Source organism: Microcebus murinus, chromosome 19 (assembly GCF_040939455.1).
Source record: "Microcebus murinus isolate Inina chromosome 19, M.murinus_Inina_mat1.0, whole genome shotgun sequence".
In the NCBI taxonomy this organism is placed as follows: Eukaryota; Metazoa; Chordata; class Mammalia; order Primates; family Cheirogaleidae; genus Microcebus; species Microcebus murinus.
In genome coordinates, this window is record NC_134122.1 from 40,710,724 (window position 1) to 40,782,812 (window position 72,089).

Below are 72,089 nucleotides of genomic sequence, written 5' to 3' on the forward strand. Positions count from 1 at the left end.
CTGTTTCTTGTAAGTCTTTGATGGTGGTACTGGTCTCAGATTTCTCTAGGAATGCAGTATTGCTTTGGCTTTGTCTTTTGGTAGGAAGAGCTTCAAAGACTTCCACTTGGCCCTTCCTACAATTATAGTATATATTCCACAGATCAGAAGGTCAATGTGAAAATTCTGCTAGTCGTTGAGTACTTGTATTTTAACTATACATTTATTTATTCAGGAAATGACTATGGGATGGGCTAATGGTCCCATCAAGTGCACCATGAGGCACACTCAGATAAAAAAACTCTGTCTCGATAAACCCCCATACATACCAGTTGATCATAGTAGCTTTCTGGATCCCAGCTACTCTTTGCCATAATTACTCTGGTATATGAACAACAAGTCCCTAAAGGGAAGCTTAGGAGGATAATTTAAAGAAAGTACTAGTCATGTTATTGCTGGTGTCCTCTTCAAGTCTATCTTACCTCCCCTTTTCTTCAAGGAGCTGCAAGTCCATAAATTTATCCAGGATGGGAATTAGGTTAGGGGAAGAGACATTCAACCATGGAGGGTTAAATGAAGCCTCTATTTGCTAGGAACTTAGTGCACAGTTTGGTCCTAGAGTCTATGTAATCTAGAACCATTCTGATTACTACTCTTATCCTGCTGTTTATTATAGTAACTATGTCCACCTTGTTTTTTAAGTGGTCATCCCATAAACCCCACCGAAATTAAGGAGCCCATTTTAATGGCAGAATCACCTACCTGCACCCTCAGGCTACTGAAAACAGTCACTATAGCACTTTACATACCCCTCATCCTTGTACTTCTTAATGTTGTAATGAAGGGAATATATTCAGAGTCCTCTTATTGAGCATAGTTAAAAGGATGACCGAGTAGATGGATTTGATAAATCCATTCTAACATTTCAATATTCCTTTCTGTATTTAATACAAAAAAATTTCTTGCAACTTCATTCCATTTAGTGTTGGCCACCATTGAGTCAAGTTTTCAGATAACTGAGTACACAAACTCATAGAATAACTCCCATCTATTTGAACATCTATCAGTAAGTTGGGATCCATTTTAAATTATTCCACTTTTCCTTGTCTAACACTCTCAGAATGCATTATCATTGATATTCTTCAGGTTCTTGCCATATAAATAAACGAAATTCTTTTGTTATATGAACTTTCTCCTTTAGAGCTTGACTTGGCAATTGACCTTCAGGCCCCTTCTGGGATTTGACCCTTATTGTAGACACGGAGGCAAGTGAGAGGTGATAGAAATGGGGCATGAGACAATCTGGCTACCTCCTACAAGGTTCACTGTCTAAGGCAAGGTGTTAAGATCTTTAAGCAAAGCAAGGACAGCCTTGTCAGATGTGTGGGTTGGCAGATTCTACTTTTGCTTGTAAGGAATGCTCCATGGAATCTGGAGTAGTCTAAGTCATGCAGATTTTTCTCTATTTCCCCACTTCAATTCTTGGGGTCTTCCTTTCCATTCCAATCAGTGTAGTAATTCTGCATGAGACCTGGTAACTTACTTTGCAATTTTATAATCCACAGGTTTAAAGTTTGAGATTGCTGTTATGCTACTTTAGTTCTGAGGCTAAAAACCTAAAAGTTCTCCTAGCACAGTAAAAGATACAGCTCTTAGTTTTTGACACTGAGCCAAGAATATCTTAAGCCTGTCATTATCTTTCTTTAAAGTTCTTTGGCACTTCAAAAAGGAACCATGCCACTTGTTCCCCAAAGCCTTGCTTCAACAGGTACTGCATTACAGTTGGCATAGGTAATAATTTAGGTAACTCTTTCACCACTGCAAGGTATAATTTACCCAAGAAACCCTCTCATTGAGTCCTCAGTGCTTTCAGATCCAACTAAGCCCAATAACCCCTTCTTTGAGGGTTTGTGGCCTGCAACTATTCTTCATCACAATTTCTGTATCAATTAGAGTTTTTCATTGCTACTATTCAATCCACTCTAACTAGTTGATCAGAATAGGAATTTATTAAGGGATTTTGGACTGATCTAAATCAAAAGAGGCTTTTTTGTTTGTTTTTAGAGAAAAGGTCTCCCTTTGTCACCCAGGCTGGAGTACAGTGGCACGGTCATAGCTCACTAAGCCTCAAACTTCTGGGCTCAAGTGATTCTCCTGCCTCAGCCTCCCAAGAAGCTGGGACTACAGGTATACGCCATCACACCCAGCTAATTTTTAAATTTTTTGTAGAGATGGGATCTTGCTATGTTGCCTAGGCTGGAACAAATAGTTTTGATAAGAGGAACATGCTGTTTACCCAAGCACAACTATTGAAATCTAATCATGTGATTTTATCCTTTGATATTATCTTGAAAATGCAGCTGTTAGCTCTCTGTCTCCCCCAAACACGACAAAACAAATTTATGAAGTAAAGTCTTTTCTTCATTGCTAATTTTTCCTTAAAGCCTAATATGCCTGACTCTGGTTTCATTAAAATTGAAAACAATTCTATGAAAGCTATCAGTGAGGTCCTTAATTCTCTGTGCCTATCAGTTATCTATATGCAGATTTTTTCCCCCTTTGTTCTATCCAAAGTTTATGATTTTCTATTCTTAGGCACCTAGAGATGTTCAATTTCTCAGAAAATTCCTCCTTTGAATTAAATTTTTGTGCCACTTTTGGGACCAGAAATTTAAAATATCCCATACGATATTGCAGGACACTGTTGAGGATTCCTTGAGTTCAGGTTCCTCTTAGTTCATTTCTACCCTAGTTCATGGTCAGTACCTTCTCCATAAATCTGGACAAACGACAGATGTAACAAATCACCATATATACCATAGATACAACCTGTATGGTAAAGAAAAGAAAAAAATGTTTATGTAAGATACAGCAAGCAAGGAAATACAGGTAGATCCTATAATTCTTGTTTCTGTAGCTAGTCTTGAGGCTATAACTGGTGTTTTCCTCCCCTACCACCTATTCTGTGTTTTGTCTGTCTTTGGCTAGTTGAAATTCTTTGCCTGATGGGGCAACCCACACCTTTATTTCTGTGGTGTTTAACTCCTTAGTGATCCTGTCTGTGACTGGGTTGTAATGGTCTGCTGATAATTTTGACAGGTGCACATGGCATACAACAATGGAACCCTTGGGGATGTCTTGTATTCCAGTTGTACTTCTCCCAGCATCTACTGTGAAATAGCAACCCTCTTTCCCTTTGATAGTTAAGGTCAGTTAGCAAGTGTCCCCACCCCCAAGGGTCCCCTACCTGCCTGTCTATTTAGTGCAGGATTTCTTGATTTCTCAACCACCACACTATTGACATTTTGGACTGGAAAATCCTTCAGGGTGTGTGTGGGGTGTTGCCCTGGGCCCTGTAAAATGTTTAGTAGTATCCTTGGCCTCTACTCACTAGATGTTAGTAAGCAACCCTACTCCTACCCCCTAATTATGACAACCAAAAAGGTCTCCAGACATTACCAAATGTCTCCTGAGAGGAAAACTCATTTTTTGTTGAGAACCATTGGTTTAGGGTTTGAAGAGCCCCAAAGGGACAAGTGAGTCTCAATCCAGTGTTTATTAGTGAATATTCTTCCCCTTGCTCTATCACTTTTTGACCATGTTGAAGAGCTTTCAAATTGCAGCCACACCAGAAGTGTTGAAGGGTAATTTACCACTAGGGTGCAAAGGTGAAGGGATAATTTATGCAAGGAAGGGATGCTGGACAGATATAAGAAGTCCTCTCCATCCATTGTACATAAAGCAATATACTTGTTATAGAAATTTTGAACCATACAGAGAGAAGGGGAAAAAAATCCTCATATCCCAACATTCAAAGACACTTATATTTTTCTAAATAATTTTCCTCCTTATTATAATATAGATTATATATAATAATATATAAATATATATTATATATTTATAATATATACTTATAAATAATTTGGAAAACAAAAATGAAAATAAAATTTCTCATAATCTCATCTTCATAAAAATACACACTTAACATTGAAATATATTTGCTTCAAGTCTTTATTTTTTTTATTTTTTATTTTTTATTTTTTTTTGCCAAACAAGTCAGTTGTCTGATGCTTCAAGTCTTTAAAACAAAAGTTAAAACCTGTATTTTCTCTTATATTATAAAACTAACACTTGGTTGTCACATCCAAGAATTATAGGAATATATATTTTAGAAAGTGAAAGTTCTCCCTATTTCTGATCCCCAGATATAACCACTGTTAATATTTTGGTGTATTTTTACCCATATTCTTTTCTATATACAGCCTAAATTACAAGATCTCACTCTGACTACTGTTTTGCAAATTTGCCCTTTTTTCTGATGATGTATCTTTGATCATACATATAAATAGCCAACAAACATATGAAAAAATGCTGAACATCACTAATCATCAGGGAAATGCCAATTAAAATCAAAATGAGATACTATCTTCCTCCAATTAGATTGGCCATCATTAAAAAGTAAAGAAACAATAGATGCTGGCAAGGATGTGGCTAAAAATGAAGACTTATAAACTGTTGGTAGGAATGTAAATTAGTAAATATACCTCATTCTTTTAAAAGTCAGTATAGTATTCCATTGCATGGGTGTATCTTAATTTATTTAACTAATGCATTGGTGGATATTTAAATGATTTAAAAATTTTGAATATTATTCAAAATTATTGAATATTATTAATAGTGATGTTAAGAGCATCTTATTATATGTTTGCAGCAAACAATCTTGAGAGCTGAGGCATATCTCTCTCCAGGAAAAAGAGCAGACTTGCTTACTGCTTATTATAAAAGTGGTGGATTTCCCAAGCTCAGTGTTCTCAGCAGTGATACAAAATCAATGTGTCCACAGAATTCATCTGAGCTCCTCTATATTGCTCTTGTGGGACTTGGAAAGTAAGGGAAATCAACATGACATGATACATTGCTTGTGGTATAGTGAGTAATAAAGTTCTTTGTCTTTGACTCAGTAGTCTCACATCTTCCGCCAGCATCCATGAAACAGTAATAGGCTAATTATCAGCTTGTAAGTAGGGTAAAATTTCAGACCCTGATAAGAATAACATATCATAACTATGTGAAATAAATATTAAATATAGTTTTGTAAAATGTGTTTATAATAGCTACACAGTTCTTCAGGTATATGTATCATAATTTGTGTAACTTGTCTTTTCCTATTCTTATACATTACATTGTTTCCAAATTTTGCTAGTCTCTGATACATTGAATTTGTACCTAAGGCTTTGTCTACATTTCTGGATAGCTGCCTAGGATACATTCTAAAATTAGAATTGGTAGGTCAATTGGTATAAATATTTTTAAAAGTCTTAGTACATTTCAAAAGAATATATACAAATGGCTAACAATCATGAAAAAAAATGCTAAACATCACTAATCATCAGGGAAATGCAAATTAAAACCACAATGAGATACAGTCTTCCTCCAATTAGAATAGCCATTATTAAAAAAAAAAAAAAAGCAATGATGTTGGTAAGGATGTGCTAAAAAGGGAAGACTTATAAACTGTTGGTGGGAATGTAAATTAGTACAACCTCTATGGAGATCAGTATAGAGATTTCTCAAAGAACTAAAAGTAGATCTACCATTTGATCCTGCAATCCCACTACTGGGTATTTACCCAGAGAAAAAGAAATCATTCTATCAAAATGTTTGTTATTATAAATATTGTATCATATGTTTATGGTGGAATAATTCACAATGGCAAAGATATGGAATCAACCTAGGTGCTCATCAATTGATTAGTGGATAAAAAAATGTGAAGTACTACTTAGCAATAAGAAAGAATGAAATAATGTCTTTTGCAGCAACTTGGATGAAGCTAGAAGCTTCCTACTCCTAAGTGAAGTAACTCAGGAACAGAAAAATAAATGCTACATGTTCTTACTTGCAAGTGGGAGCTAAACTATGGCTACAGAAAGGCACACAGAGTGATATAATGGACATTGGAGACTCACAAGGAAGGATGAAAAACTATCTATGGGGTACAATGTACACTACTCAGGTGATAGGTACACCAAAAGCCCAGACTCTGCAAATATACAATATATACACCAGGTGTGGTGGCTCACGCCTGCAATCCTAACACTTTGGGAGGCTGAGGTGGGTGGATTGTTTGAGCTCAGGAATTCAAGAACAGCCTTAGCAAGTGCGAGACCCCGTCTCTAACAAAAAATAGAAAGAAATTAGTAGGACATCTAAAAATATATAGAAAAAATTATCTGGGCATGGTGGCACATGCCTGTAGTCCCAGCTACTTGGGAGGCTGAGGCAGAAGGATTGCTTGAGCCCAGGAGTTTGAGGTTGCTGTGAGCTAGGCTGATGCCCGGGCAACAGAGGTAGACTCTGTCTCAAAAAAAAAAAAGAAAGAGGATTCAATGATGACTTTAGTTTTTTAGTCTGATCAACTGGACGAACAGAAATGAAGCGAAATAGAGAATACCGTTGAAGACGTAGGTTTTGGGGAACATTTATGTTCAGCTTTGGACATGTTAATTTTGAGATACATAATAAACACTTAAGAGAAAATACTGAATAGGTAATTTGACACAAGTTAAAGTACTTTACATATTTTTATTACAGATTAAAAATACATTTAGCCATATTGTCTAATGCTTTTCCCTTATAACATTGAAGTATCTCTATATATCTACATGTATACATTTACAAGACTTGAAAGAAATGTTTCCCATGACTCCTTAAAACATTTTTAGATAGTTTTATTGAGATAATTCACATATAATACAACTCATCGTTTAAAGTGACCAATAATTTCCAGTATATTCCGATATGTATAGCCATCACCACGGAACATTTTCATCACATCAAGGAGAACCCCATATCCTTTAGATATTATCCCTCTATCTCACTCTTCCATGCTCCCCAGCCCTAAGCAACCATGAATCTACTGCCTCTATAAATAATTTGACTATTCTAGACATTTCATATAAATGGAATCATATAATAAGTGATCTATTGTGACTAGCTTCTTTCACTTAGCACAATGTTTTTAAAGTTTATTCATGTTGCAGCATGGATAATACTTCATTCCTTTTTATTGCCAAATACTATTCCATTGTATGCATATACCATTTTGTTTATCCATTTACCTATTGTGGGATTTCCAGGTTGTTTCTACTTTTTGGTTATTGCAAATAGTGCTGCTATGAACATTTGTGTTCAGGGTATATAGCTAGGAGTGGAATTGCTGGGTCATATGGTAATTCTGTGTCTAACTTTTTGAGAAACTGCCAACTTGTCTTCTATAGTGGCTGTACCATTTTACATTCCTACCAGCAATCTCTAAGGGTCCCAATTTCTCCATATCCTTACCAACAATTGTTATTTTGGTTTTTTAAATTATTGTTATTATAGTCATCCTAGTGGATGTGAAATATTTCATTGTGCTTTTACCCATTTTTCTACTTCCTCAAATCCCAGCTTCCCTATCCTGTTTTGTAGAACTGAAACATCATTTTCTGCTACTACATCCTAGTACTGCCTAAAAATATAAGTCTGTGAATTGGTAATGTATATGCTTCATAATATAACTCTGGACCCCACAGGTATCTTTCAAATATTATGGTTATCTTTTTAAAAATGGCCACTCTAGGGCTGGGCACAGTGGCTAATGGCTATAATCCTAGCAGTTTGGGTGGCCAAAGTGGGAGTATTACTCGAGGCCAGGAGTTTGAGACCAGCCTAAACAAGAGCAAGACTCCATCTCTACACAAAATAGACAAAATTAGCCGGGCATGGTGGCGCAAGCCTGTAGTCCAAGCTACTCAGGAGGCTGAGGGAGGAGGGTCACTTGAGCCCAGGAGTTTGAGGTGGCTGTGACTAGGTCACTGGAGATTCTTGCAAATCCTCATGATCTCTCCTGTCCCAGGATGTATGAAATAACAAGGGAAATGCTGAAACAGATAACCTCTTGAGGGCTATATTTCTTCTCTTACTTGATTCTATAATTTTCTTTCAATATACAAAACCAATTTGATTGTGATTATTCTCCTATAATGGTGAGCAATGTGAAGATTAATGAACTGAATAACAACAGTGCAACTGAAAAGATCAGTGCTTTATTGAGTAAAACATGGGTGATCAGAATTCCACAGAAGTGGTTATGAACATCCAGAGGTTAGGTCTTACTGAAAATCTTTACCTTCCCTTCCCCGACTTGGCGTGGTAGTCTTCTTTTAAAAACAAACAAAAAAACTGTTTTGACAAGTACCAAAACTATGTGTTTGCATCTGAAGCAATAAAACAAAAAGACAGGGTAGGGATGCAGGTTGCCACAGAGGTTGAAAGCTATTTCCTGACAAAGGAGTAAATGCAAGTTGGGACACCTGGGGAAGCCTGGGGTAAATGTATATGCAAATAAGTGCTGGGAAAATGCTCCTGGGATTCACCTCCATTAAGTGCTTTGAGAATTCATTACAGGTTATGAAACTCAGTGTTCTAGTCATTACATTTACGGGAAGCAGTGAAAAGCAGTACAGGACACACAGCTGTAGTTGAACAGGCTAGGGGTGTGGTGGCTGGAGAAAGAAAAGACATTTAGGTTTTGGAAAGTTGGGATCTTGGGAGCTCCTATTCCAGGAGAGTTAGGAAAAAACCCTTTCCCGACACTGTGGTACAGTAAAATAAGTATTGACTCTAGAAATGCTCCTAAATACTGGCTTCCTTGGTTCTAGAGGGAGTCTTATTAAAACGACTAGATTTGAATCAAAATTACCTTTTTTTTTTTTTTTTTTTTAGCATTGTCAAGTCCTCTCTAATCAAAGAGTAGGGGCATCAGGGTCAGGCACCACACGAACTCAGGAGAATTATTTGCCAACATCCACGAAGCAATCAGCCCATCAAGCAAGGTCCCCAAGAGCCTACTTTATCCTCAAGGAATTTGGCTAATCAATTCATCTATTCACAGGCCTGCAAAGGGAGGATGGGTGGTACTTATTGTCTTACTTTAGAGTTGGAAGACACTTTAGAGATAGATCATCCAGAGCAGAAAACCTTTATGTCACTCATGTGCTTTGAAGTTACTACCATATTCTAGCCAAGTTATTTCATTCACTGTTCCTTTGATCCTAAATGAACGAGGAAAGACTGTGTGTAAAATACATGCCTACAACATGGAGATTATTTAGAGACAGCTTAATAAAGTGTACTTGTGTCTTCTCTGCTAGGCTTAGGGCACCTAACTTAGCAAGCCCTGGCCTGAGTTTATCTCTAAAGGGTGCTGAATTGCCACCTAGTTACCTACCTTGATGATACGAATGTCATTCTTCAAACATTGACAGAGGCTTACAAGGGGTAGAGGCTCAGCGCTAAGAAGGATTGCGGGGTACGATGGGCACAAAGTCTAATAAGATATGGCCTGCCCGTAATAAAAGGCTCACAACTTAGTGGTGCACACCTGTTACTAAAACTTTTCTCTCTCTCTTTTTGGAAAGCCATGGGGGGGGGAATCTAATATTTAATCAAGCATTTACTATGTGAAAGACAGACTTCATCAGTCTTAGTAGTAAATCCTTCAATACTCAAATAATCCCACGAGGTGGGTACTATTCTATTCCTATTTTACAGATAAAGAAACGGAGGCACGGAGGTTAAGTGCTTCCTCAAGGTCGCACAACCACTCCATGGGGGTGGCAAATTTGAACGCAGGCAGGCTGGCCCCCGAGAGCCAGGAAAAAAAGGAGTGAAGCAAGAGAGGGCAGTGGAGGAGGGACAAGGGGGGGACGCGGGCAGGGGGACAGGTGGGTGAGAACTGAAGGGCAGGCTTTACCTTCCTCAGAGAAAACAGTAGCAACACCATTCACACTGATTGACTCGCATATTTCCATCCCGTAAAGCTCCTGGCACCACTGCCAGTAATGGGGAGCTTAACAACGCCTATCTGTAAGGTTGCGCCTGGATCCCGAAAAGACTCTCCTACAAGCTCAAGAGAGCTCCGGGGCTCACTCACTCCCTACACGCTTGCGTCGGGCTCGCCGGGCCCGCTCCCAGGTGGACTACAGGCCCCAAGGTGCACCGCGCGCGACGCTGGGGCGGCCGGGCGGGGGTGTTCCAAAGGTGCCTTGAAAAAAAAGGTCACGTACAATTTTTTTTTTTTTTGTCGCTTTCCTTTCCTTTCACACAAATCTCAGATCCTGGAAGATGCATTTTCTTTTTATTAACAGAGCTTGCTGTGAGGCGTGTAGAGGTGTTTCTGTCTTCAGGCACAGCAGAGGGCAGGCGCAACGGCGGGCTGGCGCGAGGTCCCCGGACCACGCGGGGGCGGGTCCAACGGCGACGGGCCTGGGTCGCACGCCGGAAGTACGCGAGAGGGCTGGGAGCGACGACTGTGGGTGCCGGCGTGCGCTTCCGGCCAGTGCGTCGACGTCAGCCAGGCCGCGCAGACCTCCTCCGCAGTCGGCCCGCTCTCGGCGCGCTCCGCTCGGCACAGGGCCATCAGTCTCCGCTCCGCTTACCGCAGGCCTTGACGACATGAGCAGCAAAGAAGGTGGCGTCCTCAACTGCACCAGACGTTATTTATTCAGAGGGGGAGGTTCTCCTGCCTATTTACTCGATTTCCCACTTCTCATCCTTGAAGGATGCCGTCTTTCCTTGCAGGCTCGGCGGGGGGGCGGCGGCTCTGGTTCTTTCCCCGGCCAGGTTGGCCCTGTTTACGCGTCTCGTTTTCTGAAATCTTCGAGCTGTAATTTTATTCTAGCTCGGTAATTGATCTCCTTGTGCCAGATCAAGGAACCGGTTGGTGGAAGCCTGGGTGACTGGGGGAAAAGGCAGGGCTGCTTTTCTGTCAGTCTGCGGAGGAGGCCGCTAAGGCAAGGGCCCTTGTGGGTATTTAGTTTTGAAGGGAGGAAGGGAAGGGGTTTTTGCTTGTGTTCTGTTTGGGAAACTCTTGGTGATGGAAGGACCTTGTCCAACTTTTTTTCTTCTCTACATAAGGATCAGGAGGGTTCAGGAAAAGGAAGCATGACAATTTTCCACACAACCAAAGAAGAGAAGGGAAGGATGTTAATTCATCTTCACCTGTGATGCTGGCCTTCAAATGTAAGTTATCTGTAATGTAAGTTGGTGAAGGGGAGAGAATTAAAAGCTGTAACAAAAATTAATTAGCCGTGTTGTGCACAAGGAAACAGCCTCTAAGAATTTAGGATGTGCAGATGTAAAACTTAATTTTCCTGAAGGTTTTATGATGGTACTAGATCTGCCCTGAAAGTCTGTAATTCCAAAGGCCTTGACTTTTATGTCCCATTAAGGTAAATATTAAAGTTAGTAAACAAGTAAACAATTAACATTTTAACAAGTAACACTTAACAAGTAACATTTTAACATTAAACACAGGTAACATTAGTTCATTAAAATTAGTTAATATTGGACATGCCACATACTTAAACATTATTGTGTACCTGATAGTTTTTCATCTCTTGTATTCTCACATATATATATTTAGTGTGTATTAATTTTGTTTCCTCAACTAGACTTTTGAGGACAGGGACTGTTTCTTTTTGGCTGTAGCACTTTGCACAGAATGGAAACTCATATCTGTTAGTAAATCTTACACATGTATATACATATTCACAGTCCCCCTTTTCTCAGAACATAACTTGGTCAAGTTCTTCATTTCAAAACAAAACATCACACAAAATCCTTTTTCCACTGTCTCCCTCTGTCCGCTGTCCTGTACCTTGCGAATCTGAGGTTCAGGAATCTGGTTGGTTCTGACTTGGAATCATCTGGAGGCTTGGCTGGGGCCAGAGGTTCCACAGCTATTGACAATTTAGGCCTCTGCCTGCAATGAGCTCTCTGATCCTCTCCACATGGACCTCTCCATGTGCTGCTTGAGTGTCCTCCAGAAAAAGAGCAAGGAGGAAACCTCAGTTTCCTTCTGTCCCAATCTCAGACTTACAAACTGTCACTTTAGTCACATTGTATTTGTTAGAAGCCAGGCAGTTTAAAAACTCTGCCTCATATTTACAGGAAAGGAAATTAGGTTCTACCTTTGGAAGGGAGGAGTCTCAAGTAATTTGTGGACATATTTTGAAACCACTGTGGTACCTACAGTGATCTTCAGAGATGTAAGACAACTAGCTGTAGTTGAGTAGAAGGCTTATTGATCCGGAAGTTAGAAGTTTTCCTGACTTGGTGCCCCCATTACCTATGTGAACTATTGTTTTCTTTAATACTTAACTCAAGTAGCTTCCTCCCTGTGAGGCCTTTCTGATTTTTCTCTCTAGCAGACTGTGTCACACATTACATTCATTTATTATTCACCTATCCAGTTACTAAATCGTTACTGGGCATCTACTATGTTCTAGCATGTGTTAGTAGTGAACAAGAAAAATGTGGTTCTTTTCTAAACGTTTTACATATATATTTTTGCATAACCTCATGATTATGTTTTATTTGTTTATATCTCTGTCCTTCATATTGGACTGAACACCTTGAGGCTAGGAACTGTATTTTATCTACCTGTGTGTTCATAGTATCCTACTCATAGTGGTCATTAATGTATTCATAAAAATAATACATATTATCTTAAAATATTAGGCAAAATTTTAGCTAATTATTATCTCAGTGATAAAAGACCAGATATATTATGATCCTTGTCAGCTACTAATTTAGTAAATAGTTTATTTGAAGTTCGTGTTTTTTTAATTTATGCATAATACATCTATTCCGTGCTCCCTATGGGCCAGACAACTTGCTGGGCTTGTGGAGTGAAAGTTTTCTGAAATAAAGTAGTTATTTAGAGATTAAATGGTTTAAGGGTATTCCAATGGCTAGGGCTTGCAAAACTTGGAAAATGTGTACTTAAAATTTGTTGAGTACATAATTAAATGTTCTTACCACACACAAAAGATGGTAACTATGTGAGTTGATAGATATGTTAATTAGCTTGATTGTGGTATGCATTTCACAATTTATATGAGTATCAAAATGTCACTTTGGGCCGTGCGTGGTGGCTCATGCCTGTAATCCTAGCACTCTTGGAGGCCAAGGTGGGTGGATCGCTCAAGGTCAGGAGTTCGAAACCAGCCTGAGCAAGAGTGAGACCCCATCTCTACTAAAAATAGAAAGAAATTAATTGGCCAACTAAAAATACATAGAAAAAATTGGCCGGGCATGGTGGCACATGCTTGTAGTCCCAGCTACTCGGGAGGCTGAGGCAGGAGGATTGCTTGAGCCCAGGAGTTTGAGGTTGCTGTGAGCTAGGCTGACACCAAGGTACTCTAGCCCGGGCAAAGAGTGAGACTCTGTCTCAAAAACAAAACATTACTTTGTATATTTTTGTTTCTTTTTTTGAGACAGTCTGGCTTTGTCACCCCAGCTAGAGTGCAGTGGGGTCATCATAGCTCACTGCAGCCTCAAAATCCTGGGCTCAGGTGATCCTCCTGCCTGAGCCTCCTGCTCAGCTGGGACTATATGCACGTGCCACTATGCCTGCCTATTTTTTTAATTTTTTATAGCGACAGGGTCTCACTCTTCCTCAAGCTGGTCTTGAACTCTGATCTCAAGTGATCCTCCCATCTTGGCCTCCCAGAGTCTATCTTGTATCTGTAAAGCTGGGGGGGGAAAATGACAGTAATACAAACATGTAGGATAGGGGGAAAAAGTTATAAATTTAAAAATAAGTCCAAATGCCTTTTTTGGATCTATTTGTATTGTGTGTGGTATGTAATTTAGGAAGGTAATTAGAAGTAGTTTTTATAAGTAGTTATGTGTCATCATTTTGGTAATGTCCTGTTGACTAAGATGATTTTTTACAATATGTACAATATGCCCATTGTGAGGCTCTGAGTGGTAAAACCCAATTAAAACATACCTGTATGTAAAGAAGGAATATTTTGGTTATTAGCAGAGCCTTTGATTTCTAAATATTTTAGAAATAAGATGATTTTGTCCCCTTGATAGAGTAAATAATAGGTGCTTTATTGTACATAATGACAGTAGTTTTAGTTGCTGTTTTTGCCTTCTAGCCATTTGTAGTCTAAGAAAATTATTAATAAAATCATTTCTTCTCATTTTCCTCTTGTAAGATTTACCAAATGTCTTTGTAAAAGTTTAACATAAATAAAAGCTCACTGGTCTATCCAAGGATATTTTAGAAAGAAGAAAAGGACTAATGGGAGGTCTTTAATGAGAAATACTAACTTCTAGAGAAAATTTGATGACATGGTATATAGTTTGTTGAACGTAAACCCAGTATCTTTAATGTCCTAATAACTACTCTGTTATCAAAGGTATAGAGTTAATTTCATTAAAAAGAGTCAGCATATGAATATTATTGATTCACCTGAGTAAAGAAATACTTTATCTTTTTTAGTTTTATTTTGAAATAGTCTTAAACTTATTAAAATGATTGGAAGAATAGTACATTTGGAAAAATAGTACAAGAGAACTTCTGTATAGCCTTTATTTAGATTGACCAATTTTTTACATTCTGCCACTTTTGCTTTATAATTCTGTCTATAAATGTAAATTTATATATTATACATTTTTTCTGAACCATTTGAGAATTAAGTTGCATTCATCATGCCTCTTTACCCCTTAATACTTCAGAATATATTTCCTAGGGGTAAGAGTAATATATATATATATATGTATATGTGTGTGTGTGTGTGTGTGTGTGTGTGTATATATATATATATATATATTTTTTTTTTTTCCTGTTTCCCTGCTCAGAGTAAGAATTTAAAAACATTTTTGGTAGAAATGGGTCCAGGGTCTTGCTTTGTTGCTCAGGCTGGTCTCAAACTCCTGGCCTCAAGAGATCTTCTGGCTTGGCCTCCCAAAGTGCTGGGATTACAGTTGTGAGCCACCACACCCCACATGTTGTCTTGTATAACTATAGTACTGTTACTTACATTAGGAAATTTAACATTGATACAGTACTTTAATCTACAGTACATATTTCAAAAGTTGTCCCCAAAATGTCTTTCTAGCATTTTTTTCCTTTTTACCTCTTTAGTAATCTAGTACAGGATATATATCGTATTGAGTTGTCATGTCTCTTTAGTTTTTTGTAATCCAGAACAGTTTCTGAGCCTTTCTTTGTCCTTCATGACAATGATATTGTTGAAAAGTATAGGCCTTATTTTATAGAATATTCTTCAACTTGGATAGATTCAGGTTATGTATCCATGGTTGGATTACTAAGTGATGATGTGTTCTCCTTGGGAATATTTCAAGGGACGAAATTATGTAAGGTCTTATAAGGAGTTTGGAGTTTGTTAAATGTAATGCAGAGTCATTAGAGAGTCTTAAAAACTAAAATGTGTTTTTTTGAAATATCACTCTGCAGCTATAGAAAACCAAGAGGCTTTTCTGTACTACAGATACATTGAAGTATCTGTGAGGTAATTTAGAGGTAATAAAATAATAAGGTAACTTAGATTAGGATGACAATATGAAACTGTTAAGACAGATTCAACAGTGCTTTAAAATTAATTTATTATTATGAATAATTTATATTTTAATAATTCTAACTGCATTAGTATACATTTGAAAAATTAATAGCTGAGTTGCTAATTAGTAAGATGCATTGTTCATTCCATGTTAGAGGCAATGCTTATTGGGCACATTGATTTGTAGTTCCTTATCAAGAACTTCTTAGTTCCCAAGGAATTGCCCACTGCTGGTTGGAAGACAGGTTTATCTCAAACTACAGCAGATGCTCTCATCCAGTATGCTGTACTGCCTATGATTTCAGCAAGTAGTTCATTTAAGAAATGTTTTCTGAACATCTGCCAGGCATTGTTCTATGTGTGATACAGTGGTGAAGACAAAGCCCCTGCCTTCATGAAATCTACATTTTATTGGGGGATATGGTTAACAAACCAGTAAATTTACAAGTTAACAGTATAATTTTAGCTAGTGAGGGATAAATGTTGGGAAAGAATAAGTCAGTGACACATGGTAAAGTAATGCAAAGTAAGGGAAGAGGGAGACAGGTAATATTTATGCAGTCCTTGAGTAGAATGATACCTGAACCACGAGAGTGAAACAGGCGACTGTCAGAGAGAATAGTGTTCTATTAAAGAAAGATGCAATAGCAAAAATAGAGGCATCAAGAAATATGCAAGCTTAAAGAGATTTAGGGCCAGCAAGAAGACAGTGTGGCTGACTGAAGAGCTAGAATTAGGACATGAGGAGAAGTTAACATGTTAGAGACATGAATTTACAATTTAAACGTTTTGGATTCTGCAGATTATTTTTCCTGTAGGTAATCTGGTTACTCCCAGTGGTTATACTGTTTTATTAAATGTTAATTTATATATATGGATATATATAAAAAAACTTCTGTATGTAATATATGAGATATTTATAGCTGTGTGTAGCTTTGTATTCTAGAAAAGGTAAATAATTTTCCTTTAATTAAATTTATTTAATATATCCTTTTGCTTTGTTATGGGTGTACTCACAAAACCCCAGATGGAGTCTTTTAAACATTAAAAAGTAATTGTTAGGCCTGGCGCGGTGGCTCACGCCTGTAATCCTAGCTCTTGGGAGGCGGAGGCAGGCGGATTGCTCAAGGTCAGGAGTTCAAAACCAGCCTGAGCAAGAGCGAGACCCCGTCTCTACTATAAATAGAAAGAAATTAATTGGCCAACTGATATACATATAAAAAATTAGCCGGGCATGGTGGCTCATGCCTGTAGTCCCAACTACTCGGGAGGCTGAGGCAGAAGGATCGCTCGAGCCCAGGAGTTTGAGGTTGCTGTGAGCTAGGCTGACGCCACGGCACTCACTCTAGCCTGGGCAACAAAGCGAGACTCTGTCAAAAAAAAAAAAAAAAAAAGTAATTGTTATTTGTTAAAAGTTTTAGTAAGGAAAAAAATTTTGAGGCTGAAACATTTGATAGTGGTGTGGGGAAGATTTTTGACTGTTTTAAAAAACTTAAACACATCCTTTCTGTTGGGCAGTCTCAAGTTAGGCTTTCTGTAAATTAAGCTAGTTAGGGTAAAAATCCTTCAGTCCCAGTATTTTAGACTAAAACAAATTAAGCATCTATTTGATGAAAGTTAAGTTAGATAGCAGGTAAGCATATTGGCAATTATATCTCATAGATATAAATAGAAGTATTTTTTTTCAGTAGTTTCTTGAGCATTAAGTGCTATTACAGTATCAGGAGAAAACACTATTAGGAATCAAGGTGGTGACATTTAAGAAGAAAGTTTAAAAATTTTCCTGAAGGAAAGGCATGTTAGAATTGTGAAATGCCTTGTCCTGTAATCACAAAGGAAAAGTAGGAATGGTGGGGGGCAGCGGAGGGGACTTTCTTATCGCTATATGTTATATTATGGGGGGACTTGTGGTCACTGTAAGAATTCACAGGTTGAAGTTTAATTTCTTTGTGAAACTGCTGCATGCTCAAAGAAAAGATATAAGGTATGTGGATACCACAGCCTGCATTCAGCTTTTCTTTGTTCTCAGGAACTCTTCCTAGTTTTCTCCTTTTCAATTCTCTTCCTAGATTTCTAACAGACTAACTCAGTTATCAACTGACCTTTTCCTGGCCTAATCACTTAAGTTTTGATAGTTCCCTGATTATTTTCAGATGAACTCTGCCACAACTTGATTGCAAAACTACTTTATTATATAGTCCTCTAGTTATATCAAAGCTAACTCATATTGTGGTTGTGAATTTTCATTCTTTTTTCCCATTTTTCCTCTTTTATTATCTTTTTGAAAATAGTTTATTATTTTCAAGTATGTTATGGTTATGTGTGTAATATTACGATATGTTAAGATATAAATTAAATTTGAGGTTATAGGCAATCTAAAATAAATGGCTAATTAGCTTGTTATTTAATATCTATTTAAATGTGATAGTCATAATTTTGTATTTTTTAAAAATTGAGATGTAATTCACATACACTCATTTTAAGAAATCTGTTATGTATTCATTTTGATGCACTAATGATGCCCTTAATAGAGTTTATAGACTTTTTAAAAAAGTCTCCAAGGATTCAGGAATTTACGTGTTTTGGTGCATATTTGGCATTTACAGAAAATATTAATATACACTTAGCTTTAAAAATTTAGACATCTGAGCACATAAAAAAAATTTGAACAATATTGTTCAGTGTACCTCTCTAAGTACTTCAGACATTTTAGTGATGTAGACCCAGGGTGTTTGATAATTAAGAACACAGTAGACAGTAGGTGATAGAGATTGTTTATAGTGTTCAGCTTCTTGCTTTTTCAGAATTTGGATTATTACCACCATGTTCTACTGTGTTATTCCTTAAATGAATGCAAGTGACTATAGCCATTGTCTGCATTCATATTGTGACATGCATTCTTTGTATTGTTTGATAGGCTTTGATTGTCAAATAAATATGCTTATAGTAAAAAAAAATGTGTTCTTAGCATTTCAGCAGGAACTTGATGCAAGGCATGATAAATATGAGAGACTTGTGAAACTTAGTCGGGATATAACTGTTGAAAGTAAAAGGACAATTTTTCTACTCCATAGGATTACGAGGTAAGTAAACATCTTTCAAATTTGTTACTTTATATATTTTTTATGCTTTATACCTCTGTGGATAGTAACTAACTATTAGAATATTTTATGGCTTTGTGAAAATTAGAATTAGAGGACATTAGGAGATACAATTTAGGAATAAATATTTTAATAAAAATAGAAGGGGGAAATTCTAATTTCAGAGTAGCTAGGGCTTTTGTGTTCTATTCAGAGTGTTCATTAAAATATGAAAATATATTACATTTTTGATTATTAGAATCTGTTACAGTAAAGCTTTACTTGGATAAGTGTGAAAATTTTAATAATTAGATAAATGTTAAAATTTGCTTATTTTCTCATTCATTTTTCATTGCAATATGGCTTTCTGCCTCACAATTATTGAAGTTGCCCTTCTTACCTTCATACTGTTAAATCTAGTGCACACTCTCCTGTTTCTTATTTTACGTTTCTGCAGCATATGATACTCTTTTTTTTCTTTTTTCTTTTCTTTTTTTGAGACACAGTCTCACTTTGTTGCCCAGGCTAGAGTGAGTGCTGTGGCATCCTAGCTCACAGCAACCTCAATCTCCTGGGCTCAAGCGATCCTATTGCCTCAGCCTCTCAAGTAGCTGGGACTACAGGCATGTGCCACCATACCCGGCTAATTTTTAGTATATATATTTTTAGTTGGTCCATTAATTTCTTTCTATTTTAGTAGAGACAGGGTCTCGCTCTTGCTCAGGCTGGTTTCAGACCCCTGACCTTGAACGATCCACCCGCCTTGGCCTCCCAGAGTGCTAGGATACACTAGCCACCGCACCCGGCCTTGATACTCTTTTTTTTAAGACTAGTCAAGAGCAGAGCGTATGATACTCTTGACTGCTTAATTCTTCCTTGTTTCAGCTCTGTGACATTATTTGTTCAGTTCTTCTTCTTTCAACTTTGTGATATTATTTCTTTGAATTTTCTTTCTCTAGGACTTTACTATTTTATTCTTCTAGGCAGGTTGTGTATATTTGATAGATTTCTTGCTTGAAAGTAAAAGAAACTAAACTAGCCTAAGTAGAGCAAGGAAGTGAATTATAAAGATTATAGCTGGGTATCTCCATCTTTCGTCTTTGTTTGTTTCATATTTCATTTGCCCAGCTTCCTTTGCTTCTCTGTTGCATGTAAAGGTACAAAGTGTCTATCCTACAACTCCCTAGCTTATGTGCTTAAAGTGTAGGTCCTAAAGAGAGATTCTTATTGCAGATTGCAAATGCCTCTGGAAGGATAGTTATGATTGGCTTTATACTATGTAAGTTATAAAGTATTTTGGGGGGCGACAGGTAGGCCAGATGTGGTGGCTCATGCACAGTGCTAGGTCTGTAATCCTAGTACTTTGGGAGGCTAAGACGGGAAGATTGCTTGAGCCCAGGAGTTCGAGACCAGCCTGGGCACCACAGCAAGACCCCATCCCTAAAAAAAAAAAAAAAAAAGGTATTTAGGGAAGACCAAATATAATTTATCAGCTTTTTTATTACTAAAAATATTATTGAAGTATTCCATTCACTAACTTAAAACTTTTAAGATAATTCTCTAATGCTTTATATTTTTATTCCATTAAGTAGAAGCAAATTTGCCACACATAGATTTATTGAAATGTGGCACTGTTAACCTTTTTTTCCTTACCTGACTCTCTGATTAGCTTTTGCTTGTTTTCTTTACTTAGTTTATACACAGTCAAGCTTGCATTATGGAAATAAGCAGAACTGCTGTGATTACTTATGAACTTTTTTCCAGTACCAGTTGCAATTCTAAAACAATTGCCATCAATATTCAGCAGCTTAAATAAATAAAAATATAAAAGTTGACTATCCCTTATCTAAAATGCTTGCGACCAGAAGTGTTTTAGATTTCAGATTTTGGAATATTTGCAGATAACGTACTAGTTGAAGATCCCTAATCTGGAAATCGGAAATCTGAAATGTTTCAATGAGCATTTCCTTTCAGTGTCACCTTGGTGCTCAAAAAATTTGGATTTTCATATTAGGGATGCTTAACCTGTCATAGGAATGTGATGGCAGAAAATCTACATCATTGTGTAAAGTCATCTTGTAAGAATTCTCCACTAAAAAATAATAAATGCTCATTATAGGTATCTTTAGAAAAATAATAAATGACAGAAAAGTAGAGCTACTTAATGAGAGAAGTCAGTCATAATACCCAAATATAGCTACTATCAATAGCAGATGTCATATATTATGCACTAATTTTTCATCATAGTAGTGACCATATTGTACATATGGTTTTGATTAGTAAACTGAGACAATAGTAAATGTAAGAAAAATTATAATCTTGAGAAAAATTAAAAACTTCAGGAAATTAAAAGTACTTTATGAAAGAAATCAGCCAGCCACAGTACACAAAGATTACTGTGAATTAGAAAATTTTATATTTTAACTACAAATTAATTTTCTTTAGTAGACATAGACTTTCTTCTTCAATGAGCTTTGGTAGTTTGTATCTTTCAAGGAATTTATTCATTTTTTTCTAAGTTGTGAAATTGATTGGACTAAAATTTCATAAAAGTTCATAAAATTTATTATTCTTTTAATGCCTGTAGGATTTGTAGTGATGTTTCCTGTCTCATTCCTGATGTTGGTAATTTGTGTCTTCTCTTTGCCGATGTATCTGGTTAGAGGTTTCAGTTGTATTAATCTCAAAGAACCAACTTTTGGTTTTGTTGATGTTCTTTATTGTTTTTGGTTTTCTGTTGCATTTATCTATGTTCTTAATGTCATTTCATATTTTCTGTTTACTTTGAATTAATTTGCTCCTTTCTTTCTAGTTTTTTAAGGCAGAAGCTGGGATCAAAGAAGCAACTGAGTCATTTTTCTCATCTAATATAGGCATTAGTGCTATAAATTTCCCTTTGAATCTCTAAGTATTGCTTTAACTGCATTCCACAAGTTTTAATGTGTTGTTTTTTGCATTTTCATTCAGTTCAAAATGCTTTCTAATTTTCATTTTGATTTAATCTTTGACCCATGGGTTATTTAAAAGTATGTTGTCTTGTTTCCAAATATGTTAGAGGTTTTCCAGATATCTTTCTGATACTGATTTCTAATTTAATTTCATTGTGGTCAGAGAACATACTGAATATTATTTTTAAAATACAGTATTTAAAAGAGTTATATTGAAAAAATATTAGACAAATACTGGAAATAAATGAAACAGAAATAAATAAATAAATGGAACAGAATAAAAAGCCCAGATACCCATCCATATAATGTGGATACATGATTTATGGCAGAAGTGACATTGTAGTAGTGTGTATGAAAATCTCAGGAAAATGAATTTCAGATGAATTCCAACACTAAATGTAAGTGGAAAGGCAAGAAATCTCCTCAACAATAATATAAGAGAACATCATAATCCTGGGGAGGGCAATAGCCCTTAAAATATATGAAAAATACTATTTATGTCTATTTTTAAAGTGGATTTCTTGCTGTTTTTGTCCATTCTGAGAATCTTTGTTAGTAGGGAGATGCTTAGACCATTTACATTTATTAAATGGAAATGTTTAGGCCATTTACATTTAGTGTGATTATTGATATGGTTGTATTTGAATCTACCTTCCATTTTCTTCTTTTTTCTGCCTTATTTTCGATTGAGTATTTTTTTTTTTTTTTTTTGAGACAGAGTCTCACTTTATTGCCCAGGCTAGAGTGAGTGCCATGGCGTCAGCCTGGCTCACAGCAACCTCAGTCTCCTGGGCTCAGCGATCCTACTGCCTCAGCCTCCCGAGTAGCTGGGACTACAGGCACGAGCCACCATGCCCGGCTAATTTTTTGTATATATATTTTTAGTTGGTCAATTAATTTCTTTCTAGTTTTGGTAGAGACGGGGTCTCGCTCAGGCTGGTTTCGAACTCCTGACCTTGAGCGATCCGCCCGCCTCGGCCTCCCAAAGTGCTAGGATTACAGGCGTGAGCCACCGCGCCCGGCGATTGAGTATTTTTTGATCCTGTTTTATCTTCTTTGTTGGCTTATTAGCTATAACTTTTTTTTTGTTTTTGTAGTGATCGTTTTGTGATTTATAGTATATATCTTTACTTCTCACCCTTGATCATTCTTACTTTACACAATACTGTGTTAACTGAAACTTGTGCATGTAAGAACCATCTCTTTCCTTTGCATGGTTCTTTGTTAACAGTTACTTTGCAAGTTGAATGTTGATATTCATAAGTTTCATTTAACACAGTACCATGCATATCATTTCGCACATATTATGAGAACCTTGTGATAGTATACTTCCTTTTCCATTTCCCCTTTGCTGGCCTGGCTTTTTTTGCTACTGTTATAATTCATGTTTCTTCTGTATTTGTTATAATCCCCACAATGCATTATTATTTTTATTTTAAATAGTATGACAGAAATAAGAAAAAAATTGTCCACATTTACCATTTCTGATGTTCATTCTTTTATATAGAGAGATTCAGATTTCCATCTGATACTATTTTCCTTTTGCCTAAAGAACTTCCTTTAATACCTTTTGTAGTGTCAGTCTGCTGGCATTAAGTTTCTGTTTCTGTAAGCTAGGGGAATTGTCCTGCTTGCTCACTTTGGGTGTTTTTTTTCCAAGCCTTGGGTAGTTTCCTCACATGCCTGCACTGATAAGTACTCAGCTGGCTTAAAGGAGGTCCTTTCGAAAGATCTCTGAAGCTCTCTCTTTGTGTAGCTTTCTCCTCATTGTTACTCTGTCCTGCGAATTTTAATTGTCTTGACTCCCTTAAATTCCAAACTCCTTCTTTTCTATTCAGGCTGATTCCTGCACCCCACCCAGCTTTCTTATCCTTGCACGGTCACTTGGAAACTTTCCAAGGAATAAGATGGGACAGTCATAAGGTGTATGTACGGGGTAGGGAACCTTTTCATGTTGGAAGTCCAAATTAATTTAGCTGTAATCAAATAAGGCTGTATTCAAGGAATTTCAATTAGATATGTACATTATTTTGTAAAAATCTAACTACTGTGTACTTAATAATTTCAAAAACTGAAAACTGTTCATTTTAAAGTTAATGAATCTTTTAATGACTTTGTGTGTCTGCTTTTTGTTGGAAATGATTTGGGTATTTGGTTGCAGCATGGAGGTCTGCAGTTTCAGTAGATACTCTAGATGGGTATCGGTCATTTGTAACCTTAAGGGTGTCTTCAGAATGTAGGTTTACAGCAATAAGTGGTTGAAAGCAAGACAATATTCCTCGGACATGTCGCCGAAGGCATGAGGATTCGGTTGCATTTTTCCATATTTCAATTGGATCTTTCTTAGCATCAAACAATGACTTTAAAATGTCCTCTGTGGAGAGCCCAAGCAATTCCCTCTAGTTCTTTAGGTGCCTTGGTGATATCAACTAGGCAAGGCTGAAATGCTAATTCGAGTGTGATGTCATGATTCTCAAAGTTAGTGAACTTTTCATTGTATTCTCTAATTAATAGCTACATATTCTTCAAATGATCTGTATATATCACCCTGCTCATCAGTGACCATTGCTAACTGGGGAAAATACTCATCCAAAATTTCCTTCTGAAGAAGTGTTTTGAAAAAAAGATAGCTTTTTTCAAATGCTTGGTTTTTTTGTTTGTTTGTTTGTTTTTTACCACATACTATATCAACTTAGTTTTACCTTGCAAAGAAATATTCAAGTTGTCTTTATTTGACATATAACACAGAAATGCTACATTCCTATAGAAATCTTTGTTTAATTTTTTTATTCATTTTACTGTCATTGCCAAGAAATCTTTTAATAATTCACATTGCTGATTGTGTTCTTCATAAAATTTAACTATCTGTTCTTGCAGAGATAAAATTTTGACTAGCACCTGTCCATGTGATAGCCAATGCACTTTAGAATGATGCAGCAAATCCACACTAAATACCTCATCATTCAACTTCAGCATGTTATGAAACTGACAGTACTGTGGTTGCATTTGCACAACTATAGTTAATAATACTTATAGCTTGTTGCAAGTGTCACTTAAAATAGTAGCTTAGCACAGAGATTTTGCTGCTGCAAGATACAATTAAAAGAAATGAGAGCATCTGGATCTTTTAATACTTGTTTTTCTTTAACTGTGCAATAAAACCCTTCATGTTTTCCTGTCATGGAAGGTGCACCATCTGTACATATACACGCACTAAAGTTACCAATTCAGTCCAGCTTCATGACGTTTATCTTGAAAGTTGAAAGATATCTAGTCCCCCTGTTCTATTTGCAAGAGTGGCCAAAGTGAGTAGCTGTAGCAAAGGAAATCTTCTGTTATGACTGGAACGAAGTATAACACCTGTACCAAGTTAGTAGTATCAGTTGATTCATCCAAAGTGATTGAATAATGTATATTTTCCTTTTGAAGTATTGTATGAAGTTGTTCTGTTACATTGAAGGCTAATTCATGCTGCTGATCAGTTACTTGTCCTTGGAAGAGGCAGTTGTTTGTACTTTGAAACATTATTGGGATCTAAGCATCCTACAAATTCTACAGAGCAATCTTTCACAATTTCTACATCACTGAATGGCTTTTCTTTTTTCCGAGTATATAAACTACTTTGTAAGTTGCTTCAGTGGCATTATTTCTGGGTCTTATTGCTGCTTGAAAGAATTGACTTTGTTTTTGCTTGTCACCTTTTAATTTCTACAGTATAACATTTAGCACCTCTCCGTCTAATTTTAAATATGTGTGGTCCTTATGAGTGTTATAATGCTAATGAACATTGAATGTCTTTGATGTCCATATGGCAGTATCACAAAGCAAACAAATTATCTTATCTTTAGCAGAAATAAGATAATATTGTAGTTCCCAATCATTAAAAAATACTTTTTCTTCCTTCAGCATTCTCTTTGTCTTCTTTGACATGATGGGCTGTTAAGCAGACAATTAAAAAATACTGTCGAGCTCTGCAATTATTTACAAATTCTACTTCACATAGAAATACAGTGCACCATTGTCAAAAGCTGCTAACAGCTGGTGTACTCAACCATAAACTCTCACCAACCAGCCTCTTGTAGTAGTGGCACCAGTCAGGTGGGGGAAGCTAGAATTAAATCATGAGTGTAGCAGCCATCATTTTAGCCCTTATGGCTTACTAATGTTTTAATTGTGCCAGTCAATCCAGGAGGATTATTTCATTGAAACTTATTTTATTCTTCATTTTAAAAATAAAGATGTTCATTTTAAAAATAAAATAAAAATATAAAAGATGAACAAAAATGTATTAATAAAAGTAAAAATGTGTTCTGTAAAATTTGAATTCAATCTAAAGGCCACACTTAACCTAGAAGGCCACAGGTTCCCCACCCCTGGTGTATGTTGTTCCCCCTTTTCCCTGGGGATTACTCCTCCATGCTGCCTTTAGTTCATTGTCTGAAAATGTTTGTATATATATATCTTTTTAGTTGATTAAGGTGGGAGGATAAATTTAGTTCATGCAACTTCTTCCTGACTGAAAGCAGACAGATGTCACATTTTTAGGAACAAAATATTTCTTCTAATTATGATCATTTTATACATATAATTATATATTAATACTTTTTCACTTAATGTGTTTTTAGCATTTTCTGTGTTTTTAAGTACTATTAATAAAATATGATTCTAGTTTTCTAGAAGTATCCAAATATATACAGTATTTATTTTATCATATGTTGATATTTAGATTATTTCATTTTTCACCATCAAAGCATCTGGTTCATGTTCTAAAAGTTTCCAATGTCTTGATTATAGTGCTCCTGATATGGAAGAAATACTGAATGAATCAGAAATTAAATTGGATGGTGTCCGACAGAAGATATTACAGGTAGCACAGGAGGTATCCGGAGAAGACATGCACCAATTTCATCGAGCCATCACTACAGGTAAGTCTTGGTTTGCTTCCGTGGTAACATTTAAAAAAAAAATAGTGTGCTACATGGTTTATGTGTGAATTGTGTAAATTTTAATTGACACCTGGTGAAATAATATTACTGGCTTTAAAAAACTGAGACTTGTAAGGAGTAATGTAAAGGCAATCCAAAAACATACAATTGGCTTTATTTTTCTAATAGTGTACAGTAATAGTCATTGATTTATTTTTAGTAAAGTAATTGAGAACACAGACTTAATAGAATGAACTTTATTTTTGAGTGTGTAGGGTGTGTTCAGACAGGGCACTTCTCATTTCCAACTACAGGTAAATCTCACTGGTAGCTCTAAGTTTCTGTTTCAGTAGGTTCATGAAAGAGAATGTAACCAGATGAACCCAAACATCTCCTGGTGTTACGCCATATCTAGAAATTTTAGGATTATACTGGGTCTTAGGTGTTCATTTTAGAAGGTTCAGGGTGTACTGGATCTTGGTGGTTATTACCATTTTTACCTTAGTTGAATAAACTTGTAAAGTGCTTGGTTCTTTCCTCTTTGTTCTTTTCCCGTAACATGACCTCATTAACAAGAGAGATACTCTATCATTCAGATACAGATCGAGTATCCATTATCTGAAATTCTTGGAACCAGCAGTGTTTCGGATTTCAGATTTTGAAATATTTGCATTACACCTCTTAAGCATCTCTAATCCAAAACTCTAAAATCCAAAATGCTCTCATGAGCATTACTTTTGACCTTTGAGTAGCATGTCAGGACTCAAAAAGTTTTACATTTTGGAACATTTCGGATTTTTAGATTTTTTGAATTATAGATGCTCAGCCTGTCTTACCTAAGATTTGCAGAAAAAGTGGGAAATGAATTTATCTCAATATATATGTCTAATTTTAGTCTAAACACTTATAATTTATGCACTTGTTTTTCAGAAACGTTGAAATACCTTTTAATATTGGTAAGAGAAAGTACAAGCATCCATCATTTAAAGCATCACTGGAAACTGAAGTAATAACTCAGCCAGTTCTATGAGGAGTCATTATAGCATAGTATCAAAGGAAGTACAGTCCCATCATCATAATTTATTGTTTAGTGTTAGGTTTATTTGATTTTTAAATAATAGCACACATAATAAACATGATTTCATGAATTTGGTTTATGTTATGAAATAGTGTAACCTCAAATATAACAAATTTGGCTGGAGTTGGAGAAAAGAGATATTGGACCAAATCAGATTTCTAGAAGAAAGCATAGGATGTTGTTATGACTTTGCGGTTGGATGGTTTGTTTGAAGTGATTTTTAAAAATCCCATTAACTGTTAAAGGAAAATTTGATTAATTGAATTTCGTTAAAATTAAGAAATTCTGTTTATTAAAAGACATCATTAAGAAAATGAAGGCAGGGTGAAGGAAAAAAATGAAAAGGCAAACTGAAGTCTGAGAGAAGACATTTTAACATATACATTGGATAATGAATTCCCACAAGTCAACAAAAAGACACATAGTTTATAAAATGAACAAAAAACTTGAACAAAGACCTCAAAAATGAGAATATCCAAATAACTAATGAAATATAATGAAAATAGCTATGAAAAGGTGCTCAGCATTATTATTCACTAGGGTAATGCAAAGTAACACCACAATTAGGTATCACTCACCTACCGGCATGGCTAAATTATAAAGACTGAAAAGGCTACTTTATTTATTTATTTTTTTTTTCCTCACACCACATCAACAGGATGAAAAGGCTACTTTAAAAAAACTACTTGGCAGTATCTGTTGCCACTAAACATGTGCTTACTCAATGATTTATCTATTTTACTTCTGGATATGTACCCAAGAGAAGTGAGGCTTATTTCACCAAAAGATGTGTTCAAGAAAGCTCATAGCAGTACAGTCATGATAGCCTAAACTAAAAAATGACCATCAACGGGGGAATAGACAGATAACTTGTGACATAGTTGTATAATGTAATATTACATAGCAATAAAAAAGTGATAAATATATGCAGCAGTGAGTATGAATCTCACATTTTGGGCAAAATAAGCAGATACAAAAGAGGGCCTACTGTATAATTCCATTTATGTGAAATTCAAGAACATGCAAAACTAATGTGGGGAGATGAAAGGGAGGATAGTATTTACCTGGGAGTGGAGGTTAGGGGTAGGGGTTCTTGACTAGAGGCATGAAGGAACCTTTTTGAGGTGATAGTGATGTTTTGTATTTTGATCTAGCTGAGGGTTTGTAGGTGAACACGTGAAAATTCATTGAGCTAAGATTTATGCACTTTTTCCTGTATGTAAATTATAACTCATTTTTTTAAACAAAGAAAAGTTAGCATTAACTGAGTTCCTAGTTCCTTCTCCTAGAGCAGTTCTTTGTATCAGGAGAGGACATCAATAGTAATTCTCATCCTAGTGGTGATGTGTTGCAAATATGGGCCGTGTTTAGTGAAAAGAGCCATGCCATTAATATGAATAATACTCACTGTCAAAACCCATTTGGTGAAGTTTCTCTTGGATACTTCTGTCATTGCTCATTGATTGGCAGGTCACATAATGTTAGTGGTAACTTCTGCCTTATCCTATTTACTCTCTTAAAATTTTTATATTCCTCTCCTAGTGGAGGTGCCGTGGGGAGAAGGTAAGCTGGAACTTTGTCAGTTCTTAGGGCTGGTTGGAATCGAAAGATGGCATCTTCAGTCTGCAGGTGTGTTGTAGATTTTCTCGGAGATGCAGGTCACGTAATGGTATTTATCAGTTGTTTATACATGAACATGAATATTGTCATAAGGAAACTCAGTGAATTACTGCTGCTGCTCCCTCCCCTATAGCTAGTGTAGTGGCTGTGACCATAGTAGAGATAAATACATCGCAGGAAAATATTTCTAACACAGTGGTTCTACTATATATATAAATTAGGTATGCATGTATAATCTTGAAGGCTACTGAGTGGTAAAGTTGGTGATGGGAGAGCAAGTTAGATATCTCAATTTGTAGAAAGTTCTTGAACTGAAGCGGTATGTTCTAAATGTCTTACTTTATTATACAGAAGTCCCAATCTACAGCTTCTCCTAAGTATCCTATTAACCTGAATAACTAATGGCAAGAGCTTAACCCATAGTCTTTATCATTTTTTTCTATCACATCATGCAGTAAGCCTAACTTGCAGAAATTCATGGCAATTAATAGTCAAAGCTGACCACAGTATTTCTCACTTTTGACTTCAATCTGTGCTTAAAACTTATATTTTTATAAAAACTTGTGTATTTTCCTCATAATGTTAGTGCTTCATGCGTGAAAAGGGATGTCATATTTTTCATGTTTATATTAAACTTCTCAATTCCTTATTAGTTCATGGTTAGGCTCTACTGATTCTAACAACTTAGAGTTCCCCAAATATCTAGTGGGACATCCTCAATTTGTTGTATTGGGTCCAGTAGTTCTATTTTATATGTCCTTTCATCAATGTGTAAGGTGTAAGGAAAGAGTTTTAAGTTCAAAGACCATAAAAGGAAACCAAAAGAAACCTAGAAAGCTATACGTTGGTCTTTATAACATAACAGAGAAATGGAGGGAAAAAAGATAAAAGATATATCATTGAGTCTGTAAAGTGTTTCTTAAATCAGGAAGCAAGCACTGTACTCTTGGAAAGACAGGGCATTAACAAAATATGAGTTCTCTTCCTTTAGATTTCCACTTCACTGTATCATTGAGAATTATTATAAACATCATAGTTTCTTTTAGGTCTTTATGATTTATAAGTTTTCTTTGAAGGTTGCCTACTCATGGATCAAAAAAATAAGGATTCTCTATATCTCAGTTTTCTGTAAGAAATCTTTAAAATGAGGTTCTTTGAATTGAAGTAATAAAGATGTTTTTTCTTAAAGTTAGGGAACAATGTCGAATAAAGAGGTATCTGGGACTTAAAAATTTGCTGACAGATATTTTATTTGATAAAATAAGGTTATTTATAATTAGATTAGCATTAACAATATGATGCTTATGAATAGCTTGCTGCTTATAATTGTTAAATGCTTGTTTTGGTGTTATTCCAAATAGTTGTTCTTTTGACTTGAAGATAAAACAATTCTGGCATTGAACTAAAGGAGTTCTGTGCTTTTCCTCATTAAGAATAGTGCTCATGGCACGCAGAGCATTTCCCTAAGGGATCCTTGTGTGAGTCCAAACATTGAGTATCCTAATGATTGAACAACAACAAAACATTAGGTCTGTTTTCTACACATTTCTTGTCAGAGTATATTACAAATTATCTCAAGGGATGATTAAATAAATGAATGAAAAATTAGTTACTTGAAATAAGTCACTTGAAAAAATGTTTGTGTCTTATTTTTTTCTTTTGTTGAAATATTAACAGTTGGGGAGGAATGCCCTCTTATCTCAAAAAATTCCTTTTTTTTTTTTAGTTTATATCACTGATAATGATAAAAATTGTCCTTTTTTTGAGACATGTTGGTGCACAAAACTAAGTTCAGACCCTAAATAATGTTTTAATTCTTTTACCCAAGAATGTGAATGGCAAGTTAAGTGGGTGTTTTAGGCCAGTTAGAGATATTTCTTAAGCCACTGTTCTTTATATTCATGACCTCATAGATTTCTGCAATACCCCTAAATCATACATAATGGTTTTACCACTTCACAAGTGGGGAAATTAAGGCACACAGACATTATACCCAAGGTCATAAGTTAGTAAGTGGTGTCATTGGTGTCTTCCCATATGGATTTAATTTGCCTGTTGACTTTAGAACCTAACCTAGTATAGGCTTTATCTTCCTTACCCAAATATTAAAATTTTCCTCATAAACCTAGTACACATTGTTGCTTTTTTTTTCATATCACTTATCAACTTCTAACATACTATGTAATCTCCTTATCTGTTATATTTCTTTATTGTCTCTCTCCACCTTACTAGAATGTGGATTCTGCAAGTCTCTACAAAGGTTTTGTTTTTGTTGTTCACTTTATGTATCCCAGACACTTAATAGATCCTTCATAAATGTTGAAAGAATGAAGAATAAAACTATTTTTAAAAAGGATTTTCTTTTTTTCTTCAGCCATATCCTTTATCTGATGATTTGCTTTCACAAGTTTTTATTTTACTGCTTTTTGTTCCTTCCAAAAGAAAAACATGTATCCAGGGACTATTTCTTACATATACTAGCAGAAATAGGATCAATATTAATATTCAGGAGCATTCTAAAGCTCATTATTACAGTACAGAGACATTTGATAGAGATTCAGTGGCATTAGCAAAATTGAGAAGGCTCACTGGAAAAATGAACTAAGATGGGAATCTCGATAAGTCTTTGGATTAATAGTGGGAATAATTTAATGAATGGAAAGATATAGCTAAAAATTGAGTTTATCTGTTTATAAGTGAAATTAAGAGAGAAGCGCCAGAGATGTTGGTTACTGAAGGTGGCTTCGCAAAATAGAAATCATATTTTTCTCCCTTAAAGTCCAGGCTGTGAGTAGTGGTTTGAGTGTGCTCTGCCTGTTTAGTTATTCAGGAACCTGTGCTCCTTGGGATTCTGCTATCTCTTCTCAGTTCATGATTCTCAAGATCAGCCAGGGCATGATGTGTAACTGATACATTGTGGAAGAGAGAAGGGTGGAGGATGGTGCCTGAGGATTTTATGGGCCAGCCCTGGAAATGGCATAGTCACATGGTCATACCTGACTTCCTGAGAGAATGGGAAATATGGTCGGTCTCTTGTCTGTGCCAAGGAAAACAAAATATGTTTGATGAATAGTTAATTTTTCTCTGCTTGGTAGGACAATTTGATGTCCTTTTGATTTAGTGGAAAATTCAGATATGCCTGTTGATAAATTCAAATTTTTTTCTGAATAGATTTTTCTTTTGTTTGAAAGCATTTAGTTGTCTAATTTGAAAGTAATTTTATAATTGAAAGAGGGTTTAGAAGACTTCTAGCCCCACTACCTCATTTTGTAAATGAGATTAGTGGTGGTATTGAAATTGGAATCTGACTGTTTTATCTACTCTGATATACCTTCTGCAGCTAGACCAGCAGTCCCCAACCTTTTAAGCACTAGGGACTGGTTTCATGGAAGACAATTTTTCCACGGAGAGGGGTGGGGGGATGGTGAGCTCAGGCGGTGATGCGAGCAGAGCAATGGGGATCAGCTATAAATACAGATGAAGCTTTGCTCACCCCCCCTGCTGTGCCCCCCCCTTCCTAAGTTTCATGGAAGACAGCTTTTCTGTGGACATGGGTGCAGGGGTGCCTGGTCCTTAGTGGTCTGTGGCCTGGGGACTGGGACCGCAGAGCTAGACCATTATTCCTCTCTAATATCTAGTATCTAGCGTTTTATACTACAACTGTTTTCTCCAAAGCCATAGGCTTTCTCTTGATTTCAGATTCTTTATCTGGTTAAAGACTGTCATACTTCTTTAATTTTATGTATACATGTAAGTGAAATAGATACCTTTAAGGTTACATTTAAATGTGAGATGATTCAGTAAACATTTTCTGTGACTAGTTTAATTAGAGTTTAGTAAGTGTATGTATATATTTTTTCTTCTTTTTTTTATTTTTATTTTTTTTATTTTTGAGACAGAGTCTCACTTTGTTGCCCAGGCTAGAGTGAGTGCTGTGGCGTCAGCCTAGCTCACAGCAACCTCAAACTCCTGGGCTCAAGCAGTCCTGCTGCCTCAGCCTCCCAAGTATCTGGGACTACAGGCATGCGTCGGCTAATTTTTTCTATATATATTAGTTGGCCAATTAATCTCTTTCTATTTTTAGTAGAGACGGGGTCTCGCTCTTGCTCAGGCTGGTTTCGAACTCCTGACCTTGAGCAATCTGCCCGCCTCCCAGAGTGCTAGGATTACAGGCATGAGCCACCGCGCCCGGCCAGTAAGTATATATTTTATATTGTAAACTTTTGTGGTAACTACTATGACCATGATAAAATCTCTTTATAGGCATTTTCTGGGTTAAAGAAACTCAGTTTGTGAACATTCTTTCTAGAGGAGTGTCTGATACACATTACTTAGACTGTCCAAGTATTTGAAGATCTTTTAGTTCAGTTTTTCTTTTCCTCTGTGAACATTCCTATTTTTTTTTTTGAAATCCTATTGGAGAAACTTACTCTTTTGAGCTGAGGTCTGTCAGTTGATAAGGATAGGACTAACTAGGGACCATGGAAAAGAATAAACAGTTTATTCAGTTTATTCTTACTCAGTTTTAGACATACTGCACCAAGTCAGAGAGGTCCTTATTCCTTGACAAACTGTCTTAATATATCATGCCTTAATGGGATAAAAAATAGTGTTCTATTAACATGGTTTGCTATTACCTCTTAGCTAACCAAAAAGTATCGTAGAATCACAGTACATGTTGAGCTAGGATAATGTTTTGGAAAAATAATAGCCTCTTTTATTTGTGAGCTAATACATTGAAAAGGAAAAAAAAACAAAACAAAACCCAAAGAACAAAAAACAGTTGCTTTCTTTAAAGACACAAAGTACTGTCTAGCAAAAATTAATGCCATTCTTATTTTAATTGTTCTCCCCAGTTTAATTTAACTAACAGTTATTGAGGGCCCTTGTACCAGATCCTAATACATTATTCTATGTGAACCCTACTATGTAGGTAGATGCCTGCATTTTAAAAATGAGAAAATTGGAGTACAGTAACATAAATAAACTTACCTTAATTCATACTGCTAGCAAGAGACCGAATTGGCTTTTGAACCTAGGACATCTTCAAGTCTCTGCTTTCTATTATGCCGTTAGCCTATTTTACTTAGAGGGAGGCTAGAGTCAGGAAGGTAAAGAGGCTATAGTGATCATTCTTGGTGTGAAATGAATAGGGCCCTCCAGTTTGGTGTTAGTAGTGAGGATATGGCATGTTTTTAGAAGACAGTTTTAATAAAAAGTACAGGGGAAGAGGAATAGTTTAGGAAAGCCTTTAGGTTTCTGGTTTGGCCTGCTGGATGAATGGGAATGTTATTTTTTAAGAGAATAAAATAGGAAGGTAGAGTGGGTTTTTGGATATGGTTAATTGTAAATTATGGGGCATCCAGGTAGCACCAGTAGGAGGTAATTTGATATGTGATTCTAGAGAACATAGCATACAAGTCTCATTTGTATTTACAGTTATGAGTTTATAAACTGTGGTTAAATTTATAGATACGAATAAATTAATTCAATTATCCCAGGAACTCTCCTGGGACAGAGTGAGAAAACAGCCAAAGACTGAGAACCTTAACTAAAGGAAATAGAATGAAATATTTAATGGAATAGGATCCCTCAAGACTTGAGGGTGGGCTCCAGACCTTAGGTAGATTGACAAAACTTATATGAGAGGACAGTCCCTCTTCTGAGATGGATTAAGGATAGGTATAGAGATAGGGAATTGAGGAAATTCTTGTTAGTAACTTCTATTTTCATATCATGTGCTAAGAAAGGTTGGTGAAGAGGGAGATGGTTTGAAATTGATGGGAGACTGGAGATTTAAGAATGACTCTGAGGGAAGTGAGGATAGGAGCTTACCCAGGAACATTTAGTAGTTATTGTTAGTCATTTTTGAAAGTTTACGTGATCAATAAATATAATTCTTTCTGTATAGCAATACAGGCAGAAAGTTAGATTAATTCATGGTTAGGCTTTTGTTCGTTAGTTGCAGCAGGATGACGGGAAAATTAGGACAAGATATTCAATTTGATATACCATTATGGCCATTTTGGTTGTTAAAATAAAAATACATACTTTTGTGTCTGTTGATAAATAGTATATTATTAACTATGATGAGTAATAAAATTAATAATACAAATTTCAGCACCTGTGGTTTATCTTAGACACCAAACATACACTGATCCAAAATAGTATATTAGTTTGACAGGCCTGCTACAATAAAATACCACAGACTGGGTGGCTTAAAGCGGTGGTCCCTAACCCTGGGCTGTGGTCTAATACCTGTCTGCAGCCTGTTAGGGACCAGGGCACAGAGAAGTGGGGGTGGTGTGCACAGCAGGAGGTGAGCAGTGGGTGAAGGAACAGAGCTGCTCTGCTCCCAACCGCTAGCATCACCGCCTGAGCTTTCCCACACCCTTGCTGTCCATGGAAAAATTGTCTTCCATGAAACCCGTCCCTGATGCCAAAAAGGTTGGGGACCACTAGCTTAAACAACACAAATTTATTTTCTTAAAGTTCTGGAGGCCTAAAGTTAGAGATCAGGGCATCAGCAGGTTTGATTTCTCCTGAGGTCTCTCTCCATGGCATACAGATGGCTGTCTTTTCCCTGTGTCTTCACGTGGCACATTTGTGGGCGCACATCTCTGGTGTTCCTCTGTGTGTCCTAATCTCTTCTTATGTCACCAGTCATATTGGATTAGGGCACACTTTAATGGCCTCATTTTAACTTAATCACGTATCTGAATACAGTCACATTTTGAGGTGCTAGAGGTTGGGGCCTTAGCGTATGAATTTTTGGGGTGACACAGTTCAGTCCACAACAGATACTTGTTGGTTTGTGTACTCCAGCTAGGGGACAAATTACAAATGTTATTTTTTGGGGTAGAGGGACTGAGCAGTTGCTTTTGAGTTAAGTCCAGGGATGGGGGTGAAGGGTTTATGTTGTGCAGCTGAGCTGTAGACTTCTTTTGTAACCCCCCCCACCCCAAAATGTACTAAAGGGAGAAGCAGATAGGATCTGGGAATTCTACTGGGGACCAGGGATATAAACAGGTGTTTCATTTCATCAAAAGCATATTTCCTTAGGGTGTAATAATAATCTATCAGATGGGTTCAGGGAGCATTGCTTTATTTGAGGCATACGCTTTGGGGGAAAGGGGAGTGGCAGTCTCTGCACACAGGAAAGATGTCTGGGGGAAGGGAATTTTAGTGATAATGACCAAAGGGCAGCACACACACCCAGTGAGTGACAACACAAACTTCCTTTCTTCTCTTTTACTCTCTTCTGCTCCCAGTGGTTGGGGGAGAGATGAGTAGAGATTTGAGGAATGGTGGAGAGAGCTGAAGGCTGAGATGGCGGCAGGCCTGTGAGTATTCCACGTTGGCAGGATACCCAGTCACCTGATCCTTTCAGTGGAGGAGGTCACGGGAAGAGTTTGATGATGTTCTCATTGTCAAATCATGGCTCTGGCAAAGGAATCATTGAGCTAGAGGCAACTAAATACAAAAGCTCTCACCAACAGCATCTGAAAATTAAGAAATGATTTGAGAATTATTGAACAATTTGGGGGATAATATGTTATATTCTATATCATTTGATAAGCAGTTTTATAATAAATATAGTTTAATGTATTAGGAAAATAAAAGAATATTTTAAAGATTTTGGGGTTTATATTTAGTTATATAATAATTTATATTCCTGTTAAAATATTTTAAGTATCACTCCAAGGGACAAGGGACAAAAGAGCTGACAAGATTTGTTCAAGGGATTACCATAAGGATTAAGGGAGATAGGAAGAGAATGTGATCCTTTGGTATTAGGAAAGTCAGTTTTAGAAGATCCCAGATTGGCATTAACTTTTCTAGTTGTTCAGGTCCACTTTTAAGAGATAATATTTACTCAGGGAGGTGAAGTAGAAAGAGATAGACTTTGCCATTAGACAGATCTGGGCTTATATGTTTGCTCTAATACTCTTTAGCTCTATAACCTTGGAACAAAGTGTACAATCTGTTTGAATTTCAACCTTCTCACCTTTAATGTAGAACAATAATAGCTACCTCCTGAATTGTTTTGAAAATTAAATATGTTTATGGAAAGCATTCCTTATTTTGTTTGGTACATAGACACTAGCAAATATTTGTTCTATCTGTTCTGGAATTTAGCAGAATTAATCTGTAATATTGTGCTAAATTCTAAAATTTATTTTCATTTTGGATAAAAACTCAGCCACACTGATTTATTCAACATACACTCTTCAGTGCTAAAGTAAAATCCCTGCTCAGACAGAAAAAATCCGAATTAGTGGAATTGCATTTAGGTTTTACTGTTGGTAGTATAAGGCATATACTTGTCAACCTAAAAGGAAAAGTACAATTTTTATATAATTAGGCACAAAATATAATCTAAAGAATTTACTTAAGCCAAAGTGAGGACAGCTGCCCAGAAGACTCAGACGCAAGTAACCTGGAATATGAGCTCCATTCTTGTAGGTTTTTAAAAGTAAAAAAGGGGGACAGGGAATGGGCTTGATACAAAGTTGTTTGTTAGGAATTCTCATTGATTTACAGAAATAAGTTTGATTAGTGATTGGCTATACATTGTTAAATTACAGGGTGTAGGTAATAGTGTCTAGTGTAGCATTATTAGGTTAATATATACCCACTTGAAATAATAGATTCAAAGATAAATACATGGTTGAAAGTGGGGAGTAGGATGTGATTGCTATCTTATTTTAATGTCTCTCTGGGCCTGATAATTTAAAAGAACTTGCCTTCCTTGGATAAAAGTTCTTTTCTTGTACATTATAAAGCTAAGGTTTGTAGATATATTTATTTTCAATGTACAATTAATGTATTCAAAAAATAAATTTTTAGCAGAGTGGCCTATGAATCAAACGTAGATCTGATTTTATTTTAACATTTTGATGATCAGGTGAAGCTAACTTGTTTTAAAATTCAGGTGCTACTCTTAGAGACAGTTATATGTATGCAATTTTTAAAAATTGAAATATAATTTATATACTATAAGATTAACCTGTTTAAATTGAACAATTCAGTGGTTTTTAGTATATTCACAGGGTTTTTGCATGTATCATTATCTACTTCCAGAACATTTCATCGTCCCCAAAAGAAACTCCCTACCCATTAGCAATCATTTCCTATTCTCCATACTTCCCAAACCCCTAAGCCCTAGCAACTACTATTTTACTTTTCTGTCTCTGTGGATTTGTCAATTCTAGACATCACATATAAATAGAATCATACAATATGTGGCCTTTTGTGTCTGACTTCACCTAATATTATTTTCAAGGTTCATCTAGGTCATAGCATGTCTTAGTACTTGATTCCTTTTTATGACTGAATCACAGTCTATTGTATGGATATACCAGTTTGTTTATTCATCAATTGATAGATAGGTTGTTTCCATTTTTTGGCTGTTGTGAAAAATACTGCTATTAACATTTGCCTACAAGTCTGTGTGTGAACATCTGCTTTTATTCTCTTGGGTGTATACTTAGGAGCAGAATTGTTGAGTTATATGGTAAATAATTTTCTAAAAAAGCATTAAAAGCCCAGAAACAAAGTTGAAACATGTGAATATGAATTTATTATGAAATCTTTGTCTTAACTGTTTGACTTTATATATGGTTTTTGATGGAGAGGTGGACTGGATATAATCAGAACTCTTAAATTGGGTTTTCCCTGTGTATGTTTTAATAGGAGAACAGGAGGAAAATAACAAATTACATAAAAAGCAACCTACAGACTTCTCTTTTACTGGCAGCTGATTGTGTAAATAATTCTAATTGGATTTCATCCAAGGCAAAGGCAGAAGGGGAAGGCATTGTTTGATGGAATATGGCAGTAGGTTGAAAATTTTCACCTTGGGGATTATTCACGGAAAATAGCGGATGTCCTTTTTATCAAGTTGAAACATAACTTGTTTAAACATCCTTTTACACATGTGACCAAAAATGATTTTCAGTGTTTTGGGCCAGGTCCTTGAACTTTCTCTATGTTATAGCATAAATATCTATATTTAGATATGTTTAGATACGCAAATACTTAACCATTATGTTACGGCCACCTACAGAATTCAATAGAGTAACATGCTGTACTGGTTTGTGGCCTAGGAGCAATAGACTGTATCTTATAGCCTAGGTGTGTAGAAGGCTAAACCATCTGGGTTTAGGTCAGTCCACTCTGATGTTCACACAATGAAATTGCCCAATGATGCATTTCTCAGAATGTGTCCCTATCATTAAGAGACAGATGCCTGTATTGAAGAAGTAGTGACATATATTATAACCGTAGGAAAAAATCATATTATAGGGTGCATAGAAGCCTTGTACTTTTAAAGGATTTTAAGAGCAGTTCTTACATTGTACAGATACAGGTTTATGTACCCATCTTGGAAATGTAATCCTTTGTGAGTTATGACTTGACTGTAGTATGAATTGAGGCTGATATTGTAGGTGGGGGTATAATTAAGCAGGATCTTAAAAGTCATATTAATGATTTTGTCCTGTATTGTAAGAGCCACCGGAAGCAGTTTGGACTTTAAACAGGGGAATGATGTGGTCATAGTTATAATTAAAAAGGTAAACTGTCTGCAGTGTGGTGATGAATGAAAAGAGATGCGAAGAATGGATGGGGAGAAGAACAGGAGGCACTTAGAATTGGCAAAACTTAACCCTTTGCACGTGGATGTTGAGTGTGACTCGACATGGTTAGCAAAAATTATAGAGATTAAAATTACTCTTTGACTGTATCAATAATTTGAAGTATAAAAAAATCCAAATAAATAAGTTTGTATGAAAAGAAACTCCAGTTTTTTATTCTACTGCCGCGCTTTGTAAAATCTGGGGTATTTAAAAAATTAAATCCCGAGTAGAATAAAAGAATCGAGAAAAAAGCAAGCCAGTGCAAAGGGTTAAGAGGACCAGGTTTGGAAGGAAGATTGTGAGTTCATTGTTGGACATGTTGACTGTGAGGTATCTCTGACAGGATATCAAGTGTACATTTGAATACATGTGACTCTAAGCCAAAGATGTGAAGTTTGGGCACAGCGGGATTAATTGAAATCAAGTGTAGATGAACTTGAGAGAACCGAGGACTAATAGAGGTGGGGACTAAGAGGGCATGGCCAGAGAAGTAGAAAAATGAGAAACCAGGAGATAATGCTGTCAAAGGAATCAAAGGAAAGCTTGTTTAAAGAGGGAGAAAGTGGTTAAAAATGCTGAATGCTGCTAAGATTAAGACTGAAAAAATGTCCACTAGACTTACTTAGTTTGGTAATCTTAATGAGAGCAGTTTTGGTGTAGAGATGGGTTCAAGCTAGACTGAATGAAGTAGGCTGAGAAGTGTGAGATGAAGGTGTTGAGGAAGTGTTGTAGCCAGCTACTTCAAGAAATTGAGCTCTGAAAGGGAGCAGAGAGATGGGGCAATAGAAAGATAGGGTCAGTGTTGGGAGAGCATATGTTTCAGTGTTGACGGTAAGCATCGGTAGTGAGCATAAGGTGGAACACCCCATACATTGAAGGGAGAATGCATGTTAAGCTTCCTGCTGGGATTGTATCTTTATCCTGAGCCTAGTACAATGACCAGTCTCAGAAGATGGAGCACTTTCTCTAGGTGATAGGGCTGAAGGGGAAATACCATTATTTAATTTCCTATTGTATTCATCAAGGTCCAAACAGGAAACAGAACTACATAGAAATTTGAACAGGGAAAATTTAATGTAAAGAATTATTAACCATGTAGAGGATTATCTAATAAGAGGAAAAGAGAACTTTAAAGAGTACAGAAATATCAGATAGAATGAACAGCCATTACTCCTCACAAGGTAAGATCCAGACCTTTTTGGAGAGGTGTGGGCATGGTCCATTGGGTGGCAGAGGTGTTTACTGAGGGGTTGCACTGTTGAAACTCTCTGGGAAGCTGTTCATGGGGAGGCAACATGGTATGGAAATCTCCACCCAAGAAGGTGGCTCACTGGGAAGCCACTCTCTGAAGTATAAAGGAAGCTGCCCCAAGGGAGAAGCCACATGCTGCTGGGCACCCCGAGGTGCTAGCTACCCCACACTTAGAAGGCTGCTAAGAGTGGCACACCAGAACCAGGAAGAGAGCTCTTTCCTCTCTTACTGTTGCTTGAGCACCTAGCACCCTGTACCAACAAAGCTTAACATGTTGCCAGCTGTCATAGGAGAAATGTTTTAAGGTTCCACTTCTAATATATCTGAGATAATGGAGCTAACAGAGAATAAATTGACAAGTGGCATGCTAAGTATTGGTCTTTTAAGTTTTTTCCATTTTTTGCTGCAATGACGAGCATCCTTGTGCATAAATCTTTGTGCATATCTTGTTTGGCTCATTCATAAGAGGCTAAAACCACACTAGAGCATATATAGAGAAGTGATTATATGATTATTGATCCTTAAATTTTGCTGTTTGCATTTTTATGTGTGAAGTATGTCTGGAAGGAAATGAGAAATACAGATATTCTTTAGGGAAGGGAACTGGGTAGTGTCACCTAAATCATACTGAAAATTTACAAAAATATTTTTGGTTATAAATGTAAACGATGTTATCCGTTTTGTTAAACTCAACCTTGTTAATATTTAATTTCTCAGTGTGTTATGGTTAATGAAGCAAATTATCCTTTTGTATCAGTTTTCTTCTTCTGGTAGCTGAAGGCACCTATTTTCTGACATGTACTTGGACATCATTTGTAGCTCAAATGGGTCAGAATATTATCATTTAGCCAACTTTCCTTTTAGCACTGTCAAAACTGGGTCATCCATTTCCCTTTATATCCTTGATGCTTGCATGGCATTTGACATGACGATACTATAGCTGTCAGCCTGTACAACACTGTTGCTGTCAAACTTCATTTGTAGTGTTAGATAATGGGACATGTGTAAGTAGCAGAGAGACAACTTAAATACTGATGATCCTATTAAGTTCTGAGTTTTCTTTCCATGATCAGAAATTTATTCTCTTGTTATTTTTACAACAAAGCCTGCAAAAAAACGAAGTTTCTTAACCTGACAATAATAATAATTATTTTAAGAAATACTTTTTCCCTATCACTCTTGTAGATTAAGGCATAATAAAACAATATTGAAAATTGTGGCCATAGAATTTAGTTATTTTAAAATACTTGAAAAATATTTATAGTACTATTTTCATCTTCACCAAAATTTACTTTTGATTCAAGTGTGATTTTTTTTTTTTTTTTTTTTTTTAGAATTTACACCTGGCACGAAATTGTACTGCTTATTAGGTTTTTCTTTTTTAATGTGAAATGCTAAAGCAGAAAGAAGTTGTATATTCTTCTTAGATCCATTTTGAAGTATGAAGAGATAAACAGTATTTTATATTTTGACATTTTAATCTACATTGTTTAAGATGACTTTGCCTATTAACATTTTAAGAAAGATCCATGTTCGAACCTAGGAGTTCAAGGTTACAGTGAGCTATAATCACCACTGCATTGCAGCCTGGCCGACAGAGTGAGACCCTGTCTCTTAAAAAAAAATCCCAATAATCCTTAATTTTGTGTCTTAATTTGAGTGAATCATTATTTTGCTGCTTAAGGAGGCAAAAAATAATCTATATAGTTTCTGTTAAAGCCTATGGAATAGCCTTTTCTTAAATTCTTAAAACATTTTTATAAAAAATCTTTGATATTTCTCTGTAGGAAAAAGTAGATTTTTAAGACTAATGACTCATGAAGTAGAAGGAAGAAACAATATATTTGAGCTGTCACAGATATGTTTGCCGTGTCCAGCGCTAGTCCCTACCGACTATCCGCATGTTATTCTAAGTATCTAGTCTAGTGTTGGCATCACAGTAGGCATCCATTAAACTTTTGTTGAACTTAGGTGATGATCAATTTGAAGATTTTTATTATGCCATTCTTACTAATAAGTAGTGCTTATTCTTAATAATTTTCTTGGTTGGTTTTTCAGGACTGCAGGAATATGTGGAAGCTGTTTCTTTTCAACACTTTATCAAAACACGATCATTAATCAGTATGGATGAAATTAATAAACAATTGATATTTACAACTGAAGACAATGGGAAAGAAAATAAGACGGTGAGAATTTAAAATCATATTTCACATAGATAATTTAACAGCATAACGATTGTAGGAGATTTACTGACTTGTAATGCTAACAAGATTGAGATGGGAATAGTTTTTCTAAAGTGTGATTTCATAGATTCTAGAGAAATAGTCTTTTAAATATTTCAGTTAGTGGATAGAACAAGAATAACTATGGATGTATTAGGGAAAGTAATGCTCTTTACCTTAAGCACTATTGAGTGATTAAGTCCTTGTTTGGTTTTACTATGTATTTTTTATGTGCCCTTTATAAGCACTGTCTTGTTTAATATTTAATCCTTTTATTAACCTCACAAGGTAAGAATTATTACCCCAGTTTTACAGAGAAAGAAACAGGCTTTTAGAGAGTTTAAGTAACTTATCAGAAGCCACACAACTAAAAAGTTGGCATAGGTAAGATTTGAAACCAGGTATTTTGGATCCAGGTTTGTGCCCATTCCCAGTCTGCCAGTGCTTCTCAAAGTGTGCCCCAGGAAGCCCTTGCATCCGGTACCTACCTCAAAGGGTTGTTTCAGAGGATTTGAATTACAGATTTTTAATTAGGCAATGTGTAGCGCTTGACACACAAGTGCTCAGTAGTTCGTTGTTATAAAGTAGTTATTATATAGTGAGGACTGTTCTGTTTATCACTTAAATCATAATGCTGATTATTTCATGTCTGAAATTTATGTCACTGTTTTGAATTAAGAAAAAGAGGGAAATGCAAATTGAAACCACAATGAGATACCACTTATCCCCCAGTGAGAATGGCCTTTATCAAAAAGTCCCAAAACAAAAAATGTTGGTGTGAATACTGAGAGATAGGAACACTCATACACTGCTGGTGGGACTGCAAACTAGTGCAACCTCTGTGGAAAGCAATATGGAGATACAAGTAGATCTACCATTTGATCCAGCAATCCCATTACTGGGCATCTACCCAAAAGAACAAAAGACATTCTATAAAAAAGACATCTGCACTCGAATGTTTACATTAGCACAATTCACAGTTGCAAAGATGTGGAAACAACCCAAGTGCCCTTCAATACATGAGTGGATTAATAAAATGTGGTATTTGTGTACCATGGAGTACTATTCAGCTACAAGAAACAATGGTGATACAGCACCTCTTGTATTATCCTGGATAGAGCTGGAATCCATTCTACTAAGTGAAGGATCCCAAGAATGAGAAAATAAGCACCACATGTACTCACCATCAAACTGGTTTTAACTGATCACCTAAATGCACATATAGGAATAACATTCATCAAGTATCGGGCAGCTGGGAGGGGAGGAGGGGATGGATATATACATACATAATGAGTGTCATGGGCACCATCTGGGAGATGGACACGCTTGAAGCTCTGACTCCAGGGGTTGGGGGGGCAGGAGCAATGTATATATAACCTAAACATTTGTACCCCCAAAATATGCTGAAATTAAAAAAAAAGGATACTTTTGCAGTTTGACTTTTAAACAAATACTATTTTTTTCCTTCTGAGTTTCAAGATAAAACATTCAGTAAGTCAAGCTTATATTGAATATTTGATACCAATATACTTAAAGATAAAATTAAGTAATTTTTTCCCTTTTTTTATATTTTGTATATTTCCTTTTTTTTCTTTTTTGAAATTATGTTTTAAAACAAGGATTCAGGATAGGTAGGCAGGAGGTAGAAGAAGCCATAGAAATAATATTTTCTTAAATTTCAACTAAAATGTTAATACAAAGTAAGACTAATTTTGCATGGCAAGTGTAACTTTAAGGAAGCTATGTATTTTCTCAACTTTTTAAATTATATGAAGTTTATTAAGGAAGCATTCATTTTGAGAAGTAAAATGTCTTCATATTTTTTATCTAGTATAGATTGAATTATAGAAAGAAATAAAGTTAAGCCTATTTGAACCTGCTTCTTAAATAACATTAGGGAGGTTACCACATCTTCCTTTCAAGTTTCCTCTAAATGAAAATGAAAATATTGGGAAAGAGGCTAGAAAGCCAAGAGTTAATCTATTGTTTTCAGGATTTAGGTACTAAATTATTCCAAGATTATGGTTCTGTGATATCTGTGTACACGTCTCAGATAAAGACCACATTCATAAGTAATTTTTCCTTTTAGTGCTAAAGATTCTTGATTCTTGGTGCTAAAATTTGTGGGTATTTGGTAAGGAAAGGCATTTTGTTCTGATGTGCCTGTTGAGAATATTGTCAAAACCATTAAATTTAATTTAAAAAAACACCCTTTTATTATGGAAAATTTCAAACATACAGAAAAACAGAATAGACACGTGCAGTGCCAGTGCTAGCTATATTACCTATGATGATTCTTGGACCTCAGTTCATATGCTGTATGATGAGGGTATTGGACCAGATGGTCTTTGAAGAGTTCAAACACTATTAGGATTCACATATTGGATACACAGCAACCAGAGTGATCCTAATAAAACTATCTTCCTAGTCTCATCCTGTACTACTCCTTACTTTACTCAAAAGAAATACCTCACTAGTTCCTCAAAAACATAACACAGTTCTTAACTGCACACCTTTGCATTTCTCCTTGCTTAAAATGTCCTGTGATGTAATAGCAGCTTCACCTAGTGTTTTAAACATTCAATCTGTTAATAATAATTTAGACGTTGTCTCTACCAGAAAGAATCCAATAGAGATTAATGTGGAGAGAGGAGATTTACATGATGATGGTGATGATGATAGCGGCTAACATTTATTGAGTATTTACTTTGTGTTGGGCATTGTGCCAACAACTTGGTAAATGTTATCTCATTTAATCCTTAAAATAAACCTCTGAGGTAGGTACTGTTATCCCATTTTACAGATGAGGAAACTGAGGTTTAGAGAGATGAAATAACTTGCCCAAGGGCATACACCTTATGAAGCAAGGTCCTGGAAGAGGTGGGAGGAGATGGGTCAAGGTCATTTGGAAGAGTTAACCTCAAACAAGAGGAGGGACAACTCATCATCTGAGACTGGAGGATAGAAGGTAAAGATGGACATGGATGTAAATAAGTTTTTTTGTGTGTTTTTTTGGTAGAGATAAAGGTAATTGTGAGATTATGCTAGGTGATCTGGCCAAAGAGCAGGTCAGTGAAATTAGGCAAGGTTGTCTATGGAAAGTGAAAGGGTTTGGGATTGAGTAGGGGACTAAGGAGAGTGGTGAAGGTTTGGAATAGTGTGTGAAGAGAGTGGAGAGAGAATTGTCATCTAAGAATAAGTAAAAGGATTAGTGAGTAATTTGTAGCAGTCCAAACTCTGTGTAGTTGTGGTTACTGTTTTTAACTCTGGTTCTCAGCCATCTGAATAAAGCACTAACGAGTAGATTTTAGTATTGATTCAGGATTCTGTTTGTGTTGGGCAGGTGTAGTAGGAAATACAAGAGTCTAAGGCAATCGAGGATGCAGTGAGAGAGTAATAAATTGTGATGGTCAGTCCTGAGTAGGGAAAGGTAAGAGGTCAGAAAGGGACTAAGTGACTTAGGCTCACAAATCTGGAGGGCCTTGTTATTTGTCATTTAAATAAGTCATTGTCATGCAATAAAGCCATTAAGCCTTGTTTAAGAATGTTTTCATCTTGTATGTCAAGTGAAGTTGGAAATAGTTGGTTTTAAGATGGTACAGTATTAGATTTCAAAAGCATCTTGAAGTCATCTGATCGGGTTTAACTGCCTACTGAGGGTGTAGATTTCCTCTTGTAACACTCAAATGATCATTAAGCAAAATAGATTATTAAAGAAGATTAGTGTGATCTGCTATTGATTTTGTAGTTTATACATGCAATATTCACTCTTTTTCACAGTGTATTTTCTTTGTGTGTGTGTTTTTTGTTTTGTTTTACCAGCCCTCCTCTGATGCACAAGATAAGCAGTTTGGCACTTGGAGGCTGAAAATCACACCTGTCGATTACCTTCTGGGAGTGGCTGATTTAACTGGAGAATTGATGCGGATGTGTATTAACAGTGTGGGGAATGGGGACATTGATACCCCCTTTGAAGTGAGCCAATTTTTACGTCAGGTTTATGATGGATTTTCATTCATTGGCAACACTGGACCATATGAGGTTTCTAAGAAGCTATATACCTTGAAACAAAGTCTGGCCAAAGTGGAGAATGCTTGTTATGCTTTGAAAGTCAGAGGTTCAGAAATTCCAAAACATATGCTGGCAGATGTGTTTTCAGTTAAAACAGATATGATTGATCAAGAAGAGGGCATTTCTTAGAATAATGTTTCCCAGTTACTATTCTTCTGAGAACTCCTAAGAGAGACCAATTTGTATGACTGTTATTTCGTATTTCATTTGACTTTATTGTGGCTTTTACATAGAATCGTTCTCAGTTTTACTTGTTTTAAAGTGTATATAAGCTGTACATAAAATTATCCAAATGAATCATTTGTTATATCTTATTCATGGAAATTTGCATACGAATGTTTGCCTATATACCTATTTGAATTTTTGCTGGTTAACCCTCATCATTTATCTTTGTAATGTGAATATAATACATACTTCAGAGTGCACTTTCTGCCATATCTGTTTTAATTTACTTTTTGTGAATTTTTGAGTGGTAATTTTTAGTAGAAGCCATTTATAATTTAAGTTGATGATTTTATTATATATAGAAAAGATTTTTTAGTTAAATTTCTGGACTCGAGGTTCTAGTTTAAATTTCTTGTTACTGTTGTACCAAGCCTCTCAAATAGGCTTATTCCATGGAACAAGAATTAAAAATTAATAAGCTGTCAATATACTTTAAGTACAAGTTTATGAGGTATTATAGTGAAAATAAATATTATAGTCTGGTCAATTTTAGGCCATTTTAAATTTATAAGAAACAACCTTCCAGAAAAATGGACAGATACCCAGATGTTACTTTCTCCATTTATTTTTTGTCCTTTACCACAGAAGATCTTAAAGAGAATAGGAGGGAACACTGTAATATTTTCACTGGTAAAGTTAGTTGAGTTGAATTATATACTTGTACATAAAACTGAAAAGCTTTTAGTAGTGATTATTTAGTGATTTTTTTTCATTATTAGGCATGTTCAGAGGCTTTCCTATTCTAGCATCTATTACAAATTACATTTAAATAATGAAGTTTTGAAATATTAAGTTAATACAAATCTTTATAGGTGTCCTGTGGTGGTAATTGATAAATAAAAATTGCCAAAGACAATTTATAATGTACAATTCAGCAATAAGACAATTGTCAGTACAGTTGAGAATAACAGTGGTAGTCTGTAGTAATATTTAGAATTGGAATTTGAGTATTGAAATTAGTTATAGATTGTTACTTTGATGTGAAACTGACTTGAGCATGACACTATTTGTTGATAACCAGACATTTTCAGTTGGTTTTGTGAGTTTTGAGAATCTAGATACTGTATTTTATTTTTGGAAAGGTTAGCTCTGTTTGTAAGGACTGATTGCTTGAAAATGTAATTTTCCAAAAAATATCACCTAAAAGAAAATAAAACATAGACATGCCTAATAAAGTATGTTTGTTTATTTGTTGATGATGGTGGGTTTTTTGGTTTCCCTCTTCTAAGATACACTGCTGAAATATAGTCAGTCTTATTACATAGTTTTTGTTCTTCTGCTTACATTTATAATGTTAAAAGTAAAGAAATAATGAAATGCTGAATGTTTTATAGATGTTTAAAACTGAAGTCTTTTGAATAAATTATTATAATACAGTAGTTTATTGTTTGATCTTGTTGAGAAATAATAAAACTATTATAGAGTTTTTGGTTGAAACAGAAAACCTTAATATAGACTAGCTTAATATGGAGATTTATTATTTCTTAAAGTCAGTCCGGAGAAAGGGAGGGTTTTCAGGTTGGTTAACTCAGGACCTCGGTGATGTCATCAAGGACACACAGTCCTTTGTTTCCACCTCCTGTCAGATCAGCAGTGACATTAGTTGCAGGAAAACAAGCTCAGGGCTCCCACTGATTCTGCATGATGGTGAGTTGTATAATTATTTCATTATATATTACAATGTAATAATAATAGAAATAAAGTACACAATAAATGTAATGTGATTGAATCATCCTGAAACCATCCCCCCTCACCCTGGTCTGTGGAAAAATTGTCTTCCATGAAAATGGCCTCCGGTGCCAAAAAGTTGGGGACTGCTGCCCCAAACCATTTAGGAAATCACAGATACCACTGACCCTGTGTACTGCTGAAGAAATCACATAAAAATAACACTGGCACAGGCACCCAAAATCAAAGCCAAAGTGTCGTATTCAAACAACAGCAAATATAGATCTTCAGGAAAATATTCCTCCCTATTAAAGCAATTTCAAGAAATTGGAAGAAGTGACTGCTGTACTAGATGTACAGATATCTACAGAAGGACACAGGAAAAATGGAAAAGCAAGGAAATATGACCAAAGGACTACAACAATTGTCCAGCAATAGATCCCAAACAAAAAGAACTCAAAACACCAAAAAATTCAAAATATTTATTTTAAAGAAGCTTATTGAGACAAAGGAGAGATGTGAAACCAATACAAAGAAATCAGAAAATTCAGGATATGAATGAAAAATTTACCAAGGAGATAGATGCCTTAAAAAAACCAAAAAATTCTATAACTAAAAAACTCATTTAAGGGAATATAAAATATATTTTAAAACCTTTGATAATTGACTAGACTAAGCAGAAGAATGAATCTCAAAACTTGAAGACAGGTCTTTTCAATAATTTAGTCAGACAAAGACAGAGGTAGATAAAGGAGGCCCTATCTACAAAGGTAGATAAAGGAGGCCCAGCAATCCTCAGTCAAATATATTGCAAAAAGGACTTTACCACGGCAAATTATATTCAGAATGTCTGAAGTCAAAGTGAAAGAATTTAAAAATTAGCAAGAGAAAAGCATCTAGTCACCTATAAATGAAACCCCATAGGACTAACAGCAGACTTTTCTCATCATAGACTTTACAGGCCAGAAGAGAATTGGATAGCATTTTCAGAGTGCTAAAAGAAAAAAACTGTCAGCCAAGAATTTTATATCCTTCCAGAATAACCTTCATGAATGAAAGAGAAACAATGTCTTTCCCAGACAAGCAAATGCTTTGGCAATTCTTCATTACTAGATCAGCCCTACAGGAAATGCTCAATCAAGTCTTAAACATGAGAACAAAAAGTTGATATTCACCATCATAAAAACACCAAAAATCTAAAACTTACAGGTCTTATATAACAACTACACAAAGGAGGAAGAGAAAGAAATCAAATGACAACATGACTGAATTTCATCAAACCATGAAAGCAAAAAGGAGAAAAAAGGGAAAGAAAAAATTCATAAAACAACTAGAAAACATTATATGTCAATATAAACTCTATAAATGAGTTAAATGCTCCACTTAAAAGATATAGATTGGTAGAATAGATTTTAAAAAATGCTCTGGCTATATCCTGCTTTCAAGAAACTCACCTTAACCATAAAGACACACAGACTAAAAATTAAGAAGTGGAGAAAGATATTCCATGCAGATGGAAACCAAAAGTGAGCAGGAATGGCTACATTTATATTAAATAAAACAGAGTTTAAAACAGAAACAGTAAAAAAAAAATAAATAAAATAAAGACAAAATTATTATATAATGATAAAGTGATCAATAAGAGGATATAAGGATATAACAATACTAAACATATATGCACCCAATGTAGAGCACCCAAATTCACGAAACAAATATTACTAGAACTAAAGAAACAGCAATACAATAATAGTAGGAGACCTCAACACCCCACTCACAGCACTAGACATCATTGAGATAGAAAAGCGTCAAAGAAACATTGGATTTAAATTGGACTTTAGACTAAATTAACGCAACAGGCATTTACAGGACATTCTATCCAACAACAACAGAATATATATTCTTTTCACTAGCACATGAAACATTCTCAAAGATAGACCACATGTTAGGCCGCAAAACAAGTCCTAACAAATTTTGAAAATCAAAATCATACCAAGTGTCTTCTCAGACCACAATGGAATAATGCTTGAAATCAACAGAGCCCAGGCATGGTGGTGCACACCTGTAGTCCCAGCTACTCAGGAGGCTGAGGCAGGAGAATTGTTTGAGCCCAGGAATTTGAGGCTGCAGAGAACTGTGATCACTGAATATGCCACTGCACTGAAGTGCAGCCTGGGTGACAGAGTGGGACTCTGTCTCTAGGGAAAAAAAAAAAAAAAAAAGGATGGAACTATGTAAATACATAGAAATTAAACAATGTTCTTCTGAACGATCACTATGACAATGGAAAAAGACAGAAATTAAATGTTTTGAAATGAATGAAAATGAAAACAGCATAGCAAAACCTATGAGATAAAACAAAAGCAATGCTAAGAGGAAAGTTTATAGCATTAAATATCCACATCAATGAAGTAGATAAATCACAAATTAACAACCTAACATTGCACTTAAAGATACTAGAAAAACAAGAACAAACCAAACCCAAAGTTAGCAGAAGAAAAAAATAACAAAGATCAGCAAAACGAAATGAAATAGAGACCAAAACAAATACAAAGGAACAATGATACAAAAAGTTGATCCTTTGAAACGATAAATTGGCAAAGCACTAGAGAGCCTAACCAAGAAAAGAAGAAAATCCAAGTAAACACAATCAGAAATGAAAAAGGAGACATTACAACTGATACTACAGAAATACCAAAGATCATCAGAGACTATTATGAACAAATATATGGTCATAAACTAGAAAGCCTAGATGAAATTGATAAATTTCTGGAAACATACAACCTCCCAAGATTGAATCAGGAAGAAAGAGAACTCCTGAACAGACCACTAATAAGTCGTAAGATTAAATCAATAATAAAAATTGTTAAAAAGCCCAGGACCAGATGTATTCACAGCCAAATTCTACTAAAAGAAGAACTAATATGAATCCTCCTAAAACTGTTCCAAAAAAATTGAGGAGGTATCACCTTGATACCAAAATCAGACAAGGGCACACACACAAAAAAGAAAACTGTGGCCCAATATCCGTGATGAACATATATGCAAAAATCTTCAAGAAAATACTAGAAAATCGAATCCAACAGCACATCAAAAAGATAATACACCATGATCAAGTGAATTTTATACTAGGGATTCAAGGATATTTCAACATGCACAATCAATAAATGTGACATTACATAAACAGAATTAAGGACAAACACCATGTGATCATCTCAATAGATGCAGAAGCATTTGATAAAATTTAGCCTCACCTCATGATAAAAATCCTCATGAAACTACACACTGAAGGGATACACCTCAAAATAATAAAGGCCATATTCAGCAAACCCACAGCCAACATCATTCTTAATGGGGAAAAGTTGAAAACATTCTCCCTAAGAACTGGAACTAGACAAGGATGCCCTCTTTCACCACTCTGTTCAACACGGTACTGGAAGACCTCACCATAGCAATCAAACAAGAGAAAAAAGTAAAAGTCATCCAAGTTGGAAAAGAGGAAGTTGAGTTGTCACTGTTTGCTGATGATTTTATCTTATATGTAGAAAACTCTAAAGACTCCACCAGAAAAACTCTTTGATTTTTTTAGATAAACTCATGGATTCTTTGATAAATGAACTCAATAAAAGTTTCAGGATACAAAATCAACATACAGAAATAAGTAGCATTTCTAAACACCAATAATGTAGCTGAGAACTAAATCAAGAGGGTAATCCTGTTTACAATAGCTACAAAACAAAAACAAAAACAGAAAAACCCAGGAATGTTTTTAACCAAGGAGTCTGAAAGATCTCTCTCTATAAGGAAAACTACAAAACACTGATGAAGAAAGTTATAGATGACACGAGTGAATAAAAAAGTCTTATGCTGATGGATTGAAAGAATTAATATCATTAAAATGACCATACTGCCTAAAGCAATTTATAGGTTCAATGCAATCTTTACCAAAATGCCAATGTAATTTTTCATAGAATTAGAAAAAAACAATTCTAAAGTTCATATGGAACCAAAAAAGAGCCCAGATAGCCAAAACAATCATCAGCAAAAAGAGCAAAGCTGGAGGCATCACATAGTCTGACTTCAAATTATACTGCAAGGCTACAGTAACCAAAATAGCATGGTACTTTTGTATACTCTATTCTGTTCCATTGATACATAAATCAATGGAACAGAATAGAGAACCCAGAAATAAAGGCACATAGCCAACTGATATTTCACAAAAGTTAACAGGAATATACACTGGGAAAAAGACATCCTTTTCAACGAATGGTGCCTGGAAAATTGGATTGCCATATGTAGAAGAATGGAACTGAACCTCAGTCTCTCACCATATACAAAAATCAACTCAAGATGGATTAAAGACTTCAATGTGAGACCTGAAACTATAAAAATACTAGAAGAAAACCTAGGAAAAAACTCTTCTGAACATTGGTCTAGGCAAAGAATTCATGACTAAGACCTCAAAAGCACAGACAACAACAACAAAAAAGAAATGAGACTTAAGCCACAAAGCTTCCACACAGCAAATGAAACAATCAACAGCCTACAGGATTGGAGAACATATTTGCAAACTATACATCTGACGGGGGACTAATACCCAGATTTTACAAGAAACTCAAACAACTCAACAACAACTAAAAACCAAAACACCCCGTAAAAAAGTGGGCTAAAGACATGAATAGACATTTTTCAAAGAAGACAAATGGCAAACAGGCGTATGAAAAGGTATTCAACAGCACTAATCATCTTAGAAATGCAGATAAAAATTACAAGAGATCAGAATGGCTATTATTAAAAAGACAAGAAATAACAGATCTTGGCTGGGATGTGGAGAAAAAGGAACATTTACACACTATTGGTGGGAATGTAAATTAGTATAACCTCTGAAAAACAGTATGGAGATTTCTCAAAGAACTAAAAATAGAACTATCATGCGATCCAGCAATCTCACTTCTGGGTATCTACCCAAAACAACAGAAATCAGTGCATAAAAATGATATCTGCACTTATATGTTTATCCCAGCACTATACACAATAGCAAAGATATGGAATCAACCTAAGTATCCATCAGTGGAGTACTGGATAAAGAAAATGTGGTATATATACTCAATAAAATATTATTCAGCTGTAAAAAAAAAAAAAAAGGAAATCCTGTTTTTTTGCTGCAACATGGATGGAACTGGAGATCATTATCTTAAGTGAAACAGCTCAGACACATAAAGTCAAATACACATTCTCACGTTTAAGTGGGAGCTAAATAACGCATATATTGAAGCAGAGTGTGGAACAATGGGGAGTCAGAGGGGTTGGGGAGGGGACAGCGGATGATGGGAGGTCCTTTGGTACAATGTGTGTTGCTTCAGTGATGTATGCACTGAAGTCCCTGACTTCACCACAATGGAAAATGTCAATGTAGCAAAATTGCACTTGTACCCCATGAATACAGATAAAAAATAAATGTGACAAAAAATAAATATTAGCTGTCACCTCAGGAGCAGTTGCAGAAACAAAGACTTTATCAACAATGGATATTTTCTCCTTGCTTTGTAAAGTACATATTTCATATAGGGACCAGTTACGTCTTTTTTCCTCTTCTTTTACTGTTATTTTAAATAGGGTGTGTCACTCTTAGTTAACCTTTTAATTTAGTCTTCAAGTTATAGGATAGCAAAAGCAAATTGTTTTGCACTGAAAAGAATGAACATCAGATATGGAGGTAATGACTGATAGGACTTTGTCTCTTGCCTTTTAGGAAGAAGGTGATCGTGACTTAATTGTATGAGGGATAATTACATTAGGTGGAAGCATGGGGTTGTTTGGAAGTTTAAACCTAGCCAGAAGGGTGTGCATGAATGCTGAGTACCAAAGGAGTGGACTGTGTGGGTCATTGTGGTTGATACTTGGTTCTAGACCTGTCTTCTAATCTCTCTATTGTAGGGGCTTGGAAGCCTGAGAACTACACTTCCTTGATTGTCTTGGTATGAGGGTTTTATTTGCATTCTGCTAATGAGAGGCACGTGCACTATTTGGAAGGCAAAAAGGAAACAAGCCGTTATTGTTCCTTAGCAATCAGAGGGCAGGAGTGCAGGCTTGTTCAATGGCATACGTGACGTTTTGCAGGAGCTTCTGCGTTCTGTTAATCACCTGCTTCAGGGCTGCAGGCAGCTGAGATCATCAACCGTGGTTTCCTGCAATTCCTGCGCCTTTTTGATTTCCTGTACTCACTGGCAGCTTTCCCTGGCCTTCCTTCCCCCCAGCCCTTCCAGTGTTTTGGAAGCACCTGTGTTAAATGCTTTCCTGAGTGTAATGCTAAGAGTGCTTTCTGTTGTCCTGACTGATTTGCTGACCTGATAGAGATAGTTTTCACATATGAAATGCAAATGGTTCTTAAGCATAGCAAAAGGTGGCTGACCTCTCTCTTAATAAGAGAAATACAAATGAAACTATAAGTTAACACTTTTCACTTATTAGATGGAGTGAGATTTGAAGTTCAAGAACACTATGTTGACGGGGCCATGGGCACTCATCTGCTGTGAAAAGTGAAAATTGATCCTGATCTACTCTATGGAGGAATTTTGGCAATATTAAGCTTATTAAAGCATTTGGAATACATGTTCAAAAATACTCATTATAGCATTGTTTCAGATGTCCAAAAGTTTGAAACATAAGTGTTCTTCCATGGAGGACAAGTTAAATAAATTATGGTATAGCCATGCAATCAAATGCTATAAAGCCATTAAAAAGAATGGGACAGCTCTGCATGTACTGTTGTGAAAAAACACCCAAGCTATTTTAACTGAAAAAGATCAAAATATGTATATGCCACAACTGTGTGAAAAAAAATTTCTGAAAATACGTCTGTATGTTTTTGAAAATGCACAGAATGTCTCTTAAAAAAGAGCATAAAATTACGATGGTGTTTGTTGGGTGCCTTTTCTTCAAATGCGAGTCAGTGGGCAAGCCTAAAAACACAGGTGGCATGTTTGTAGGCTTTCTGTAATGTAAAGTACTCAAAATCAAGAGTAGCATTGGCATTGTTATTATTAACCTCGTTTCAGTCTTTTCTAAGGAGGGTTTGAGATGTGGAAAGATGCAGGTTTGTGGAAGGTAGAGCAGAGAAGCTGGAGACTGTTTTTAGTAACAGTGAAAGTAGCTGCTAGAACCCCCGTCTTGGTGGTGGCTTTGGTAGAAGACACATGTGAAGCCTTGTTCCCTGAGTGCCCATAGCTAGTTGCTTTAAACTTTTTAAAGCCACATTTGTTTCAGGCTATTTTTAAAGAATTAAAATGTTAAGAGTCTCACTCCAACCTCACCATCTCCAGAGGCAACTACCAATCAGAAGTTGGAATATGTATTTTTCTGACATATATTTTTATGTATTTACTATCTATATTTCTATCTAGATTCCATCTATATTGTTTGATATACAAATGATACTGAAGTTAATATCTGTGATAGTTAATTTTATGTGTCAACTTGACTGGGCCATGGGGTGCCCAAACATGTGGCCGAACTTTATTCTGGGTGCATCTGCGAGGGTGTTTCTGGATGACATTAACATTTGGATTAGCAGATTGCATGTAACAGATTTCCCTCCCTGATGTGGGTGGGCCTCATCTCATCCACTGAAGACCTCGATAGAACACAAAGGCTAAGTAAGAGGGAGCTCTTCTTCCCTGACTACTTGAGACATTGGTCTTTTCCGGCCTGCAGCCTCAAGCTAAAGTATCAGCTCTTGGGGCTTGAGTCTGCTGGCTTTCAGACTGGAACTTAAAAAGTGACATTGGCTCTCCTGGTGCTCAGGCCTTTGGATGTGGACTGGAACCACACGTCTCAGCTCTCCTGTATCTCCAGCCCCTGCCACCTGCAGATCTTGGGACTTCTCAGCCTCCATAATCCTGTGAGCCGACTCTTCATCATTAAACACCCTCCACCTCCTCACACACACACCCTATTGGTTCTGTTTCTTTGGAGAATCCCTGCCAAGACAGTATCTTTAGCTGATCTCCTTGTGAGCATGTGTAAGAATTTCTCTAGGAAGATTATAACAGAGTGAAGTTGCTTGGTCTTAGGGTAAATGCATGTTCAACTTTATTAGACACTGCCAACGCGCTTTTGCCAATCTAAGCTTCTTTTCGCAGCTGTGTCATAGTTCTTGCTTCCATATAATTTTGCTCATTCTGATGACCAATCTGACGGTTTTAAATGCTATCTCTTTTAATTTTTGTTTCCTTTACTGCTACTAGTTTTACCTATATAAAATTGCATTTTTGTAAGCTAAAACTATTGAATATAGGCACTTTAACTAGGTTTAGACTAACAGTAAATATCTTTACAATGAAAACTTTTTGCCATTCAGATTTCTTCTGTAAATTACTTGTACTTATATTCTTGACATTTTTTTCTATTAGATTGTCTTTCCCCAAACCCTTCCTGTCACCACCATTTTTTGTAGTTCGTCCTTACAGCTACCTTTTCCTGGTCTGTGGTTGGGAGTATGCTGTCTTTTCTTACAGAGAAATGTTCTATTTTGATGCCGTCAAATTTACCAGTCTTATATGTGTTTTTATTGTCTTATTTAAGAACTTTATCCATACTCTGAATCATAAATGTATGACTTTTTGTTTTCCTCTTGTGTTTTAGAAGTTTTACAGTGCTGCCTTTTCCCATTTAGGTTTGGAATTGATCTGGAATTTATTTTGGAATTCCAGTGTATAGTGCATAGTATAGTGCATAGGAGAGAGGTTATTTTCTCACTCAAATTGAAAAGTTCATTCTTTGCCCAATTTTCAAAGCCATGTCTGTTATATTAAGTTCTCATAAGAAACATGAGTTTCTTTCTAGGTTCCTCTTTTGGTCTATTTGCCTGTTTATGCACCAAGACCACACATGTGACTTACTATAAATTGATGATGAGTTTTGATAAATGAGAAGGCAACTACTCCCACCTTGTTTTGCTTCAAAATTGTCTTGATGTTCTTGGATCCTTTTCTCTTCCATGTGAATTTGCAAATGAACTTGTTAAGTTCCTTAAGAACCTTTTTGGAATTTTTATTTTAATTAGACTGAAATTTAAACATTAATATTGGGAAAAGTACCATCTTTTGGGTATTGAGCTTTCCCATCCATGGACATGGTACATTTCTCCATTTATTTAGATTTTATTTTGTGTTCATCAGTGAAGCTTTATAATTTTCTTTTTAGATCTTGCCAGTCCTTTGATAAATGTATTCCTTGGTATCCCATACAGTATTATTATTGGGGAGAATGGAATCTTTGAAAATTTTACTTTATCATTGATATTTCATGTTAGAACAATATCAATTTTTTCTATATTGTTCTTGAATCTAGCATTCTTTCTGAACTCATGAGTTCTAAAAGTTGGTTTTAATATTCCTTGGGATTGTAGTTAAAAAAAAAATAAAAAAAAATATATTCCTTGGGATTTTTTTAATGTACATAACCACAACATCTTTAAGTAATAATAATTGTTTTCTTTTTCTCAATACTTTTATCTGTCAGAGCAAATGGAGATTCTTTATTGTTTACTTTTAACAACTTTATTGAAATATCATTTACATGCCATTATATTTATCCACGTAAAGTGTACAACTAAATGGTTTCTGGTATGTTCACAGAGTTGTGCAACCATTACCACAATCACCTTTAGAATATTTCCATCACCTCCCCTCAAAACCCATATCTGTTAACTGTCATACCCAATTATCCCTACCCTTCCAAGCTTTGGCAATAACTAATCCACTTTCTGCATCTATAGATTTGCCTATTATGGATAATACATGTAACTGAATCATACAAAATGTGGTCTTTTTTGACTGGCTTCTTTGCATTAGCATGTTTCAAGGTTTGTTCATGTTGCAGCATGTATGAACACTTTATTTCTTTTTACTGCTGAGTAATATTCTATTGCATGGATATACCATCTTTCCCCATTCATCAGTTGATGGACATTTGTGTTGCTTCCACTTTTTTGGCTCTTATGAATAATGCTACGAGCATTCATGTACAGTGACCTTGTTTATTAATTCTAATTTCTTTTAGTGGATTCCTTAAGATTTACTACTTATAAAATCATGTTATCTACAAATAGAGATGGTTTTACTTCCTTTCCAATCTTGATGTCTTTTATTTTTGTCTCTTGTCTAATTGCCCTAGCTAGAACCTTCAGTACAAAGTTGAATTCAAGTGACAAGAGCAGACTTCTGGCCAGGCGTGGTGGCTCACACCTGTAATCTTAGCACTCTGGGAGGTCGATGTGGGAGGATCGCTTGAGCTCACGAGTTTGAGACCAGCCTGAGCAAGAGCAAGAGCCCATCTCTACTAAAAATAGAAAAATTAGCCAGATGTTATGGCACCTGCCTGTAGTTCCAGCTACTTGGGAGGCTGAGGCAGGAGGATCCTCTGAGCCCAGGAGTTTGAGGTTGCTGTGAGCTATGATGATGCCACTGCACTCTACCTGGAACAATAGAGCAATACTCTGTCTCAAACAAACAAACAAACAAACAAACAAACAAACAAACAAAGCAAACATCCTTGTTTGTTCCTGATCTTAGGGTGAAAGCTCTTAGTTTTATAGCATTGGGTATGATGTTATCTGTGGGTTTTTTATAGATGCCCTTTATTAGGTTGAGGAAATTTCCTTCTATTCCTGTTTGTTGAGTATATTTATCTTGAAAGATTATTGGATTTTAGCATGTGATTTTCTGTGTCTATTGCAGCAATCATGTAATTTTGTCTTCTATCAATATGGCTTGCACATTAACTGATTTTCAGATATTAAACTAACCTCACATGCTTGGGATAAATCCCACTTGGTCATGCTGTATAATCCTTTTATGAGCTGAATTTAGTTTGCTAGTTTGTTTTTGAGGATTTTTGTGCCTGTATTTATAGATATTGGTCTGTACTTTGTTTAGTGTGTGCATGACATCTTTCTCTGGTTTGTCATCAGAGAATACTGGGCTCATCTCTACCACGCCCTCAACTACCTTCTTAATTCACGTGCACCACAGTTTGTATTTCATATCTCTCCGTGTTTCTGACTGAGGGATTTGCTTTTCTTTCTATTTTCCTTTTATCTGTTATTTCCTTGTGTTTATAGTATGTAGCATTCTACTTTAGGTCAGTCTTCCATGTTACTAGATCTGGTACTCAAATTTCTGAAAAAAAAATTTTTTTTTTACTTAAATTTTATACGTTTATTGTAGAAAAATCTAGAGGCAAAAGAAATCATAATTCTGCTTGTAGAGATAACTACTGTCAGCATTATGTTTACTCTGTGTCATTCTAATCTTGTTTCTTTATATGTGTGTCTGTGTGCTGGTGTATATGCACATGTATAATTGTAGCTAAACTAAAGAGGAATTATGACTTTTGTACTATTTTATAATTATGACTTTTGTACTTTTACTTTTCACTAAAGATAATGTTAAAACATTTACATGTTAGTCCATGTATTTTTAATGGCTACAAGGTATCCCATCATGGTGCTATAATGTAATTTACTCAACCACATCTGTTTTAAAATATTTAAGAGTTATTTTGAAAATGTGTTTATAAACATCACTGACCCAAATGTCCTTGTAATTGCATCTTCACCTGCATCTATGTTTATTTCCTTATCATAAATTGCTGAAAGTAGAATTGCTGGGTCATATGAATGTTTTGTTTTGACAATTGAGTTGATTTCTTCTGGAACAGTTGTCAACCAGACTCCTTTTCCTAAATTCTTGTTCAGTTATATAAGCTCTAAATGGCACAAACATATATGTATACATGTCACTTCCCAGAGCTGTAGGCATTGCAGTGTAATTTTCTCCCCAGGTTACTAAGAGGTAGTCTCCAGCAAGACTTTTCTACCTAGCTCCACCCTACCGCGGTTAGTACGTGCTCTGAAGTGTATTTCATTACGTGCGCCCAAGGAGAAAGTTCCTCTATGATGACTTTTCAATGTGGAAAGTCAAGTGTATATGCCCCACATTTGTCTGCTCCATTAACAGCTCCCGGCCGGTCCCGCCTCGGTGAACTTGATGTGATTAACAGCTGTTATTTCTTTAATCTTCATTAGAATACTGTCAGGTAACAGGATCGTTCTGGGGTTATTAGAACTAATGCACAGAACACTGATGAGGCGCACTCATCTCAGGGGAAAACATTCCTGAGGCCTTCCGACTTCTAAGGCAGTCCATCCACACTTTTCTGAAGCTGTTGTATACCAGAGTGCTACGTCAGAAGCCTCCAAAATGGAATTGGTTTAATTATTCAAGTATTCTTTTTATTAAATCGTAAGTTGTGTAAAATATTGCCGTTATTCTTGTTTTAAAATGTTGAAAAGAGACATAATAAGATTCCAAGCAATTCTTATTACTTTCATCAAGTGTCACAATGGCATTATGATCATGTAAGGAGAGGGACATATTGTTAGATATGCATGTTGAAGTCTATAGGGTGAAACAACAGGAAGTCTTGGATTTACTTTAAAATTCAGTGGAGAGGAGGCCGGGCGCTGTGGCTCACGCCTGTAATCCTAGCTCTTGGGAGGCCGAGGCGGGCGGATTGCTCAAGGTCAGGAGTTCAAAACCAGCCTGAGCAAGAGCGAGACCCCGTCTCTACTATAAATTGAAAGAAATTAATTGGCCAACTGATATATATATAAAAAATTAGCCGGGCATGGTGGCGCATGCCTGTAGTCCCAGCTACCCGGGAGGCTGAGGCAGAAGGATCACTCGAGCCCAGGAGTTTGAGGTTGCTGTGAGCTAGGCTGACGCCACGGCACTCACTCTAGCCTGGGCAACAAAGCGAGACTAAATTCAGTGGAGAGGGAGGGAGGAAGGAGAGAAGGATGGATGGATAGTTGAAACAAGTCTGGTAGAACTTGTTACATTTGTGTGATGGGTTTATGAGAGGTCGTTGTATAATACTATTTTCATTTTGTGAACACTTGACATTTTCCATAATTTAATAAAAGGTGTGTTCTTTTTTTTTTTCTTGAGACAGAGTCTCACTCTGTTGCTCGGGTTAGAATGTTGTGTTGTCAGCCTAGCTCACAGCAACCTCAAACTCCTGGGCTCAAGAGATCCTCCTGCTTCAGCCTCTTGAGTAGCTGGGACTACAGGCACTCACCACCACACTCGGCTAATATTTTCTATGTTTAGTAGTAATGGAGTCTCACTTTTGGTCAGGCTGGTCTTGAACCCCTGAGCTCAAGGGATTCTCCCACCTCAGCCTCCCAGAGTGCTAGGATTATAGGCATGAGCCACTGTGCCCAGTCTGTCTCACAGTCTTGGAGGCTCAAAGTCTGAGATTGAGGTGTCAGCAGGGTTGGTTCCTTCTGAGGGCTGTGTGGGAGAATCTGTGCCTCTCTTCTAGTTTCTAGTGGTTTGCTGACAATCTGAAATCTTTGTCACCTCTTGACAAGTAGGAGCATCGCCTTTGATCCCTCCCTTCTTCTTTGCGTGGCGTTCTCCCTACATATGTGTCTGTCTCCAAATTTTCCCTTTCAATAAGGACACCGGTCATACTGGATTAGGGCCCATACTACTCCAGCATGACTTCGTCTTAACGAATTACATCTGCAATGACCCTATTTCCAAATAAAGTCCTGTTCTGAGGTGCTGGGGATCAGGACCGGGTGTTCCTACTTCAGTGTATGAATCTTGAGAAGAGGACACAGTTCAACTCATAGCACTCCCTCTTTTGAATTTTCTCATTATTTGTATTTTGTTCATGGACTGTATCACATTCTATGTGGTTATCTGTCTTTCCTCTCCTAGATTGTAAGATCTCTCAAGTCTGGCTCGTCTTTGTATGACCCATAGTGCTAAGCACAGAGGGTGGGTAGATGTTTATTGGGGGCCTTGCACACTTTCACTGTGGCTGTCTCTGGTGCCCCTGTTGGGCTACACCTCCAAATTTCAAGAGGGTTTTATTAAAATAGATATGAATACACACTTTTTATTTGTACCTGTCTGCCTGCACTGAAGTTGGTGTACCATTGTTGGAGTCGGGACAAAAGGATTAGAGTTTGGGAGTCAGCCTGAGAACTCAGGGCTAGGTGGTCCACTTCATGGAGTCATGCCAGGAGTGGGAAACAGGTGTCAGGGGTGGGAGGGGGAGAGACAAGTGTGGTCAACACAAAGTCAGGGGGGCCAGGGGAGCATGACATCAGAGCACCTAAAAAATGCCACAAAAGAGGCGAATGCAAGGATTATGAGAGCATTTCAAAACCTGATGTTCAAAGAATGGAGATCCTGCAAGAGTTGAAGGGAGGGAGTAAGCCAGAAAATAATCATCTGGGTCCGGAATATTGTGGCAAAGGGGCAAAATATCCAAGCAAAGGGTTAATTATGTTTTATTTTATTTTAAAAATAACTTTTAACATGATTGTCCGAAATAAAAAAAATTAAAAAAAAAAAATGATTGTCCTAAAATCTCATTCTGAATTACTCTCTAGTTTTCCTAAGTTGCTAGTCTTTTGGAAAGCAAGACTCTTGCCTTAGGCTGGTTTTGCATCCCCCAATCAGCAGTGCTGGGAACTTGGGCGCTTATTGATTAACAAGTGATGGGAAAGCAGAGGCTTCCTGGGGCCACATGACGCAGAGATTTGGCAGTGGCGATGGAAAGGAGCCCTCTTGTCTGAGCTACCACATCCCAAAGGTATTATTGAAGCAAACGCTCTTTTTAAGGGGGCTGAGAGGGTGGTCATCCAAGTGTTGAGGGATCTCAAGGACAGCGATGGTGGGCAAGCAGTGGAGAGATTCCAGAAGATGACTAAGGCGGTGTCACAATCGAAGGGACGTTGCAGGTGGGGACTCCGCAGCAAAGAAGAGCAAGGATCAGGTCAAAACCCGAGGAGAGGAGGTTATTCAGGAATTCTGACAAAGGTGACGGGGAGTTCAACCTGAAACCAGGAAGCCGAAGGCCGCAGTGCGGCCCCTACTGCATCTGTCAACAACGCCTGCCTTTGTGTTGACAGGAGGCCGGAACGGGGCGCACGCTGAAGAATGGGGGCCAGCTTCCTCTCTTTGTGCCCCAGCTCCCCCTCCTTCGTGTACACCCTCCGTCCTGAACAGGCTGTGGTTCTCAGCGCTGGCATGGGTCGCATTTGTGCTGGGGAGAGACACACTGCTCCCAGGGACCCAGCCGGAGGACGGCCAGGCAGTCAGCAGGCGAGACCCCCAGGTCACACTGCAGAAATCGAGTCTATCTAGACAACCTGTGCAATATTAGCCGAATGAGGCCAACATTGGATTTAACAAGGATTTTTTTTTTTTTAATGTTATAAGGCAGAACTTTGATAAAACAGCAACTTGGTGATATAGTTTTAGACACTTAAGCCATAGGGGAGTGGCTGCAACTGGCTCTTAGGTGCCTCCCTTCTTTGGCATTTAAAAAAAAAATTACTAAGGCCGGGCGCGGTGGCTCACGCCTGTAATCCTAACACTCTGGGAGGCCGAGGCGGGTGGATTGCTCAAGGTCAGGAGTTCAAAACCAGCCTGAGCAAGAGCAAGACTCCTGTCTCTACTATAAAAGAAAGAAATTAATTGGCCAACTAATATATATAGAAAAAATTAGCCGGGCATGATGGCGCATGCCTGTAGTCGCAGCTACTCGGGAGGCTGAGGCAGGAGGATTGCTTGAGCCCAGGAGTTTGAGGTTGCTGTGAGCTAGGCTGATGCATGGCACTCACTCTAGCCTGGGCAACAAAGTGAGACTCTGTCTCAAAAAAAAAAAAAAAAAAAAATTACTAAAAGCTTTATTGTCACATAGAATTTTTGTTGTGCACTTTTTTTTTTCTTTTTAAAGGATAAAGACATCTCAAATGTTGTGCACTTTTTGAAAAAGCTGTTTTAGAATTAGCTAGATATATGATGATAAATTTCATCATATATCAATCTTGTGCATAGATTTAAAAAATATAAATAAATGTAATTGGTTAAGGTATTTCTAAAACCTTTTTGCATTCAGAGGCTATCTTTAGGGAATCACTTTTCTGCCCCAGCTTTACTGAGGTATGACTGACAAATAAAAATTGTGTATATTTAAGTTGTACAATGTGATATCTTGAAATATGTACACATTGTAAAATGATTACCACAATCAAGCTAATTAACATATCTGCAACTTTTTTTTTGGTGATGAGAAGAATTAAGATCTACTGTCTCAGCAAATTTCAGGTACACAATACTTTTTTTTTTTTTTTTTTTTTGAGACAGACTCTCCCTTTGTCACCTGGGCTAGAATGCCTAGCTCACAGCAACCTCAAATTCCTGGGCTCAGGCGATCCTACTGCCTCAGCCTCCTGAGTAGCTGGGACTACAGGCATGTGCCACTGCACCTGACTAATTCTTTCTAATTTTTGTAGAGGCAGGGTCTTGCTCTTGCTCAGGCTGGTCTTGAACTTCTGGCCTCAAGAGATCCTCCTGCCTCGGCCTCCCACAGAGCTAGGATTATAGGCGTGAGCCACTATGCCTGGCCTGTGATACATTATTGTTAACATAGTCACCATTCCGTACACTGGGTCTCCAGAACTTACTGATGTTATGACATAACTGAAATTTTGTACCCTTTAACCAACATATCCTGGTTCCCGCTCCCCTGTCCCTGCCTCCCTTCCCTGGTAGCCACCATTCTGCTGTCTTTGGTGATTTCAACTTTGTTTTTTTTTTTAGATTCCACACATGCATGAAATCATATAGTATTTGTCTTTCTGAGTTCGGCTTATTTCACGTAGCACAATATTCTTCAGGTTCATCCAGGCCGTGGGGCCTTGGGTGTTTTCAGAAGTGAGGGGCTGACTGTGAAGATTTCCTGGGAGCTTCTGCCATCTAGTGCTGGGCCAGGGGAGGTGGTGCCACCACCCCGACTTAACCTTGCTTCCTTCCTAAATTCATGAGTATTGACTCAGTGCGAGAAATGATAGAAAATCAGCAACATGGATCGAATGCAGCAAACACATAGCAAATCCTATAACGATTGATGGGAGAAATTGGGAGAATCTAGTTAAACAGACCCCAAACCAGGCACCCACCAGTATTCTTTCTTTCTCTTTCCCTTGCCCCCACCCTTGTACCTTCCCCCAGGCCCTGCCCCAGGAGGAATGTGCGCTGGTCCTCAAACGCCCTGTCACCGGTCATGACCTTGTGTCTCCCTGCTTCCTTCTGTCCTGTTCCCCCAGTGGGGAACGTTGGCTATGTGGTGGGAGCAGAGCAGTTGTGATTGACGTTCTCTCTGGACTCCAGGAGAGATCCCACTTTTATATGGGTAGACCAATATCTGACATTTACATATATTTTTTGTTTTGTTTTGTTTTGTTTTGAGACAGAGTCTCGCTTTGTTGCCCAGGCTAGAGTGAGTGCCGTGGCATCAGCCTAGCTCACAGCAACCTCAAACTCCTGGGCTCAAGCAATCCTGCTGCCTCAGCCTCCCGAGTAGCTGGGACTACAGGCATGCGCCACCATGCCCGGCTAATATTTTCTATATATATTAGTTGGCCAATTAATTTCTTTCTATTTATAGTAGAGACGGGGTCTCACTCTTGCTCAGGCTGGTTTCAAACTCCTGACCTCGAGCAATCTGCCTGCCTCGGCCTCCCAGAGTGCTAGGATTACAGGTGTGAGCCACCGCACCCGGCCCATTTGCATATTTTTTTAAACAGATTTGTATGGTGATAAAAATAATGCATGCTTATTGTAGAAACTTTGGAAAGCACAGAAAAGTACAAATTCTGCTCGCAGATGACTCCGTATCTTAGGCTAGGAGTGGGCAAGGATGGGAAAGGACATCACCGGAGAAGAGGATAAGGAGCTGCTATGAGAGTCCAGGTGGGGACCACGCCCGGGACCCCCGATGTCTCTTCCCCCAGGTCTCCCTGCCACAGGCTGCCCCTTGAAGGGCTAAGATTTCCCTCCCCTCCACGCCGGGAGCACGTGTCTAAACACCACTGTGCACATTCGCACGGTTCACTCAGCCTCAGACTTGGCATCTGAGCACTAAGGACCGGACTGGGCTGACCCGCTGGCGTGGGCTGAGCGAGGGCGTGGGGGCAGCTCCAGCGACCCAGCCCTGCCCTGGACAGCAGCGGCACAGGGCCACGTACGTGCGGCCGCGGCTCCCCGTCTGCATCTGGTATCCTCTTTGACTTCATCTGACATCTCTGTGACGCGAGGTCAAGCAGGAAAGAATAACCTGTCGAAATAACAAATCCATTAAGTTATTTTTAAATATGGATAAGTGAGAAATACGAAAACAAAAATCAGTTATCATCCCACCTCCTAGATAGCCTCTCTGGATGTTATGAAAAATTGCAGGCACAGCCTTAAAACGTGCAGAGCAGCGTGGAGAGGTTCAAGATGAAGAGTAAATAGCCCGTCTTCCCGGCAGCCCCTTTTTTCAAAGCTAACCATTGTTATGCCTCTGAAGAATATGTCTATTTGTGTATGCATATATGCTGGTTTTGAAAAATTTATAGAATATGGAATTTTTCCATATTCCTTCAGCTCTTTTCTTTTTTCACTTCATATCTCTTAGGTGTACTGCTTAAGTGCGCATAGGGCTCCATTTGGAGGGTGCTGTGATTTATTTAGCTTGTTCCCTGCCCACGGACATCTCAGTTTCTGGTTATGTCGCTATTACAACATTGCAGTGAACATACGCTTGTATTTATCCTGGACTACTTTTACTGGTGTGATCTACAGGGTAAATTTGTGGACGTGGAAGTGCCAATTCATGCAATATAGAAATAGACCTTGGAAAGGTATTGGCAGATTTTGTCAAATTGCTCTTTAAAAATATCATGCAAGTTTATATTTTCACCACGATGTGAATGAGGCTGAGTACTTCTTAAAGTGCAAAATGGCAGTTAATATTTCTTTTTCTGTGAATTGCTTTCTTCATAGTCTTTGTTCATTTTTCCACTGGGTTCAACTTTTTTCTTACTGATTTGGCTGGGCTTTATAAATAAAGGAAATTAAGCTTTTGTCTCTCATGGCGTTTTGCAGATGTTTTCCCTAATTTGTCTTCTGTGGTCTAAGTTTGGTTTTAGTTATTGTTTTTGGTTTGGTTTGGGTTTTGCAACAGAGAGATTTTAACATTTTGTATGGCAAATTTGGCAGAATGCCTTCAAGCTTGTGGTTTTCCTGTCTTATTTTGAAAGATCTTCTCTATTGCAAGATTACAAATCAATTCACCCATGATTTTTATTAAAAAAACCCAAGACACCATTTCTCTTGTTAGGAAAGTCGTATATTCAGTGAAGAAAGTTTATAAAATACATTTAAGCAGGCCAGATGTGGTGCTTCAAGCCTGTAATCCAGCACTTTGGGAGGCCAAGGCAGGAGGATCGCTTGAAGTCAGGAGCTTGAGACCATTCTGGGCACCAGAGCGGAATCCTGTCTCTGCAAAAAATAGAAAAATTATCCAGGCATGGTGGCGTGTGCCTGTAGTCCAAGCTACTCGGGAGGCTGAGGCAGGAGAATTGCTTGAGCCCAGATGTTGGAGGTTGCACTGAGCTTGCATTTTACTATTGCATTTTACCCAGGGTAATAGAGCAAGACTCTGTCTCAAAAATCATAAAAATACTAATAAAAAAACACATAAATTTAAGCAGAAAGAAAAAAATCCTATAGTCCAACTGCCAGAAATAGTTACTATGAACCATTTTTCCATAGAAACTTCCAGCTTTTAATTCTAAGCAATTCTAAGCAATTTAATTCTAATACAATTGTAATAATTGTATTTTGATTATGTCATGAATTGTACTTTTTAAGTATTTGATTTATTTTTTTAAAAGCAGCTTTACGGCCAGACGTGGTGGCATGTGCCTATAGTCCTAGGTTCTTGGGAGGCTGAGGTGGGAGGATCATTTTAACCTCCCTGCACTTTGAGGTTGCTGTGAGCTCTGACTGTGTCACTGCACTCCATGCTGGACAACAGAGTGAGACCCTGTCTCAAAAAACCAAAACCAAACCCAAACAAAAAACCCATCTTTATTGACGTATAATTTGCATGTTGTAAAACCCACTAATTTTAAGAATAATTCAATGAATTTTAGTAAAGTTACAGAGTTGTGCAATCATCACTACGATATAATTTTAGAACATTTATTTCCTTCACCCAAGAAATGGACCCTGTGGCCATTTGCAGTCCCTCTCCTCTCCCTCCCTCTAGCCCTAGGCAGCCACTAGTCTACTTCCTGTCTCCATGCTTTTTGGACATTTTACACAAATGGAATCATATGTGGGCATTGATGTATGCCTTCTTTCACTTAGTATAACGTTTTGAGGTTCATCTATAGTGTAGCTTGTATCAGTACTCCATCATTTTTATTGCTGAATAGTATTTCGCTGGATGGAGAGGCCATATTTTGATTATTCATTTGGTAGTCAAGGACATTTGGGTCGTGTCTGGTTTTCAGCTATCATGAGTAATGCTGTTATGAGCATTTGCCTACAAGTTTTTGTGCGGACATATGTTTTCATTTCTTCTGGGTGGACACCCAGGAATGGAATTGCTGGATCACGTGGTAACTTTATGTTAACATTTGGTTGCATTTTTGAGGAGCTGATTGGGACTGATCCATATTGAAAACCTTAACTTGAAAATGGAGTCAGGAGCCTCCAGAGGAAAACATCCATGGAGAGGCAAGACCTGCCTGGTACAGGATTTACAGTTACAGGACTTTGGATGGAGCCTGAGGTTACCTTTGGGTCTTGCCCTAACAGAAGGTTAGGTGGAATTCTTCTCATCTGATTCAACTGAGCCTCTCATGTAATGGACAGCAAGTATAAGCATGAATGTGAAACTTAACTCCACGTGGGCAAAATTTAGAAAAGATCAAGGATATAAGATCAGAACAGATTTTTGTACACTCATGTTCACAGTGGCATTATCCATAAGAGCTAAAAGGCGGAAGCAACTCAAGGGTGCACTGATGGAGGAGTAGATAAACAAAATATGATCTATCCATACAAGGGAATATTATTCAGCCTCAAAAAGGAAGGAAGTTCTGACACCTGCTACAACATGGAAGAACCTTGAGGACATTATGCTAAAGTGAAATATGCCAGACCCAAAAGGACAGGTACTGTGTGATTTCACTTATATGAGCTTCCTAGAGTAGTCAAATTTGTAAAGGCAGAAAGTAGAATGATGGTTGCCAGGGGCTTGGGGGAGGGGAAATGGGGAGTTACTGTTAGAAACTTTGGGCACAGAGCTTCGGTTTGGGAAGATTAAAAGAATCCTGGAGGTGGATGGTTGTGATGGTTGCACATCAATGTGAATGCACTTGATACAACAGAACTGCCCACTTGAAATTGTAAAAATGGTAAATTTTCTGTTTATATATATATATATATAAAACCACAATAAAAAATTATTATAGTGTAGGAAGAGGACGGGTATTTATGCCACACCCCGTCTGCAGACTCTCCCCCTCCTCTACCCTGCCCAAGGCTAGGGAAGGGGGCTTCAATGGAATCATCTGAGAGTTTGATACGTGTTTGCTGACTATGGGGTGTGTTTGGAATGGGGTCTGACACCTTCCTAGGAAATGCAGTGGCTGAGAAGCAGGTTCATCGACCAGCAGTGGAGTCAGGAGTGTGCCACTGCTTCAGGAACGTCAAGGCCAAGGTCCCCGAGTATCTCCTGTCACTCAGAGTGGGCCAGTTGGGCAGAGGGCTGGCTAGAGCCCTTGTGAGTCCTGCCCACGAGAACCACCTGGAAAGCTGGCGTCTGCAACAGCATGAAACCATGTAGAGTGGACAGTGGGGAACAGTAGCTCAGAGGATGGAATGTGTTGTTCAAAGAGTTAGGTGAGAGGCCTTAGGGATCGGGTGGTTAAAGAGAAAACAAAAGCCCATGAAATTGCTTCATGGAAGCAAGAGAGATTTCACTGTGTGTCAGGCCCAGAGTACAGGAAGCCACCCAGCCGAGTAAAATCCATTCATCCTCCTCCCCAGGCAGTCCTGAAACTGCAGCAAGTGAGTGAGGAAGGGGAGAAGAAGACCACACCTTCTTCCCCAACGGCAGGCAGTCTCGGGCCTTCCTTAGGTAGCCCAGAAAAGGGGAGGACTTCGAATGAGGACTGAAGGGTTTGTTAATATCTTGGACTGGATGCATAGAAAATTACTAAACCGATGTTGATTTTGTGATTTAACACTGCAGAATCATCTGTTATCTGAGCGTGAGTGGAGAAGTCATGGGATCTGAGTAAGTACCCATCCAGAGACAGGGGAAGTTATCTCCATAAATACATTTTGAAGGCACCATGGGAGAACACATACATACATACACACATAAAAGATGTTTATTGATTTTGCTACCAAACTGGTTTAATCAATATGCAGATTGTTCTCCCAGAATTTTTTTTCAAATATATCTTTATATCTTTTTCTACATATGAACAATTATTCCAGTGTCTTTGTAAAGATTGATATTATGGTTGTCCACATAATTTGTGGAGGAAAGGAATCTGGACTAAGAGTCAAAAATCTTGGGTTCTAGTCTGTCTCACAGACTGTCTTCTTAACAGGGATGAAAAAAAGGAATGGCCATATGTCTCTTGCCACGTTACAAGGTTATTATGAAGATTGATATACGCAGCACAGGGCTGGGTTTTTTGGGGGGATAGAAGGAACAAATGCTATGTCCATACTTTTAAAAATTGTGAAATATTCTTCTATTCTTTTTTTTTTTTTGAGACAGAGTCTCACTTTATTGCCTGGGCTAGAGTGCCGTGGCGTCAGCCTAGCTCACAGCAACCTCAAACTCCTGGGCTCAAGTGATCCTCCTGCCTCAGTCTCCTGAGTAGCTGGGACTACAGGCATGCACCACCATTCCCGGTTAATTTTTTCTATATATTTTTAGCTGCCCAATTAACTTCTTTCCATTTTTGGTAGAGACGTGGTCTTGCTCTTGCTTAGGCTGGTCTCGAACTCCTGAGATC

The 72,089-nt window shown here is 37.0% G+C and overlaps 1 protein-coding gene across 1 annotated transcript; it reads left to right on the top strand.

Annotated features, from left to right (window-relative positions):
- The first annotated feature begins 10,352 nt into the window (after nt 1-10,352).
- Nucleotides 10,353-49,180, top strand: TSNAX (translin associated factor X). The gene is made up of 6 exons (XM_012738221.3): nt 10,353-10,492; nt 10,939-11,043; nt 18,370-18,484; nt 26,224-26,354; nt 43,002-43,129; nt 46,988-49,180. The coding sequence occupies exons 1-6, from the start codon at nt 10,477-10,479 to the stop codon at nt 47,363-47,365; spliced, it is 873 nt and encodes a 290-aa protein (XP_012593675.1). The 5' UTR covers nt 10,353-10,476; the 3' UTR covers nt 47,366-49,180.
- The last annotated feature ends 22,909 nt before the right edge of the window (nt 49,181-72,089 follow it).

Bases quoted from the DNA above. Each gene is read 5' to 3' on its own strand.
- TSNAX (XM_012738221.3), top strand. The intron at 26,355-43,001 runs GTAAGTCTTGGT...TTGGTTTTTCAG, and splicing joins TCATCGAGCCATCACTACAG to GACTGCAGGAATATGTGGAA. The intron at 43,130-46,987 runs GTGAGAATTTAA...TTGTTTTACCAG, and splicing joins ATGGGAAAGAAAATAAGACG to CCCTCCTCTGATGCACAAGA.